The 72,089-nt window shown below is 43.3% G+C and overlaps 1 protein-coding gene across 1 annotated transcript; it reads right to left on the bottom strand.

Moving 5' to 3' along the window:
- Window positions 1-20,204: 20,204 nt before the first annotated feature.
- On the bottom strand, window positions 20,205-52,229 carry KDR (kinase insert domain receptor). The gene is made up of 30 exons (XM_075091463.1): window positions 51,989-52,229; window positions 50,696-50,786; window positions 49,994-50,190; window positions 48,690-48,814; window positions 48,208-48,376; window positions 46,834-46,973; window positions 46,391-46,559; window positions 44,893-45,004; window positions 44,636-44,799; window positions 43,639-43,795; window positions 42,387-42,507; window positions 41,447-41,555; window positions 40,324-40,668; window positions 39,249-39,395; window positions 38,965-39,096; window positions 37,179-37,285; window positions 36,628-36,763; window positions 36,252-36,356; window positions 34,928-35,041; window positions 33,616-33,704; window positions 31,732-31,888; window positions 30,152-30,252; window positions 28,679-28,801; window positions 28,433-28,544; window positions 27,940-28,039; window positions 27,719-27,824; window positions 25,703-25,854; window positions 22,898-22,994; window positions 22,700-22,788; window positions 20,205-21,813 (listed from the first exon to the last, which is right to left on the bottom strand). Exons 1-30 carry the CDS (start codon window positions 52,038-52,040, stop codon window positions 21,594-21,596), a joined length of 4,038 nt encoding a protein of 1,345 aa, XP_074947564.1. The 5' UTR covers window positions 52,041-52,229; the 3' UTR covers window positions 20,205-21,593.
- Between the last annotated feature and the right edge of the window lie 19,860 nt (window positions 52,230-72,089).

Below are 72,089 nucleotides of genomic sequence, written 5' to 3'. Positions count from 1 at the left end.
GCATATCCACACTTCTCTCTGCTCCCCTGGCACCCCCAGGCTGCTCTGCAGCTGCCACTAGAGATTGTGTAAAGCCTGGAGAAGTCTCTTTAAACACACCCTGCTCTCTGCCTGTTGCAGCAGTCTGGCCAAGAATTTGAAAAGGATGTTCTTGCTTTATTACAAGCATCGCTACTAGAGAAAACCTGGGCTGTGTTTACTCTGTTTTTTGCTGTGTGAAAAAAAATTATCACTGATCTCAGTTGGAGCCATTTGATGGTTTCTTTCTGAGCTCACTTTGCTTCCAATTCAATAAGAACTAAAAATAATAACATGGATAATCTAATTGCAGATCAGTAGATATCCTGACCACTCTCAGTCTCAGAACATGTATCCCACGTACACTAGAAGCACACGCAGTGCATGAGCTTCCTAGCAGCAGTAGCTTTTCACCTAGAACAAGGGTGACATTTGTGAACCACAAAGCCTATCAGTGTTGACCCGCTCAGTTGATATAGTGCAGAGACTTTCTTAAAATAAATAACTAATGTTGATCTCTCTCCCTGATTGCATACCATGGCCAAGGGAAAAAAAAAGTTTAAACCCTTGAATTTCATATGCACTGGAGAAATCTTGGAGAAAAGAAAACAGGAAAGCATTTGTAATATTAAAAATAGATTGCTTCCTGGAAGTAAGAACCCTGATGGTCTTGTTGACTTGTTTTTTTCATGTTAAATGCCATATCATACAGAAGCACAGCCAGTCAGCTCCTGATTTTATTTGAAATTTGCCTGAAAACCCCGAATTTATATGGTACATTTTATACTTTGGTTTGATTAATTTGTATTTATTTTTCTGTAATACATTTCTGTGTAAAAGATACTGTTTTAGACTGTGATGTGAAAGACTGACCTCAGAGCCCCTAGAGAAGTAACTTAGCCTTAAAAGTCATCAGTAAGTAGGAACAAGATAAATATTCCCTTAGATAATTGATGTTCAGGAAAATAAGTGTCATTCTGAAAAGCTGGGCATTCCCAGGGGAATTGCTGACAAGGAATATTGCTGGAAATGGTAGCAATTTCCAAAAAGGTAAAAACATTAAGTATACCTACAGGCTACACTGCTACTTAAAACATGCATCAGGGCTTTGTACCCAAATTCATACAGCCATCTCCTTTGTCCTTATGATTTTGCAGCATGCACCCCAGCTAGCAGAAGCCTTTGAGAGCACAACAGCCTCATGGTCCACTGTCCTTATCAGTTTCCCAGGCAGTAAAAGGCAGGTTTACACGTGTGGTTTGATGTCAAAGCCTTGCAGCTCAACTATGAGGAACAGACCCCTCGCTGGGTAATTGTGAGCTGTTGGTGGAGTTTTCTTGAAGGAAAAGGCCGCCTTTAGAGATGGGGACATCAGCTCTCTCTCTGCAGCTGTGAAGCCCACTTGCAGATTTCAGCAGGCAAACCTTACCTCTCAGCATCAGCTGAAGTGAAAAACTCACTTCTTTGTCCTGGTAATCCATTACTACTGCATAGATAGAACAAATGAATACAGTGCAAACTTGTTATAAAATGGGACCACCAGGACTGTATGAGGACTTACATGCTGGCAGGTAAATGCCCAGGGAGTAACAGTCGCCCAAATGCAGACACCAGAGAAAAGTCATGTTGCCAATTGCATTGCATACTCTTTCGTCTGATTTTTGCCTTCCCAAGTTCTCAAACTTACAAGTGAAAAAAGGGTAGCTAGAGGAACACCTGGAGATGGCTTTTGATTTTGATACTCATCAACTTAGTCTGTTACTCTGCAAAAATGGAGTTAGAAAATACACTTTTTAAATTAATGTCCCTTCAGATATAACCTTGTCTATCAATTACATCTTAAATACACTTTTTTTGACAAAAAATCAGTGTAAATGTTAGTTATACTGTTGTAGTTTTCTACTTGGGAAGGATTGAAATGAGGGATATTTTTTTCCCTAAAGGGTCTTCTTTAAATATAAGATTTTCTTTACAATTTTGTTTTTAAAAAAAATCATTCTAATATTACTTGAACATTTTTCCCCTTGCAGTTTCTTCTCAAGTCCTTCTCTCAGGTTTGTCAAGGCAAGGAAAGAAAATGAATTTTCTTCTGGTGACTGGGTAGTTGTGGGTCCTTCTGCTCCCAGGAAGATCCTGGTGTAAAAGACCCATGAGGAAATGGGAAGACATTTCTCATGCAGCTTTTCTGCAGTGCATTTTTTTTCACCACTGAAGACAATGGTGATTCCTGCTACGTTCCAGCCTACAAAAGCTGACGGTCTGCAAATGTCGCTAAAGATGTTGTGAATTTTGGCATGTGGGAGTCTTTTCACTCAGCTGCCGAGGTATGTCTAGCTCCAGAAGTGTCACGAATGCCAGCACAGGGCTCGGCTGCCAGAACAGCCATGCACTCAGTCTGTCATTACTAATCTCTGCACTTCATTTTCTCACCTGTAAAAGAGGGAGAGGACATTTTCAAACCTTCACATGAACAGCTTCACAGGACCCTGCACAAGTACACCTTCTTTAATTTCTTTTTTAATTTTTGCTTTACCTCAGCTGTTGTTGGTTGTCATTATATCACAGTGGAAAATATGTCTACAGAAATAAATATTCTGAATAACATCACATATTCTACTAAAACTTTTGCCATAGACATTTCTGAGTTTCAATGGCAGCTTGAAGCGCATTGTGCCTTGCTGTCCTGTTGATCCCTGAAGTACAGACTAATTCCCCATGAAATTGTTTATACATACCTAAGTTGTGTCCTCATGCTTCGGCTTGGATAAACATTGGCCAAAGTGGTTTATATGCTAAGGTTGTTTTCCTTCTGAAAGATGATCCCTAAAGTAACTTCAATCAAAAGACGTGCAAAAATGAATGATGATTTTTTTTTTCCAAGGGTCTTTCAACAGATTGGTTTAAGGTACAATTCTTCAGTTATGCTCAGTCGTTCTATATATGAATCACTTGTTTCTTGCTGTTAATTACAAGTTTTTACTAGTCAAACTTCTTTTTTTCTGTGAAAATATTGCACCTCAAGATTAGGACACTGTCAGTCATTTTTATTAACTAGATAAACACAATGTTTTATTTTAAAAGCATGGAGCTTAATTCCAGGACAGATGAGGTAAGTGCTAATGACATCCAAATGGTGACGGTAAAATCCGTTTATCCATGTGTAAGACTATGAACTCTTATCCTTTAAGTGCATGGACATGGCTTGGTGTTAAAATCTCATCCCTCCAAGCACATCTCATTTCACACTCCTGAGCCCCTGGGACCTGTCCCTGCAGGTTAAGATGTAAAGCCCTGACCAGCCAGAGTGATCTCCACGTGTCGTGCTTCTCAGTTAATTCACTGCTAGAGCTGTGTGGGAAAAGACAGTAAAGGCAAAAGAAAATAAGGCTTCCAACTACCCAAACTGGCTGGAGGAAAGGGAATGAGAGGGTGCTCTCTTACACTTTTTTCTCTCTCCAAAGCCCTTGAGGTGATTGTCCTAATTACAAAGTTCAGCTTGGCCAATGCAATGAGACAGACTTTGCCCAACTGTTACTTTTGGTTCATTTTTGCTGCACCTCTCCAGTCTTTCTGAGTAGTAGGTGAAGGACATCACTTTCCCAGGCCAGTTGTCTCCACCCTTGAGCCCATGGTTGATGACTTCTCAGCCTTACTTCCCAGGGGAAAAGAAGCAAATGTTCAAGAACTATTTCAAACTCTATTATGTCCCTGCAAATGTGAATTGGGTTATTGCAAAACTTGTCTTCTCTTATGTTTATAAAATCTTGAAAACGAAATTAAAATAAATCAAAACTACCACTAAGAGTAAAAACACAACAGGAACTTGACTTAGAAAATGGAAGAAAACCAGATGATCAGATAAATGCAAGATAGCAGGAGCAGAAAAAGAAGAAATCATCTGTTTTACAGAATAAGGAGTGCAGTGTTGGGAACCACTTTCAACTGTTAGAGTGCCAATACCACGCACAAAACCTAGGGCTGGTCAAGATGTCCCGCTCACAAAGGGGTGAGCACATCAGTCCCTTTAAGGGTGGATTCCTGGGATTTTAACAGCTGACAAAAAAGAAGATCCTATTTCTTTGGAGAAATTCACCAAATGTTTCAAAAAGGGGATGTGGCATAGCTTCTGAATCATGAAGCAGAACAAGACTTCCTGCCTCAGTGTGGTGGTATATCCCTTTCACCACTCAGATGGTACAGGCATCAGAATTGAAAGCAACCAGTGATAACATAGCAGATATTCTTTCTGTAACAAAAACATGGGTGGCTTCTGAGTGAGGCAACATACCAGAAGGATGTATTTGGTGTGATATATTTTATCACTTCTGTGAGCTAGTAGATGATTTATAGATGACAGAATTTCTATCTGCCCCTTTTCATGTAAGCTTGACTGTTTTTTTCTCAGAAAATAACTGGAAGTGTGTACATTTTTGCAGAAAGTACTCCAAATGGTGTGAGTTTGGAAACATCAGTCAGACCTGACCGCAGTCATTCGATAACATAGAATTCATTCCTTTTCATGGTAGTTCAGCATTACAACAGAAAATATACATATATATTTATAGTATGAGTTTGTAGAAAATGTATACAGATAATGTAACAACTGAAATAATATGTTCTATTTCAGTTTGGAGTTTGTCAAAAGTGTTTTTGAGATTTTTGAAAAGCTTCTTGTCAAAATAGACATGGTCCTATGAAATAGTTCCAATTTTACTAGAGCAGAATTGTTCCATGGAAAGTTTTTTGCTGAAATATTTTCTCAGTACAAACTAACACTCTGAGTCATATAATAATTCAGGATTGAAGGAAGCTCCAGTGTTCATCCAGCTTCGAAGTTAACTTCAAAGTTAGATCAGATTATTCGGGGCCTTGTCTCCATCAAATTTGTAAAATCTGCAAGGTTGCTTCTCCGAGTAACCTGCTCCAGTGCTTATAGTGAAGAGCTTTTCATTATATCCATCTGAAATCTCCCTTGCTCTTACCTGTGACCATCTCCTCTTGTCCTTTCATACTGTACCTCCAAGAAGAACCGGGCTCTTACTTCTCTCTGTGCCACAACAGTTAGCTGAAGACAGCAGTTAGGTGCCCCTGAGCCTTTTCTTCCATAGGGTAAACAAACCCAGCTCCCTCAGCATCTCCTCATTGCTGGCTTGTGTTCAACTTCTTGTCCAGCAGGTCCCCCTTTTTCCACAGAACTGGTCCCAGCCCATGCTGCTGTGTGGGGTTACTGCACCAGGACACAGGACGTCTCAGTTCTTTGCAGGTCTTTGTCAAACTTTGTGAGGTTCCTGTTAGCCATGTTAGGCCATTCTCCCACCATCTCAAGATCTTGCTTGAGATGGCCTGGAACAGCCTGGGATGGTATGACAGTCCCCAGAGTTTCTGTGCGACACATCACGCTACTCATATATCAAATCCCCTGTGACTATGAAAGGCATACTGACTTCCAGTGATTGTCAGTGCGCTTTGCCTGTGGAAAGGTATTGAGCACCATGTATTGAGCATCATGTTTTATTGTTTCCTTCTCAAGAAACACAACCATATCTAAATACACTTGGGAATGTATGTGCCCTGTGACTATTTTCAGACATCCAGAAACTAGGATGTCTTAAAGCCAAAGCAGAGAAAAATGCTTATCTAGTAGCCAGGACTGCTTAAGGTGATGTTGCTGACAGGCACCCCCGTGTCCCTTATTCCTTTTTGGAATTATGGCTTTAAAGTTTTAGGACTGATTTAAATGCATAATGCTGTCTTTTTTATTTTTCTTTTTGTTTTTGTTTTTTTTTCAATGAGGGAAATGATATAATATCTCTTTCAGCTTCATAGTATGCTGGTGAAATGACAACACTTACATTAATCTCAAGGAGCAGAAACTGACTTTCTTATTATCCCTCATTTGCCATATATTACAATGGGAAGAAACCCGATTAACTGATATACTACCTAATGGATGAGCAAGGAGGCTGTAGAAAGGTAAGCAGCAGTAATAACAGTTGTAATGGTAGCAATCAGAAGCCAATAAAACACATCTGACCTGACCTCAATTAACACCGACATGCACTCTTATTTTAGCAGTAATATCAAGTGACTGCTACAACATAGTTAAAGCCCAGAGGTCTGTTTTCAAGGGATGCTGGTGACAGTTTTGTTTTCAAAACAAACAATTAGAGGCCACAAATCAGGATACCCAGCTGAAATGTGGTCTCCTGAGGATCTCGCGATCCTGAGCTTGAGCTTTCAGATAAACACAGTGCTGCTACAGAGAGAGTCACGTTGCTTTTTTCATTCCAGATGATAAACAGGTGTAATGTGCAATTTTAAAATCCAGCCAGGAGTGGAGCAAACATCTACAGCTGGGATGACACAGGCTCTCTTCCAATTTATAAAGGCAGATAATATAAGATACTCACTGAGTAGCAGGCTTAACCTTTCAGGTTAGAAAGTTCAAACCAATTTGTTGCAGAAAGCTTAAGGCTTATATTAACAAGTCTCAGGAAGGGTCTGGCCAAGGATAGGGGCTTTGACTAACAGTGATATGGAAACTCCTACAGTCAAGAACAACATTCACGGTGGGTAAAACTCAGGCTGCACCTACATTCCTTCAAAATTGTTCCATTTTGAAAGAATATTTTGGAAGCAAATCTTCCACTCTCCCCGATGGGTGAACACTTTCGTCATGTTGGGGCACTATTGTAGAGTGTGCAAACTGAGGTCCCTTCAGATGACACCAGACAGAAAGGTGAGCTCTAGAAACACAGCTGATGTGTCCCAACCACTGATGGATATTCAGGCTGAGACCAGACTAGAAATAGCTAAAACCAACCTCCTCTCCCCACACACAATGTGGTCCCTGAGTCCTTAGCACCAGCTGATTCACTCTACAGAGCTGCATTCATGCTAATGCGGAGGTAATCTTACAGATAATTTTTGCTGGTCAGCACAAACAAGAGTACTTACTTGCATGAAATTACCCAGGTACAATCGCAAAAAGCCAAGAAATATTATCCAGGTTGATGAAAGATTTACCCACCTTCTGAGAGATTAAATTTGAGCCTGCATTTTTTTTATGGCTAACCAGCATTTGCATGGGAGGTTATCCTCCACACAGCAGAGTTTCAGCTAGAGTGCTTGTCCTTCCCAGGATGATATCTCACATGTTGGAAAAAGGCTCTCAGAAGCAGTCTGGGGCCAAATCAAAACCAAACATGTCTCTTCTACAGATCTCAACTGGATGTGGGAGCCTCGGTGTTTCTGAGGATTCAGGCACTTTTTCTGAGCTTTCCAGGATCTAAATATGAAATTCCACATGCTGGTCTCCTCCCAGTACCTGAAAGGCAGTAGGGCTTATGTAATGGTATAATGTACGTAAGGATGTAATGGTGGCCTCGGGCTGGACTGGCTCCTCCTTCCTGTACTAACTGCAGCAGAAAGCTCGCAAGAGACAGAGTGAGAACAGTGCAGAGCCCGGCCTTTCAGTGCAGCCAATCCAAGCACGGATCATGGTTAGTGCATGCAAGTAATGAATAATCCAGGATTAATTGTTACAGTCATCTATGGATGGAAAAAGCAATTTTGTCCTGAGCTTCTACCTGAATCATTCAGCAACAAGAGACATTTTACGCTTGGGTCATAAATGTCCATATGCCTTCATTAGGGTATCTCATTTGCTTCCCAGTTATCCCTGCTGTAGACCAAGGCATATTTCCTCTTTTATGGATTGAGGCATCTAGCTCTTTTCCAGGTTTTTGTATTGAATCCTTTCTAAACGAAAGTAGTGACTCCTTTGAGTCAATATATAACCTGGACAGGAACAACAGAAACTTAGAGTCAGTATCATCTGCAGTTTGATCCTTTAACCTTGCAATCTGACATCTATATATCACCACAGCTAGAGCCTTTATTTGCCCATCTAGTATCATATAGACATGTTGAATAGAAAATGTAAGAGATCAGACCCCTCTGCTGGCCCCCAGAGGAGCTTGTAAGGCTGAGGACCAGTGACCTCTACTTTCTTGGCTTTCTGTGGTTAAAGGTTTACAGTGACTGGTCCCTCCAGAAGTTGTAACCACAGTCCACTGAGATTAATGTCAAAAGCAGCTGACTTATATAAAACATTCTGTGTAGACGGTGTCTTCAGCTGGTGTCAGGAAGATGGATTTTATGGAATACCAAGGGACAATTTCACAACCTCAACTATGTTTAATAGAGATGAGTATTTCAGTGGTACCCATACCACTAAATGAGGTGAAAACATGTGAAAACGTTTTTGGTTAAAATGCGGAACCACTACAGATTTACACCATTATGAAGCCTTGGCAGTGGATTCATTCTTAATTTGAAGGAACAGATGAGGAGATCAACCTTTGCTTTAGTTTGACTTTGCTGATGATAAAGAAAGGTATTGTCACCTACTGTGACAATAAAAGCCCTTTTGTGCGTACTTTTCCAATTCTAGCATCTTATTTAGGAATTTCTCGGTATTGTTACTGCTACTGCAGTTTGCAAGTATTACTAACCAATATATAGCGAACCTAAATGTTTGCCAGATAAGATATGGTCACACCAAGAGACCAGGTGGGCTGCATCTGAAGGTGGTGAGAGAACTGGCTGCGGTCACTGCAAGGTCCCTCTCTATCATCTTTGAAATTGGGAAAGGCCTCTCTCTAATGACTGGAGAAAAGCAAATGCTGCATGCATCTTCAAAGAAGGCCAAAAGGACAGTCCAAGGAACAGCAGACTAGTCAGTCTCACTTTGATCCCTGGGAAAATCCTGAAGCAAGGTCTCCTGGAGGATTTTTCTGGGCATATAAGGGAATGAAGGTGATTGGGAGCAGTCAGCATGGGTTTACCAATGGTAAGTCATGTCTGACCAACTTGATTGTCTTCTGTGATAAAATAACTGGATTTGTGGATGAGAGGAGAGCAGTGGATGTCATTTACTTTGACTTCAGTAAGTCTTTTGAGACTGTCGCTCACAATGTTCTTGCATGCCAATTGAGGACATTTCAGTCTGGATGGGTGGATAACAAGATGGCTAAAAAGTGGTTTGATAGCCAGGCTTAGGGGGTCAATGAATCACCCTCCACCTAGAGGCTGGTAATGAGTAGGATACCACCAGGGTCTATCTTGGAACCCCCTATGTTTAACATCTTTATCAATGACCTGAACAGGGTGGTGAAGCACGCTTTCATCCAACCTCAGATCTGACCCTGCTTCAGCAGGAGGCCAGACTAGAGGCCTTCTGCAGTCCCTCCCAACCTGAGTTACCCCATGATCCTGTGAGAAGGCACTAAATGCAGCCCATGCTGCTCCTTCAGAGGATATTAGCATTTGAAATGAAGTATGCATCAGCATTCTTTGCACTTCATCACAGTACCTGCTGCAGGCAGTTTCCCTTTTTCTTTTTCCATGCCCTGGGTTTGTTAATCACAGAAGACTATGCTGGGTCAAGTGGCTCCATTGCTTACAGCTCACATGCTGAAGCTGTGATTTAGTTTTCACTCTGTTCTTACTCAGGCAAAGAATTTCAGTGATCATCTCTTACTTTGAATAGTCTAGGTGTCAATATGGTTTCAAATCCATACATGGTTTTACACTCAAAGAGTTAAAAAAAGGAGAAATAGTCCAACACTAATGAGTCAAACACTATTGCTGAAAAAGGGCTGCGTGTCCTGAAATAGGCTGGAGAGGATCAGTGCTGTAAGTAAGTTTCCGTGTGAACCTCTGACTTTTATAAATACCAGAGACTCTTTCCTTTCAGATCCCAAGTTTACCTTCCTCATCTGGCTTGTTGCTTCCTTTAGCTGTGCTGGGAGGGGACTGCTGTTGTGTAGGGACAAGCCTGGGTTATTGTTGTCTAATTTGCCTTGTTTTTTTCCACAGATACTGTCCCATGGGGGTCAGAAACTGTGAGACCAGTGAAAGGTGATTTTTCTATGCACAGTTTGTGAGATTTTGCAGAGATAGCAGCAAGTAAAATCTTGGCTGGATTAAAATCAAAGGTGAAACACTCCTGAATTTCAGTAAGGACAGTTTCACCCAGTTCCTTTTGCAGGTTGGTGTTCCTCATAAGGAGGAGGTTTGTATGAGGGCAAAATCCAGTTAACTTTAGAGAAAACACGTAAGTTTTCCCTGAACTCTCTAAAAAAAAAAGTATTCAGTAGTTGTGGCACATTAGGTATGGCATTTAACTTGTTGCATAATTTTGCTCTGATGGGTCTTGCAGACCCCGGGCAGGAAATCACTCTAATGTAATCATACTGCCTGTTTGTCTGTCCTCCCTTCCGGCCCCCTACAGCGACTTTTTAATCCACTGACCATTTTAATCCATTAGTTTTCCATTTTATTATTTCATATATACTCCAGTGCTAGGGAAAGGATTCAAATGGAGCTTGTGACTTAGCAGGCACTGAGAAATCTGACCACGGCAGCAGGAGCCACAGCTTGTTCAGGTTTGCTGGTTCCAGGCTCAGAGGGCAGATGAGGAGCTGTTCCTGATGAGGGATTTCCTATGTCTGCCCCCAGCTCCATCTGCCCACAAGGACCCACAGCTCCCAGTTCAAACTTCAAATTTTGGAGGAAAAGCAGATTTCCTCCAAATTTTCTGGAGGAAAAGTTTGGGCCAGGAAATCTAAGCTGGAGGAAAGCAAATCTTGTGCACAGGTTTATAAGATTCCCAGCAAAGACTCTGGAGTTGCAGTGAAACAGATTGAGCTCTGAGTGCATTAAGGAGGTCTGATGAAGCTACATCAATGGGGAGTTGACTCAGTTTCTCTCCATGTTCCTGCAAACAGACCTGTCTGCTTTCCCCTTTTATTCCAATCTCAGGTAACATTAATATAGTATTCCTCTAACGAGTTTTATTTTAAAACACCCTTATCTGGGGAGGGCTGAGTTTAGGAAAATTCCAGCTGTAACTTGAGTTTTCCCTGCTGATTTCCTAGCAGAACAGTAAATATTTGTTCCCAGGGGCTGATTAGCTCTTTCTTTGACAGTGCCAATCACAGCCTTACTTGCATCTCCATCTATCACCAGCAATAAATAAAGCAAGCTACACGAAATTTATACAACCTAGCTCTAAAGATAGTGTGGAGGATGACTGAAATGTAACGGTGTCAGTGTGTATGTGAAGCAAGGGAGTAAGAAAGCAAGAAAAAAATCTTTTTGAATATTTAACATCTAAGGGCTCATCTTAAACTGTTATGGTAGAGTCTTTTCAAAGGGGAAGCAAAGTAAGTTGTTTCTGAAATTTCCTGAGCCCCTACCCAAGACATCCAGGAATATTTGCAGAAGAACCCTGTTTGCAACCTCATATCATATCTTTCACATGGGAAAAGACTTAAAGTTAGACAGTGGCTTGCTGGAAAAGCACACAGATAGCAAGGTGTAAGCTGAAAGAGGGAGCTGGATTTCCCAGAGTGCAGCTTTATCAGGCTGTCTACTTGGTTTCTTCAGACTCACAGGAAAGCCTTGGAAGAAGTCAGAGAGGTTAGCTGCTGTGTTATAGACCTGTGAAGGTCTCTTATCCCTATGCACTGCACGAGGTTTGTACAGTCCCCAGATCCAGATGTCTCACATATGTGCTATGCACGGGCTGACAGAGCTGTGGCAATACTGCCAGGCATTTGGTGCTCAACTGTACCAAATACCAAGCTTCAAATCTGACAGGGCTTTTCCGCTTAAACTCATTTCTAGGCAGTTATTTGTTTACAGAGAAGCTGTGGATGTGTGAGTCGCAGCAGCTTCAGGACTGAGCTCACTGTATTTAACTATGTTTTGTTGCTGGAGATTTTTCCAAGGCCAGAATATCTGAGTACCTCTTAAAGGTTAGTATGGCAAGGCAACATCCAAAGACACCAAAGTAAGCAGCGTTTACATCTCATGGACTTTCAGCAGTCATTTAGCACTTCCATTCTTTAGTGTCCAGGAAAATTTTCCTTGTAAAATTACTAACTACACATGCTACCCAATGATGTCAATGAGTTTTCCCTTTCTGTGCATTGCTGAGCATGGTCTGGTCTAGTGTTCAGCGAACTTTGAGCTAGAAGCATGGAGTAGCAAGAAAAATATTTAGTTTTTCCTTTATTAGTTACAGCTTTACATTTACCTTATGTTTTTTTCTGTCTGAAAAAAAAAAGAGTAAACAGGTTGACTTCTTTGCCAAGATTGTGTGGAAATACAGGATATATATATTTAGCACTAGTCAATCTGTTGAGAATGACTAGGAAACCCATCAGTTCCTGAGGCTGTAGTAGATTTCCTCTGCACAACTTGTCAGCAGCCTGCTGGAGTTGAGGGTATTCTGACTGTGTACTTGAAATGTCAGGAATGCATTGTTTATTTGCAGCCAAAAGGCTGAAAATCAGGGCTGAAAGTCTCTCACTCAGAGACTGCACGACTTCAACAGGCTGCTGACATGAGGTATAAGCTGTGCAGCTGGTACATGGTGGCGCTGAAGCATCACTGAAATCAGGCCACAGCTGCAGCCACACATGTGAGGTACGGTGTCTGATCCACTGTCCCTTCATTCTCTCTTTGGAGACATGAATTTTCCAAGGGCTTGGGACCACTTAGAGCAATTTGAGCAGAATTCCCTTTACCAACCTCCACGGTGCTCAGTGCAGAGCAGTTTCACACTTACGATCTTTTATGTGCAGCCTGGAAACTGTAACTCTTGCAGAGCATTACTGTGTCAAGCCAATGTTTTAGTTAACTGTAAGAGCTTACAAGTTAACGTACAAAAACCTAATGGGTCTTACCACAGTATGTCAAAACACCCTTCTAGGCGCTTTAGCAGTCAATAGTGGAAACCTAAGGAAAAGAGCAGGATAAGCGCACAGAAAATTTCTCCCAAATCCTATTTCCATTTCTCACTATTTGCAGCTTGGAGATTTCTCGAGCTTGTGATGGCACCTTTATATTAGTACCTCTGAATGCTTTCTTCTTCCATTAATTTGCTCCACAGTTTTCTGAACTGATGTAAATATCAGCAACCTGTGGAAGAGTTTCACAGGTTCACAAAGCACAGATGAAAAGTGTATTCTTTTGTGTTCGTTTTGAACTTGTCCCCTGTTACTCTCAGCTGATGCATACTAGTTCTTGTGCTGAGGAAGACAGAAAACAGCTTTTCCCTACAATTCTCCCCCTTCTGTGAGATATATACAACTTACGTGAGGAGCTAGTGAAGTATTACCATCCTTCTTCTCTGTAACACAAATAAAAGAAAGGCAGAGAACTGTTTTGCTGAGGACTTCAAGTAACTGCAGGAATATCTCCAAGTTTACTTGAAATCCTTTCAGCTCGCGAAGAGGCTAAACCAGTTTATAGTGGACAGGGAAAGATGCCTTTCTTGCCATTTTGAAAGATACTCCAGATGGAGCCAAGGGCCGCTCTCCCCCTTTGATGCTGTGCTGGTATCTGCTTACAGCTGCACAGACACACCGTGATGCCTCTGGAAAAGGCCACAACAGCTTTACTTTCACAAGCAGTGTTAGTCTGACGATGGAAAGATGCTGTGCCTCTCCACCATGGCCAGCACCCACTGCTTTCCCTCCTGCAGCCACCAGGTCCCTTTGTAGCTGCAGTGCTTAGCAAACTGCATCCTGGGACTTATTTGAGTTCAAAGTAACATGAGAAAACCAATCAACCAAACAACAACAAAAAAAACCCAATTTGTTTTCAGTCAGCTCTGTCTTTCACTGGATTAACTCTGTGGTCAGGCAGTTGCTTTGCTGGCACAAAAAATCATGTAGCAGGGGGTAAGGGTTAAGCCTGAGGGTCCTGAGGAAAGGTAGGGTAGTTTCTTCAAGTTACCACCTTATGTCAGAGAAAGTGCCGGGGAAACACTGGGCTGAGCTATACTGAAAGCGTATGTACTGTAAGTATAGCTCATGAAACAAAAGCTGTCTTAGACGCATCTTGGGTTTTTTACACAAAAGAAAGTCATGATATTCAAGATCTGATTAACTGTCATATGCCCAGACCTAAGAAAAAGCCCTCGAAAAAGAAAAAATTACATATAATGAAAAATAAAAAGCACTCCAACAATTCAGCTGATAAATCTGTCACAGACACTTCTGTGGCAGACAGTTCTCCACCTTAGATCACTTTAGATCAGTGAATTTTTGCAATGGGTGACAAATGTGTTTATGGCTTGGTGATCTGAATAAACATATTTGTATGAATATATCAATTTGCTTGAAAGCTATGTAGTGGTCAGGAATTTTAATGAAGTTTAAGAGTCAGAATGGGCAGAAGATATTTAAACATACAGCAATGATTTTATGTAGTCTACATGTAAAACTGTCACTTGAACGCAAAGATCCAAGACCAAGGACAGATTTTGTAATCCTCTCTTCAATGTCTAAGGCATCTATTTCATCATGCAAAGCCCAGTTCCAGCAGAATTATAAAGATTCCTCCTTAAATTGACTTCCAAGCTGGTCCCATAACAGACTCAACAAACTGTAGAGCCATTAAGGGGTTCTACATCATATGATACTGATTTCTCTAATATCCATATAATTAGACTGAGATGCAAATTGCTAATAAAACTTAATAATCCTCCTGAAAAATTGGCGACATTAGCCTGAGAACAGGCTTGAAATGCCTAAAGCCATTGTTTTGATAGCATTACCAAACCATACGTTAATAATTGTATCGCTTTAGTTGCACACTCCCTGCTGTTTCAGTACTTAACTAAACTGTAATGTTAAATAGTTGTTGCCAGTTTAAGAAGTTTATCAGACAATACAAAGATGCCTTTGTGATTGTAATTTAAAAGTACACATAAGTGCACCCAAAAAAGTTCCACTTGTGAAGTTATCTCCTAAGGTCTCCGTTTATGGATATTACCCAGAGTTTAAAGAGAGTTTTTATACCCCCGAGTCTTAAGTCAGTAAGTAACTGATAAGATAGGCCATGCTTTCACTCTGTTCTGCTAGTTTGTGGTGGTAAATGGTGCCCCTGTTTGTACCGCATTTGAGCCATACAGCCTCTGATTTCTGCACCTTATCCCTCCCCGCAGCCAGGCAGGAGCCAGCACAAACAGCCTGGGAATGGGGCGACGCTGCACACACAGACCAGTCCAGCCCAACCCTTGGAAACATTTCACCAACCAAAAATAGCAACACTGAGAAGATGCCAGCAAAGTCGGATCTTGACATTGACCGATGTTTGCCGATGCTGTGGTACATCCATCACACGAATCGGTTGACATAATGCCGTCCTCTGCTGGCTGCCCCACACCCTCCTTCCTCCCAGCAGAAGCTGGGTATCTTATGGAGACCTGCTTAGGAATTGTGCCAAGCAGTTGTCACCTTCTCACCAAGGGGCCCTATTTACAGGTTTGGGGAGACGCAAACAGATTTTACTATGGGCTAGGAATATCCTGGCTCAAAAGGGAGTGACTGAGGGGATAGCTGTCCATAAAATCCTAAATAGCATGGAGCAAATGAGTAGGGAATACTTGGTCAGTGTACTGGAAAATAGCTGGGGCCATCGAATGAAAATCTGCATGCAGAAGTCCTTGCTGCAGGATGTCACAGGTGCTAAGGGTTTTACATGGGTTCAAAAAGCAAGTGGAAAATCCATTAATGGATATTAAACATAAAGGCCCATTGCTGGTTCAAATTCCTTGCCCACCTGATCAGCTCTTAAAACCTAGCCTGAACATGGTGAACAGAGTAATAACCAGTGCACTGTGCAAGCCTGCAAGTGAAGCCCTAGAAAATATTAGCCATAAAGGGGCATGAAATATGCCCCTGCATTGCAAAGCAGCCTCCAGACAACTAGCAGTAAGCAACACTAGTCTTCCAGTCCTATGGTGCAACCTGATGGTCTCTAGTGAGCAAAACCCCTTTGCTCTTCCTGGGTTCCCAGTGCTAAAGTACAACTCTCCCATATGAGGACTTATGCGTATTTGAAAAGGACATCATACAAAATTATTAAAACTTTCTTTCAGCCTTTTGCTCCTCTCCCCTGCTCTATGCCAAGTGTCAGTCCCAAACCCAAGGCCACTGCTCCCCACTGCTTCCCATCAGCTGCGAGGTTAAACAGGGTCCACAGAGCTGGGGCCTGGTACACCAGGAATGAATGGTGGAAAACAAACTGCAATCGCCAACCTCAGCTGAGTCTGGGAAGAGATTGTGGGAATGGCATCTGAAACCAAAGAAATGAAGCATCACAGATAACCTTTTCCATCACAGTGCATGACACAGGTATAATGATGGGTTAGTGCAGTGCAGTCCACCCAGAAGTGCAAGAAACTCCAGTAACTAAATGTGACTTGCATCCCTGCAGTCATTCCTAGATGTGGATGCACTGCAGTTAGAGGCGTGACTGTGGCATGTACAGAGGTGTACCTTGAGGCTGGCTTTCTGCTAGTGAGCTTGGTGCCAGCAGCACGGGCTTTGCTGTGCACCCCACTATTGATGGGTGACATTGTCCTAAGCAGAAGCCCAGGCTGCTGAACCCTCGCTGGTACTGCTGTTTAGCGCAGCAGGATGAAAAATATCTTATGTCTATCTACAACGTGATGCAATCATGCTTCTGAAGTAGCTATATTAGCACTCGCTTTTGTGAAACATTGCTAGAGCGATCATGCCACTTAGCATGATTATACCGAAAGAGAGCGCAGCACAAAGCCCAGGGCAAGAGCTCTGTGGGTTGCTGAACACCTTCAGCTCCCCCTGGAAAACAGAATTAAACCTCAGTTCATATATTCTACCTTTTACGAAAGCCTTTTTTGACCAAGACTCAAGAAACCGCATTGCACTGCAACCTTTCCTGGCACCAGAGTCTGTCTGATGCTAGAGCTGTACCTGGAGATTGAATTTATTTCCTGCCCCCTAAATTTACAGAGCAGCCATCATTCACCATAAATTGTCATCCTAACAAGCTGCAAGGCAGAGATACTTCACATTTGAACCAACTGGTGGCAGTCAGTGAATAACATCTAGGTAACCAGAACACCCTTCATCATGAACCTGATACGTTTAACAGCTAATTAAATCTGTGTAGGGATTAGGCTTTACATTGTATAGTTTTATGGCAACAAAACCTGAGCTTCCTAAGATTACATTGACCAGTTCTTTATCTCTGATGCCAAGATGTTTATCAGCACCATATGTTACGAGCTCCTGCTATGTTTCCCAATGACCTTCTGGGTCTTAATCAGCCTGAATGTCAGGGGTTGAGGAGCTGAGGACATATATTATCACACAGAATGCAATGGTCAGCCAGACAGAATGAAAATCCAGGGCTGGAGTCCAAAGAAAAGGTCTTTGTTGGTTAACTTCTGTCCCTAATAAATTTGTCAATTAGGAAGAACAAACGTTAACTTTGTTTTCCTTGCCCTTGCTGTTGCTTTGTGAGGTCCCATACTGCGAGGTAACACAGGGTGTGTACTCAAGTATCAGCGATGAGGGGAAACCTCGATGATTCACAGTTCGGGAATGTTTCACATAAAAATAGCAAATTCCAGCTTTATAGCTGGCAGCTCTCCATGCTACCCAACTATTTTTTCCAGTCTTAGAACCATCAGAAAGAGATGCAATTAGCAGGAAATTTTTGTCCCCAATTTCAACAGCTCTGTGATTTAGTCTTTTTTAGTCACATGCTGCTTTTAGAACTCCATCCCAAAAGTCCCCAGGCATGGTGCTTGGGGACGATCACATCAGAAGACATGGGGGATCATCATAACACTTTTTATGCTTGTGTGAAGTACAGTTGCTTGTGACTAGACATGCATTAATAAGAAAAGCTTAGGCAAGGACAGGATTTGCCAAGATATTTCCATGCGAAGAATGCGATATGTTTTACAGTATCTTTTGCAGGGAGAAGGACCTAGCTACCATGCTTGAATGCCCCTGCATTCTTCAGACAGGCTGTGTTTACATTGATGAGAGCTAACACAAGCCACCTTCAAGCCCCAAAACTGCCCATTTCAGGCATGACTCTGCATGATTCCCCATGTCCAAACCACCAGCAATTATAGTTCATTCTGCAGTTCCTCTGAACACGAGGAGTCAGCCCCATCACTGCTGCTCCCAACTCCTACCCAGCTGCTCACAGTGACACACTTGCATCCCTAATCTCAAGAGTGCCCCTTCTGTTTGCAGCTCATTGGGCTCAGATCCCAGCTGGAATCTCCCATGCATTTCACGGATAAGGATGCTGATCCAAATGCTGACACTTTGCTGCATGGCTGCGGAATGGAGATAAAGCCAGGACTGGTTGGCAGGGCGTTTGCAAATCTGTACACTATATGTCTGTCGTTTCATTGAAAATATCTTTTTTGGAATTCAGAGCATCTACCAAGACAGATGTGGCCTGCCTGGGGTTAAGCTGAATATGCTGTATTCAGAATACCACAAGAAGTCCAGGTGTTTTAAAGGATGTAATGGCCACGGTCTAAGAAACGAATTGTGTTACTGGATGCCAAATATATGAAGCATTTATAGAATCTTTACTTGCTCCTGAAACTGAATATATGGCTTTGTTTGGGTGTTTTTTGTTGTTGTTGTTGTTGTTTTAAAGAAGTTAATTTCCTTCCCTAAAGCAGATGGGTGCTAGTTCCCACATTTTCCAAGGATCTTTAAAATGATTTGGACCCACAAGAGAGTTTCATTGGCTGACAAAGATTATAGATGCAAACTCATTAGCTGAAATGGCAGCTTCATTAGTCTGCATTATGGTGGACGACTGTTTTAGAGGTACTACAAACACACAGGGAAGCATTTGACTGTATGTATGTGGCACATATCGTGTGTTACACCAACTGGAAAGGGAAAAAACCTACAAAATTTAGATGTCTAAATTGAACATCCCAAACTTTGGGGAGCTGCAGATCTAGGGCAGATGGACATCAATGACAGACCTCCATGTCCACCTCTGTGCCAAGGCTCTCCAACATGTGGCTCAGCTGGGTACCCATCAAGATTCTGCCAGTGTCGGTATTTTATGCCCATTGTATAATAATACATAGAAGAACACTTTCATTTAAGATATTGAAGAATACTGGGGAGGGAGGGTGTTAAAGTATGTAGTATTGTCTGTCGAGCGTACTCTACTGGCTAGACTGTTGCCTGGGATGCAAGATAAATGTCAAATAAGTACATGAAAATACAAGTCCTTCCTAGAAGCCCTTACAGCAGATCTACAAAGCCCCTCATTCTTGTATGTGATCCCCCAGCTCCTGCTTTCCTGGCTGTAAAATGCTTTACATTCAGGGAGAGAAATGGAGAAAAACTTTTGAAGGTTGGCATCCCACAGCCTTCTTTGGGACACGCATGTAGTATGTAGAAGATATTAGTCACCAGCCTGAGAAGAGTTTAGCAGTGACATCTCCCACTTCCTAGCAAGTACTCTCACTATGCAGTAGCCTACGAAGGTCTTATTTCAAACAGCAATAAAAGAGAAGATGAATTAAAGTCTGCAGTTTGTGGTTTAACTTCCCTTGCACAATTTTTAGTATCACCTGTTATTGTTCTTTGAGTCCTGATACCCCAATGGTGGCCAGCATTGCACTGAGAATGAAGGTGTACACAGTGCAGAAGAGGTTAAAAAGTGGGCGACTCAGTGAGAAGGTGGGAGCTTTCAGTACAGATTTAAAACAAAGGAAGACGTTGTTACATAAGAGCAGGGACAGTATTTCAGCTATAACAAGCGAGACTGAAGAAACACAAGTGGGAAAAGATGAATAAAGCTTTAAGAAACTGCTACTCCCCAGGCAAAAGCCACAATACAATTAGATCAGCCATTCCCTAACTGAACATAATAAACTCTTTCAGAGCAGATTCAGTCTGTACAAGCAGTCTATTCCTCTGACCATTTCTCTATAGTCACTTACTGCCAACGACTAAAAATCACTGAAGTTTCTTTACTGTAGGTACCCACAGAAATGTTCATAGACCTGTACAATAGTATAAATAACTAGATTCATTTTGGCACTTTCATTCATTTCATTCAACTGGCACTTGAAATTCAAGTAGCACTTGTTAAACATCCCTGTCAATAGATGGGATATAAGAAAATACATGCAAGAAAAGCAAACAGATCTACTTATAGCCCCCACCTCTAAATTTCCAGCCACTTTTAATAAAGTGAAAAGTTTTAGCTATTAAAAACATTGTGACCCTTGTAATGCTACAGAACCCTGCTACAAAATGTGAACAGTACAATATCCATTATATAATATATATATTTATATTTTAATATATTACATTTATTTCTACATAAAGTGGCTATAAATACTGTATATGCCTTATATTCATGGTTCCCAGCATTTGACATTATAGTAAGTACAAACAACAACAAAAAATTATAAAAATACAAAAAAGGACTCAGTAGAAATAGCTTTACATTTGAAAATCTTGTAGCCTGCATTGTGTCTATCAACAGAGCTCTGGGACTACAAGGGCACAGGTAAGAAGTTGTCCAACAATTAGTCACAATCTCACCATTCAGAGGAGATCAGAGCTGCCATGAAACCAGTCACGGATTCCCAAGACTACATAAACCAAGATCTCTGCTGGTGCAAACAGACTTGGAGTTTGCAAAGTGAAGGAGTCAGACCTACATCTGAGGGAGGGGGGATGAGATGAGAAGGTAGGGTATCTTTACAGCACTCCATCAGGACCACAGGCCTTTCTACAGTCCTAAGATAGATTACATTGCCCTTTCTACCTGTTGCAGAGGCTGCCACAGTGGTGATTCAAAGCGGGGGGCATTTTCTGCAGCCATCTCAGGCTAGCTCAGAAGCAGGTAGGTGCCTGGCATGGGCCAAGGGTGCCAGGGAGGACAGGGGGCAGAGCCACCCTGCGGCCACCCCCAGAGGGGATGCATGCCCCCAGTACCCGTGTCCCATCACTTGGTTCGGTGCTCTGCCTCCTCCCTGCTAACCAACCTCACCAGGCAAGTCTTCCAAGGAAATGTGGCTCATGAGGTCTGGTACAGCAACCTTTTTTCTCTGCCAAGGACAGAGACCATCGCCCCCACCTATATTTAGCCCAGCCTATGTTTAGTCTCAGGCTGTTGGTGAGTGCCAGAGCCTTGAGCTGGAGGTTCCTTGTTTTGTTTGTGGAGGTACAAGCAAGGGATAACTCTGAGAAACAAGAAGCCAGTGCTGTGCTGTTTCCTTCCTGGAGTCCAGCCGCAAGGGGAAAAACAAAAAAAAAAACAAAAAAAAAAGAAAAGAAGAGGGCTGTGCCGTTACTTCGTACAACTAGAAACAGTTAAGTTGAACGCCGTGCTGCTGCCTGCATCAGGCAGATGCTCGGCATGTCACCGGGGTCCCAAAGGCCACCACACGGCCCCTGCCATTGGGTCGGCACAGCACCCACACACCGCAGCCGCCGGGGCTTTGCACCCTCAGCCGCCAGTGCCTCTTGAGGAAAGCGCCCCGCAGCCTGGCATGGCGCAGTTTTTCTGCCAGATGCTTCTGCATCCTCTTCAGGAAAAATAAACGTTTTTTTCTTAGTCCCGGGGATGCTGTCTGTCTATACATCAAACCTGAATACCACCAGTCCAGAAAAGGAAGGCACATGCCGGGGGGACCCAGAGCCGCCGGCTACCCCCTAGAGCGGTGGGGAGGCAAGCGGCGCGGCGCCGTCGTAGGCGAGCCCGTGCGCGCGGCAGAGCGGGGGCGAAGCCTCCCGGGCGCACAAGAGTTCAGTCTCCTCGCTGGAGTAGACGGTGGTGTCCATGTCGTCTGAGTGGTACCCGGACTGGTACCCGCTCGTCTGGTTGGAGGCTTCGGACATGACGGACTCGTTACTCTTGCTGGGCACCAGCGTGCTGCGAAAAACAAGCAGAAACAGGACTGAGAGAGCTGTGGAGAGTGCCTTCTGGAGGGCAGGTGGGCGATTCCTGCCAGCAGCTGCTTTCCATCACAGCAACAACCAAAGAAAAATGGTCCACTTAGCAAAACTGGCTTCAAGCCTTTTTAAACATGCATTTGATTATAAGGAGAGACTTTTTATATGCCCTAATTTCACTAATGCATGAAAAAGATACTTAATTTTACGACGATACAAGGAGTTAGATTGCAACCACAGATGAAATGGAGAGGAAACTTTGAGAGGCTTCACAAATTTCAGCTGTGGTGCAATCGTAACTGCAGTGTATACTGCAGTTTTTTTGTTTGCTCTGAAGTTGTCCTGAAAAAAATAATTCCTGAGAAGCTCTCAGAGAGCATACGTGAGGTTTCAGCTCCATGAACACCACTGTGCTTCCTGTGAACTGCACAATGAAAACCTTGTACAATGCTCTGAAAATACATCCAGGTACATCCTGAAAACTCAAGAGCCAGCTTCAGAAAAAAGGAAAGAAAAAGAAGAGGAAAAAAAAAAAGCTCTTTGTCATTGCAGACAGGCCCTCACAAATACGCTCAATTGTCTTCATCGGCTCAGTTCCTTCAAGGGGTGGTTCATGCTTTTGCAGCTGATAAATACAAGTCCTTTCTGCAGTGCTGGCTGATGCTTCCAACAGCTGCATTACCTCTTCTCTCCCTCCTGGTACCAAATGCAGATGACCAGGCATACAGTGCACATTTTTTCTTTGCGTTTTTAAAAATACAGTATGAAAAGATTTTGTCTTCTAAAAAATTTTACAAACCAATTAGTCTTCTGACATAGTGCAAGCAAAAGGTTGCATTCAATCCTACATGCAGCCTGGGCCTTACCTAAAGGGTATTTTCACTTGTTTCTCACTCTCTTCCAACGTCTTCAGCTCTTCAGACGCAAGAACCATCCCACTATCTGTCTGGTTTTCCTGCAGAGGTGTTAGAAATGCATTAAATGGGAAGGCATAAAAAAACCCCAAACCCATGAAAAAAGGCATCAACAGAAGGAAAAGGCATATAAACAACAAACTCACTCACCTCCTGAACAACTTTTACAGTGGTTACCAATGGGACATCTTCAAATGTTTTCACACTCACAGGGCGGCTTTTTCTTTTGCTACCTTGTCGGTACTGACTGGAAAGAAAATAAAACAAAAAGGAGCTTTGCGGACGCTATCACAACTTGGCTGCAAACAGCACAATGATATCAGAATCCTTTCATCTCTCTACAGAGAAGTTAATCGTTTTGTCAAAACATATTATGCAAACCTCAAAATATCCATTTATTGAAAAGGACGAACAGAAAGTGGCATATGTCTGACCTTCTGCTCCTGACAACCTTGATCTCTGAGCAAATTCTAAGAAATGGCTTTGAGAAAACAGCTCCTTTCCTCAGTTACACTGGAGGGCTTCACTTCCTGCAAGCTTCGCTTAGAAGTATAATAAACAGAGGAGCCTGGAGCACAGACATGTGTCTCTTCCTTTGGACTGCACTTCTGAGACCCCTGGCTGGACCTAGGACAACAACAGCAGACTCAGCAGACTGCCGCCCTTAAACCATGGGGATCAGGACAGGGAGTGCTACATCTTTCTTGAAGGCTCTTCTCCAAAAGAAGCCCTCTGGTCAGGATGACATCCATAAAAAATATTGGACAAAAAAATAAAGTTTACTTTCATGGAGGTACTAATACAGCAAACAAAAAAAGCCACCCTCAGCTTTCTGTCTAAGTGGATATGGAATAAAATGGATGTTGTCCTAGTTGAACAGGACCAATTTATGTTCCTAACAGCTAACAAAGAAAAAGTCATGGAGTTAGAAAAGAAGACTGCATCCACTTTAAGTGCAAAGCTGGAGGCAATTAAGAGCACCATCTATCCCGTTTCCCAGCTTTGAGTCTAGCTATGCTGAGTCCTGCCTATCTCCAACAGACACTTATTTAAACGGGTGGGAATTTTACAAGTTCCCTCTGTAGCCCACTCAGGTGCTCGATCACCGTTTAGAATGTTTTTCAAATATTAAACCAAAGTATTTGCTGCAAAAAACCCCTTGTCCTATTGCTGGGGGCGCACAATAGTTAATTAGCATCCTCTTTCGAGCAACTTTTCATATACTGAAAACTGTTACTTTTTTCCCACTCCATTTTCTCTTCCTAGACTTAACAAAAACGGTTCCTTGAAGATCTCTGTACTGACCACATCTTCTACTCCTGTTACTCTGCAATGGTATCTAATCCTCTTCCCACCCAACCCTGCCAGGAGCAAAAACTTCTAATGGACAACCTAGTCCACTTCCCCTCCTGGACAGCCCAACCTTGAATGATGAGAAGAGCATTCCACAACTTGCCTTCTTAGTCTGAAAGCTCCTTGTGGGCTTGCATTTAATTGCCCACACAGACACAGAACTGCATGGCCAGGACTACAGTTACCAGCGTGGTGAGGACTGGGAATCCCAACTTCTTGATCTGAATGACCTCCCAGGTATGGGAGTCCTGCCTCTCCCCAACCCAGAGAGGAGTCAGCCTACATGGGCTACAATGAATGAGATCCTCCTGGTTAAGCCAAGCTACCAGAACATGAGAATAAAGCCGCCAAACATGTCTGAAGCTCCCTGCTTTGCCTCTCCTAGTGTGGTTTCCACAAGTGCATTCTCACAAACCTTGTCACACTGCAAGACAACAGAAAAGAGGTTTAAAGCCTCTGTAAAAGGTTGATGGTGAGGTTTTACTTCTGTTCATAACAGGAAGTGGGGACCGGAAAAAGCCATATTAGGAAGTATTAGAAGTGGAAAATAGGTATGATGTTTCCAGTTTTAAATCATGCCTTTGTGTCTTTTAAATATTTATATTTTGGCCTGCCCCACTACTAAAACATGGGTTGAGAGTTCAGCTCTAGGACCATATGTTCAACTGAGGCACGAAATCCACTGTGCCTACCTAGTCTTTTCCAGGTCCACATAAAAATCTGATCCTGCAGTACTCAAAATCATTGTGAACATTGTCTTTCGTGGATATAAGACAAGCAGTGAGGGAGAGGGCTCCACTTTGTGAAAACCACATGAAAACTGCCAGCAGAGTCTGTCTCTGCTCTGATGGTAGGATCCATCTCCTATCCTCCTCCTGACACTGCAGCAAACACTCCAGAGCTCCCAGCATCTAAGCAGCTGAATTTGATCTTAGGCAGCACTGGATGAGAAAATATCTTTCTCCCTTATATCCTGTGCCCAAGGTCCTCACAATGTCCAACATAAGCCCTGCTTAATTGCATTACTACAAGCTCCTTACCAGAGAAGTTACCTCTGCCACAACACCCAACAGCATCTACCACTATTGGTCCACTGTGGATGCCCCAGCAACCCACCAGAAGCAAGCAGTAGACAAAATCCAGTGACAACACTGTTTAGGTTGCATTCCCCTTGGCTATCAGTTCATGATCTATTTACTAACATTTCACTTTAGGAGGGGAAATTCCCGGGAAGTTATTAATGACAGATCTATAACCATTAATATTTAAAAGAGTTGCAATACAAGAATGTGAACACAACTGAATAGGATTGGTAAAACTTTGTATTTGTTCTAGTTCTTAAAAACTAAGTAACAAATACTCTTGTGGGTTTTTCTTGAATGAGAATACCAAATCTTGAAAGGGCAGCAAAAATATAAAAATTCCCTAGCAATTGGGAAGGTAAGAAACTGTTTTTGCCTGCAAAAGCTCTACAGATTCATGCCTATGGAGGAGGTTAAATATGGATCAGGCAGCTGAAGTCTCTTCCTTTCATTTTCCCTGCTCCCAGCATGAACAAAACCTGCCCAGAGGCCCCAGTAGGATGTCCACCATATAAAATACCTAATTCCTGCTGTGTTGTCATAATGGAATTTAGGATCACAGACTTCCTCTTTCTCCCTACAGGAAGCAGGTGAAGTTGGGAGAGAGAGACCCGAATCCTCTTCCATATTCAGCGATACTGACAAAGGAAGGACAACGTAGTCTTTACCATCCTGTAGAATGCAGTGAAAAAATACAAAAATTAAATAAGGCTACAGAGATACACAGACGTAAACAGCTACACACACGTATGTGGAGAATGCAGCAGTCCAACTGAGCTACCTTTTTGCTTTTTTAAAGTATGAGCGCTAGACCACCTTCGCAGGAGCAGCTTCATTAAGAGGGAAACTTAGTAAGAGCTACTGCCAAGTAGTTTTCCATTCAAAAAAGTGATTTATATATGGCATACCACCACAAAATGTGTAAACTGAACTTTTTCTTGATGTCTTTGAAATAAAAAATATTTAATTTTAGTAATGTTTGCATTGCAAGAACACAAAGAACATGACCCTGAAGGGAAAAAAATAACCTTAAACTGAAATGAGGTTGAGTTGGACTACAGCATATGAATCATAAAGTCTCAATTAAGTATAAGGAGTAAATGAAAAAAAGAATGAAATGGAGATAACAAAGAAGGAAATTTTCTATCAATAGTTTGGCATCTAACTGGATGCGAACAACAACAACATTATAAAAAATTTCTTCCACTTGTTTACATTTCTGCTTTAAAGTATAAAGAGCAAAAAAAGGATTAAGCATCCTTTGGTACTGCATACCTATTTATAGTCCCATAAGAAATCGTTTTGTAGATTTCCCCTTTTCTCTAATTTTTTGCACTTACCCCTTTTGGACAACAACATGACACATGCATAATTAGCTATTAGTTATCAGACAGTAAATCATGTTTGTCTTCTATAGTCACAGTACCCTACAGTAAATGACAAGAGAGTCTAAATCATTAGTGATCCAACCACATCAGGTTATGTGCATATATACATACAGTATGTTTTGAACATACTTGGAAACGCATTTTTTTACTGTGAGGGTGACCAAGCACTGACACAGATTGCCCAGAGAGGCTGTGGAGTCACCATCCTCGGAGATACAAAAAAACCACCTGAACATGGTCCTGGGCAACCAGCTCTAGGTGCTTGAGCAGGGCATTGGACCAATGACCTCCAGAGGTCCTTCCAACCTCAGCCAGTCTGTGATTCTGTGACACCTAAGATTCAAGCTGCTCTGTAGGAAAGTGAACAACGTCTATCCTTCTGAGTTTTGGCACGCACGGAAGACATGATACTTCAAAAGGACAGGTAATTCCCATCACTACCGATAGGCTGCAAAGGGAAAACTAGTCTAACAGGAGAGCATGTGGCAAAATCCAGCCTCCTTCATTCAAGCGCTCACATCTGTCGCCCTGGCCTCTTCCTCATTTGTGGTGCATGAAGAGTGACCCACAAGATGGAGAACCCAGGAGGGACGGAGGCCTGTGTATCCACCTGGAAGCAGTGGGCTCTCTTGCCACAATGCCTGTTTCTTTGGAGAAGTCTTAATACACTTATCTGCATGGAGCTGCTGACAGGCAGTGAAATGCCTGTATCCTTGTCTTCCAGAAAAGTCATTAAAAACACTGCATCCCACACCCTCACATATGTTACGATATCTATCTTTGGCACAGTAAGATCAACGGGAGCTACCTGCCGAAATGCCTCTGCAGTACGCAGAGAAATTGGCAGCAGAGCAGGGAATTGAGCCTGAGCCAACAACTCCTCAGCAAGACAGCTAACCACACAGTGGTGTCTTGGGAAGCCCTTGCTGGCAAGCAAGGTGGCTTTTGGTTACCACACAGACCTCTGCGATCTTTCCCCCCAGGTTATTCTTCTCTGCCAGTTGCCCCAACTGCTGGCCAGTAACAGGAGTGGTGGAAGAAGCCCAGGCTCCCCGATGGCTCCAGCAGACAGTACCCAGCTGTGGGACTGGCAGGACACACAGGGTTCAGCTAGTGATTTTAGCAACCAAAGAACACATTTCATGTACCTGACGGACGTTGGCTTGCAGTAAATTCCCTAGGTGTTCCACCAGCTCTGAAAAAGTTGGTCTCTGCTTAGGATCTCCGTGCCAGCAATCCAGCATTGTTTGGTACCTAGAAGGACAAAGTCCATTAAAATATCATCAGAAGGAAAACAGCACCTATGCTTGCTCAAGCACCTGCTGTTATATTGGGGTAAATATGGGCAGCAGGAAGAACAGTTCCTTACATTTCTGGTGTTGTATAGTCTGGTGCTCTCATTCTCGTTCCTTCTTTCAGTCTTCTGCAAAATTCCTCATCAATTTTCACTCCAGGATATGGAGATGCACCTAAAATGAGAGCAACGGTAATTTTAATGTATTAGACTCTTAAATTCTGGGATTCATTTTCAAACAAATAAGTTGCTATGGCCTGAGTTAATAAGGTAATTCAGTATATTTGGATGCGCTAACAATTTATATTTATGATGGCAACAGCAACTGATGGAGTAAATGAGGCACATAATCACATACTGAAATGGTATGAAGAAGCATTTCAAGTCCATGTTTCTACATTTGCATTTTTAAGGAAATTTGAGTATCTTATTTTGATGGAGAAAATGAAAAGGAAATTGTCAAGAAGTAAAAAACAATTGTAAAGAAGGTTCAAGAACACTTTGACTGTTTTCTTCAGACTCTGTTGTTTAAAATTTAAGATGTCTCAGTAAAACTAAAGTGACTCACCTAATGAAAATATTTCCCACAGCAGAACTCCAAAGGACCAAACATCACTCTGAATGGTATATACTCTATCAAAAATGGTTTCTGGTGCCATCCATTTTAGGGGTAGTCTGGCCTGAAAGCATTTCCGTAAACAGAAAGGTATCGCAGTTTAGCAAAACACTGAGTTCCATAAACCCATTTAAGGAGAAAAAAAAAGAGCCCCAACTTCATATTAATTCTCTCTCAAATGGAGAATCTGAAACTTACATCTCCTTTCCTGACGTAATCTGGGTCTTTGTAGATGTCTCGAGCCAAGCCAAAATCACAGATTTTGACCACGTTATTGTCTGACAAGAGGATATTACGAGCAGCCAGGTCCCTGTGGATGCACTGCAAAGAGAAGTAAACAACTTCTTATGCTGCCTGTCGTCAGAGCTCTGTCCACAGGGCTGATCTCTTTCACATATGTGCTCTCCTACCCTCAAAGGCCAGATAATTCTTAAAACCTTTTAAGAAAAAGAAACCTCAGCATCAACAGTTACTGATTTTAAGTGCTTTTTTGATGGTCACAACTGATTTGGCTCAGGGAGACTTGTGTTCCCAAGTCCAAACATACATCTGTTTATCCACTACACAGAGAGACCCTTTGAAGTTAGCTAATTAATTATCCTAAGAAGCTGACACAAAACAGGTTCAGATCTGATTACCTTTAGATTTACTTAGGTTCACTCAAATCTGTGTACTCCACTCTCTCTCTGAAAAACACACCACGCTAAAGTGCCGATTTGAATCCAACACAAATTAATCTTGACTACAGACAGAAGAGTCCATGCCTTTACCTATGCAGAACAACAGCTGAGCCAACAACCCAAAGACTTCAAAACTCAAGCCTCAGTAGCTTGAAGTAAAAAATCCAGGCTCTGAAGGTGGCTGCAGATTTGCTTCTAAGTATGGCCTAGAAACAGAGATCCTGGAAAGACTTTTTTTTTGCATATACACACCAACCAGAACGTAGAAAATGTAGACAAATGTACGTTTTTAGCAAAGACTCTGAAGTATGCTCTTGAAAGCCCAGGCTGCACTCTAGAGCAGGGTTATATTCTCTGCTTCTATTTCCTTTTCCCATTTCTAAGTACTTTTTGTTTCTATACAACTGTAGGCAATTCCGTGCGCTTGCTGGACTTTGCATCCTTTGAAACATGCACTATACGTATTTAGGAACAAACCACAGAAAAGCACTTCTAGAAGACCAAAATGCAGGTGAGGTGCTATTGACTGCCAGGGTGTCTTTGGCAAGAGACTCTCCAAGGATTCATCCACAAAGTTTCATAGGTGAGCATCGTGTCTCCTCACACTGCCTTTTCAATCCGACTAAACAAGTTACAAGCAACCTCCTCAGAGCAAACTCCTTTACGTTAGTTTAGCTCCAGTTACCAGGGATTTGCCCCTAATTCCTTTAATTGTCCTCATAAGTCAGCTCCCCTCCTCCAACTACTTAATCATTCTTCTGTGAATCAGTGACCTGTAAACGTTATACAGATCACTAACATTTCTGTCAATAAATGCATGGGCTGTTTCACTCGGTGGTATTAATGATTCGGGTATGTCTTAAGGCAAAAAGAAAACGTTGCAGATGACTGCTAGTCTGAAGATGAACATGCTGTTTCCTTCTACAGACCTACAGCACTATTTCCTACAGTCAAATAAATAACATGCCACCCTTCCTGAGAAGTTCCTTACTTTGCGTGAAGCCAAGAACTCCATTCCCCTCGCCACCTGGAAGCTGTAACAGATGAGGTCCTCCATGGTCAAAGGGTTCTTGCAAAGGTCTTCAGGACCAGCTGCAAAGAATCAGATGACAGTCAAACATGCCCTTTGTCATTGATTTCACCCATAACTGCTTCTTAGGTAAAAGTCCATCTTAACCTTATGCCACGTTGAACTGGAAGAGCAAACTGAGCCCTTTTTTGGCTGCGTAATTATCACTAACAACCCATTTTACACCAAACTAGGTCTGTGTAAAATAAACTTTGAGATGATGGGTTATATCCCAGGCCTTCTTGCTTATTCCCAGAATTCTCACCAGTGGAAAGATGTGCAAAACAATCCTGAAAGAAAAACAACTAAAACTCAGCTCACAAGCTCCTAGGACAGGAAAGGCTTGCTGTGGTTTCAGCAGATGTATTTGGAAGCTGTTCAGAGGGAGGCCCCACCTAGTCCTTACGGGGGAAGAACATGCCCTGGGGAGAAAGACTTGAATTTGGCAAAAAGCCCTGCTAATTCAGGGTAGAAGAAGCCTAACCTAATCCTCTAGCGACCTGGAAGAATAACATACTCAAGTACCCAACAAAGATACTCAGGCGTTTAGTTCCTGCTGAAATAAACGACTTAATGGCTTTGATTTTAAGAAGATTTTAAGAAGAAATCTACAAAGAACTACAACACCGGTGGCTAAAACCCTCATCTCAAGACCTGCTTTAGGTCTACATACTTCTTACAACATCCCAGCTCAGAGGGTCAGTGGTTACACCAGAGAGGTCTGAAAAGGACCAAAATGGTGTGGAAATGCATAAAGTGCATGTCTGACATTACCTATTAGGATTGCATTGAAAACACAAGATCATCCTTCATTATCCTCCAAGATATTTTTCTTTGCATTAAATGACTTTTAGTGGAAGTACAGGCAGCTGAGCTACAGCCTCCCTCCTGACTGGTGCGATCCCCCTGCTTGCTGAAATCAGCGGTCTTTGAAACACATTGGCAGCACTGAGCACTTTGTGCTGCCTCTGCCAAAGGAGAACATGGCAAATGCATCAGTGAAACTGCTGCAGAGGGAACATATATCCAGGGGAGGCTTTGAATGAGCAGATAATTTAGGTTTCCTCTGCCTGACAGACCACCTGCACAGAGGGAAGGCAAATCAACCTCTCTGCTAATAAGCAGTGAAGCAGACAGCATTTCATGATATTTGATTTCTGGGTAAGCATTGAGGAAATTCAGTTAGCATCCTGGTGCATCCTTCTCTGCACTGCCTTCGGAGTTTATGCTCTGCAGTTTCCCCTGAACACACTGGAAGTGAAATAGATGGATCTCCAAAAGTGCACTAAAAATGCACCCTTTTCAGACAGGACGTTACCTGGGATTGGGCTGAGGGGTTTGGGATGCTGAACCAGATGATCCATAGCTTGGGAACTTTGGTTATCCAGGAAATACCCCACACACAGTTTTGAGGGAACTCTGGAAATCACACAGTCCCTGATGTCCCTCATCAGCCCTCACCAATGACAGCTGTTCCAGCACTAGGAGAAGACATATCCTACCATCCTCCTCTTCCACATCACTCAGGGACCGCTCCTCCACAAAACCAGAGCTCGCTGAGCTCTGGCTACTTGTGATGCTGTCCAACCGTCGCTTCAGGTCCGCGGAGACATCACCAACATAGTTCTCCTTCCCCTGCCGAAATTTGGCACTTTTTGTCTAGAAATGTGAGGGAAGGGTAGGAGAAATCAGAAGCGGAAAGCATGCAAGAAGCTTCCTCAGCAGAGGCAATGATGCTCCCCACGGTCTGTGCCATGGGCACCACTGATGGCAGGGAGGGCAGCCCAGCACTGGCATAACCAGCTGCTCGGCTCCAAGCCGGCTCTGGCTGGGGCACCAGGCTGGTGCGCTGACTGCGCCAGCAAACCTCAACCCAAGGCCATGCAGGCTTACCAGCTCGAGCACCCTGTGCCACTCCATAGCATGGCTTTAGCCTGCTCCTGCATCCTTCCAGCCCCCCCATCAACATATTCACATGCTTGGGAATAAATTCATGCTGATGAGCTGGCCCTCTCAGTCCCCTGGTACCCACCACTTGTGAAGGATGCGTGGATGCTGCTGAACCCCGCCTCACACTATTGAGCCTCTCCATACTGCTACAGTTTTACCTCCCGCTGCTGTAAAGACCTTTCAGCTAAACCTCTACCTTGGTCAAAACTCTATCAGCCCTCAAAATCTGATTTCCTTCTTCCCCTAAGCAACCGAATGCCTCTAGGGAGGATGCCAGCCCCGCAGGCTTCCTCTACCATGTTTCCATTTTCTCCTGCTGCAGTTTGGTGACTTTTCTGCCCTGGCAGGGCTCTTTTTTTCTGTGGCCGATTCCCACCCCCACTGCTTGTGTAAGCAAGGGTCAGCACCCTTGTGAAATCCCGCCTCCTTCCTTCAAGGCCTCTCAGATATTTGTTTATCCTTTTTACCTCACAAGAGGATGCAGCGAATTACCTTTGCCAATACAAAATAGTAAACAATGACTCCAAGGATAAAGAAAAATAACCCCCTGGAGAACCGACAAGCAATTTGAAGAAGCTCATATCTAAACACAGCAGCTGCAAAAAGACTCAGGTTCAGGTCTACCAGCATGGCAGAGCACAGCCCAGGGGCCTCCCTCCTGGCTGTGGGCAAAAAGGGTACAGTCATGAGCATGATGCTCAGTGCTAAGTACCCACAGCCATGCTCTTTATCTGGCAATCTGACTCTTGAGGGGGATGGATCCTCCCAACCCCCTCCAGAAATCAGACCTCCTCGCAGAGGCAACCAGAAGTTAGTTTGAAAATGCCAATCTCCCTCCCCACTCTCCTTTCAAACCAGGATGAAAGAGAAGCTGTTGTGATAGGAACTCGCCTCTGCAAAGGACTTGGGAGGCAAAAGGTTGAATGTAAACTCATGAGATACATCACTTACACAAAATTATTAACAGCAAAAAAGATATTATAGCCTGGTTCAGCAATGAGCCAAACGCATAGCAGAAAGGATAATCACATGACAGAAGATACCTACGGGTATCTGATAGATATACACAATAAGCAGGGAGTGCAGTTATTTAAGGCGGTCTGGAGCTTAACTAAGAAAGGAAAAAATTCAGGCTGATAATCAGAAAAAACTTCCTGACAGATACGGCCAAGTGTAGAATAACCTGCCAAGGGAAATAGTGGAAGCCCAGTTCCTTTGCACATTTTAAGCTAACAATAACAAAAGAGCTACATTGCAAGGGCTAGGGGAAAGACTAGATGACCTCTGATGTCTTTGCCATCTCTCATTCCCATGGGAAGTACTAGATATTCAGTGTCCCAAAGGATTGCCCCTACAGTTTGCACTAGAAACAGAAACATCGTGTGTGGAAAAAGCCCACCAAACCAAACATTATACTGTTAACCTTGACTCCTTACCTTGTATGGGACAAATTCACTCCTCTTGCTCCGTAGGTAAGCTGACAGATTTCCAAACTTGCAATATTCCACTATCACCATGAGTGGGCCTGTATAACAGATACAGCAATTCCTTAGAAAAATCATTTATATCCTGCCTTATCTCACGGCATAATCTCTGGCTAAAAATACATACATTTCAAAAAGCATTCTACTACCCAGAGGTTTTTAAAAATACCAGTAATATTAATAATAATAAAATCTAATCGAAGCAGGGAAATTATTACTTTTCTGCTGTATAAGGAAGTAAAAGAGAGCACATGCTTTTGAAAATCACAGGCCTAATTTAATATGTGAAAATGTATAGTGCTGTGCTGCCTATGCTAATTGACATCGTAAGGATGCAACATACGTATTTGAACAAACTTCAGTGTAACCAACCATTCATCTACAGTAAAGTTAGACATATAATTATCCACACATTTTTGTGCGGGCAGTTTAAGTCCTGAAAACTTGAAACAGGAATCTTGGTTTTAGACATAGATGCCTTAATATACAGTCCAAAATGTGGTATTTCATGCTCAAATTGCTTCATATAGGCATATGCTACAATGATAAATTTCCATCCTAGGTTCCAGGTACTGGCTATGACTATTTTATTATGGAATAAACAAGTAAAGAAATATTTATGGATTATGTTTCCTTCAACTACTGCACTTCTGTCATGGAACTTTACAAATTAAATTCTGATCCCACAGTAAGCCAACAAGTCAGCTTCCCTGAAAACTTATTACTAAGTTACTTTACACTGAATTTCTTCCAAATTAGCGTGCAGTGCTGGATTTGTTAAACTAAACATCTGTCCCCAGTTATAAAGCAAAATAGGTTCATCGACCCAGAGAGCCAAACTCCAAATTGCTATCATCTCCCCTCCTACACACACACAGAGGCACCCACAGCCCATCCAAAGCCAGGGAGGGAAGTCACAGTTTGCAATTGCACTGTAGCCATGACAAGAATAAGACCTACTTGTTAAATCTGGTACTAGACTCAGATCCAAAGTCTGTTACACATGGGGTGTCCACTATAAAAGTGGACCTGAGGTACACAAAAGCAGCAATAGAACAACTAAGGGATGGAGCTGCATGTAGAACTCGGGGCTTCTGAGCCCTTATTCTACCTCTGGACCTGCTCACTCTTATCAGAATTTTTTTTTTAAAAAAGATGACAATTTCTTCCAGAACTTAATTTTAAACCTCAGTTTTCTATGCAGCAGAAATGGCAGAAATAAGGTTTTCATTAGGACCTTTCCACCCACTGAGAAGTCACTCACCTCCTGGCTTTGTGCAGGCTCCAAGTAAATTGACAACATTGAGATGGTGGCCAATATGAATGAGGATCTTCAGCTCTGACATAAGCGCTCTGTGCTCGCTATGGGTTGCACCCTCTGCAGAAGTAAAACAACACACATCAGGAGCATCACAGAGAGAAAGGTTTTCCCCTCCTCTGTATTCTCTTCTGTTATTTTTCCAGCCCATCTAGTGAGAAGTCTTGTTGTTTGGTAGCCTGGATCAGCTACGCTGCAGGACACTGATGAAAGCTAGGCAGGGTCAGTTTCACTCTGCTTTTAAACATTTTCCAAAGTTTGCCTAGCGCTGTGCATCAGAACAGGGACACAAACAATCCGGATTAGCAAGCATCTTTTTTCCTACAGACCTTTTGAGCAGTTTGCACTCTGCCATTTGACCCTCCCAGCCAAGAAGATCTAGAAACATTGTCCCACAGCCTTTGCTGGGGTCCACACTAAGCATCCCATGGGTCCATGCACTGGGGGAGATAGGGCCAGGGCCATATATGCCTGACCCTGCATCCTCACCAAAAGTCTGGAGACATGGCTGGTGTCCTCATCCCACAGGGACAGAATGGGAAGAGGAAGGAGCTGAAGCAGTGGGAAGAGAGGGGTGGAGGAGGCAGCTCTCTGCAGGCTACCTGAGCACCAGGAAGCTGGAGGGACAGGGCTTTCTAACTTTTATTGTCATTACTGCGTGCTCATCCCATTCCAATGAGTCTGCAGCAGGTCTTGCCTGTGCTTGCGACTGCTCACACTGCACTGTCAGAAATCCCCTGGCTTTCCCACCCTTCCCCCAGTACACCACAGTGTGGGATACAGCCCTTGGCTACTGGGAGCCCCATTTTGCTGCCCCAGCTACATCCTTCTCAGCAACAGCGTGTCTGGGGTTTCCTGTGGTGAATGCAAAGCACTATAATACGATTTAAAGGGAGGAGAAAGCTGTTCAAATTTATTACTCGTTTTGGAGCGTGCCTAAGCCATTGTCTGAGACTTGCAGAAAGCTCCCTATGAGGCTGCACAAGGCAAAAATGGACACAAGCAAATTGCTTGCAGGAGCAAGTTTTTATTCTGAACCTCAGTAGATCTATAACGCAATGGCTAAGAAACCACACTTGCATTGCTCCAGTTATTGGTGAGGCAAAGGCATGTACTTTCTCTAATCATTGCTCCATGATACCAACTGTTAAGCTAAACTTGTATACGCCATTGGTAGAAACATTTTAATATTTTTCTATCTACTGGTTTTATTATCGGCAATTATCCCTATATTGTGTATTCAAGGTGAAGTTTTAGTCATCATTTTTACCTTTAAGCATTTTGACTGCCACTGTTTTGCAGGTAGCAGTTTTGTCAATCCCAAATGCGTCCGCTTCTATGACTTGGCCAAAAGCTCCACGCCCAAGAGGTTTACCTTGAAGTGAGAAGATGAACATACTCCAATTTTTTTGCCTGGCACAGTGGGCAAAAGATGCGGAATAAACAGCAACTCTAAACTGAATTTATGTATCAGAAATTATCAGAGGGCTGATAACGGGGAGAGAATGTGTTATGTCCTATGGGACCACAGAGCCCACTCGGGGCTCCTGTATCAGGGCAGGCCCATGGCAAGCCAGGACCTGAAGCGCTCCCCAGCACAGGGCTGGCTGCAGTACCACTAAATGGCTTGTGCAGTGAAAACATACCTAGCTTTAGCCGGTCTCTGGGAAACTCCCACTTGCTGGCATCATATGGGAGCCGTTCACAGTGCTCATCTATAGGGACTTCATCAGGATCCATGATGATTGACAAGTAGCCAGTCTTCATGTCCCCTCCGTTGGCCTGGAAAATGGTATTAGCTGTAGTTACACAGATTTTTTTTTGCTGACGATGTGCAGGCAAAGTGCCATTTTCTCACTTTGCAGCGCTCCACTATTTCCCAGAAATGCCAGGCTACCATCTCCCTACACCATGTCATCATGAGTGTGATCATCATTAGTTACTTGCACTTTTTTCTTTAATTATTTAATAAACAAAACCAGCTGAAACATTTTTTTTCTCTTGTGAGGGCCTGTTCAATTAAAACTAAATTTCTGTGACCCCAGTTCCAGGCAAGAATGTTATGGCATGGGGAGAAAAAATGTGTCTGTTGATTTAAGAACAATGGAAAGAAACAACAAAAAAGGCCTCAAGTCAGCTCTCATTTGTCATGCAAGACCAGTGCTGATAGGACAGTTACAAGAATTTTTTTCATTACCCGCTTAACGGTCCGGAGGATGATTACAAGAAGCAACCAGAAGAACATGGCAATCACTGCAGTGCCAACGAGGATAATGAGCTCCAGATTTGTTTTCTCTTCAGCGCCTGGGAAGAAATAAGCGAATATCTGAGTGATAGTTGGAAGCACATTGGTTTTGTTCATTCATTAAAGTAGAGAATGGATGTCTTGTTCTGAAGGTTCGTTTTAAAAGTGCAACATGGAACAAGGAAATGAAAGCAAAACAAAACAAAACGCTTGGGTTTTTATGTTGAAATATTACGCTTAGTTTCGTGCTGTTTTACACACCACCCAATTTCTTAGCATCTGTCTTGTTCCAAGGACAGTGTCTGGATCCTTGGCAAACATAAAAAAATAAAATCTCACATTTTAAAAAGCAATAACTGTTTTAGAATACTGAAAATGAATGACTCGTTCTCCAGAAACAAAAAATCCCGATCATACAGTAAATAAAGTGCTGTGAGAATAACCCACAGAACAACCTCTCTCTGGTCTCTTTACATGCTTCAGCTGGGGCATGAAAAAACGCAGTTCTACAAGAGCACATGAAAATAAAGTCTTATTTACAACATCCCATTTTCCAGTAAAATAGTCTCCAGCAGATACCACTTGAACATCTATTAATGCACAGGAGCAGCTCTCCTCTTCAGCTCCCGTTCACCACATCATGCTCCTGCATTTCATCCGTCACACCATACAGATTTTGCTACACAGTAGCACACTCCATTGCATGACCCCAATGAGCTGAAGTATAAATTTCTTGGAGTGAAACCGTATGTCCTACACAGATTTCCAGCTTTTACAGACATGCCCCAGTCATATTTACCACATCAGCTGAAATCTACATTGATGTCAGCTGCAGATATTTCCCACCCCGTGTAAACATATTGCCCAACATCTTAATATCCTAATGGGACCTATAAGAACAACAGGATACTGCTTTAATTACCTTAGTGGAACAGATCGGACAATCACCCTGACTTAGAAGACAGAGGTTTGTGAAGGAAGCAGTGACTAAATTTTGCAAATGTACTAACATGAAGGGCAAGGAGCTTTTAGTTTGAGGCTTCTCATTGAAACTCCTGGTGAAAGGTCCATCATGATTCTAGCTATTCAGACTCCAGACTAACCTCTTGCTAGGATTTATCGTTATTATTGAGAATTGCATTTTGATGTGTCACAATAGGACTGGAACAAGTGAGAGATGGGTCTCACAAACGCTACTTTCAGAGCTTGGTGGACTACGGCTGGAGTCCCCTCACCCAAAACCGCTACCTGTTCCTATCACTGAAATGGGATGGCAATCACAACAGACTGCACAAAGTCTTCACTCTGTTTTTCTTAGATGCTGTGACAGCAATGAAGTAGATTAAAAAGTTGCAATTGTTAAAAAACACAGTAAGACAATTATGTTACCAAGACAATAGAGATGCCCCAGGATACCTTCAGGTTTGGGTAGGTTCTGTTGTATAGGTTTGCACGTAATACAGACTAGCAGAGTTTTCTTTGCAACCACAAGTAAGAAGGATTCAGCTTTGGTTGAAAAGTACTAAACAGTTGTGGAGAAGAAAGCATCAGCCTCAACAGCTGGGATTACGGTGGCTATGACAGCAGCCAATTTGAGCTTGATAGGAATGGTCAGAACTTTTCACAAATCTCATGGTGTACTTTGAGATCTCTGATCAGGATAGCCAGTAGATTTTCCTTTTAGTGATTATAGAGATTTTATGTACACGCTTTCTTCGGGGAAGAAGCTAACACTAACCTTCCACTGAAAAAAAAGCCACTGCTTTTCTGCATCCAAGGACATTGCAGGCAAGACAGGTATACAGCCCTCCATCTTCTTTCCTCACCCGACGTATGGTTAGTGTCTTGTTTCCATCTTTCAGAACAATACCTGGAAAAAGTCATGATTCTTAGTTCTTCTTTTTTTATGCCACTTTGTTTTAAAAATTCAAAATGAAACTTTTCATGGTGAAAATCAGCAGGGAGTCCCATGAAAGAAAGCCCTTAAATGACAGAAAATTATAGCAAACGTGCAATCCTCACCTGAATCTTCAACAAGGGTTTCGTTATTTTTAAACCACATGATGTTTGGAGGAGGAATACCATTTGCTGTGCATGACACTTCTATGGTTTCACCGATGTTTGTTGTCTGATTTTCCAGATTTCCTATGAGTGTGGGTGCCATGGGCTCTGTTGGTTTGAAAACATGGCAAAATTACTGACCATTAAAGAAAACATCCATTTTAGCAGTAATAGCACTTAACGACACTCTACATGGTTGGCCCAGTAACAAAGTCTCAAATCCTTCTTTAACACCAACAGCAGAGCATTCATGTTAAGATCATGGTTTAGATTAGTTAATACATAAAAAAATTATAATAACCAAGAAAATTTTAACAGTATTGATGTAACCTGCTTTAGATGGTTTAATTTGTAACTGCTCAGGCTGCTGAGGGAAGAGGGAATAGGTGAGAAATTGTTTCCCTCACGTTTATATTTCCAGGGTCACTACTAGAAGCCCAATACTGCTGGTACATCAAACGTCCATTCAGGACAGCCCATGAACATCCACAGATATTTTCCTGAATCTGCCTATCAGCCTAGACATCTAGGTCCCAAAGAAAAGTCATCACTATTTATGTGAAAAGCTGATTATCAGCTTGCACTGCTTGCACCTGAATACCAGCATCACTTCATGACAGTTCTAAATTATAGACACTGCTTCAAACTCCAGAGTCAGTGACACAAAGCAGTAGCATTAATCCTATGAATACACCATGCATATACAGCTAGAGGGAAAAACATGTTTTGAAAAGTATAACTGAGAAGCTCAATAAACCAAACACATGCCACTATTTGTGCAAAAGCCAAATTCATCTCCTTGCATAGCACAGTGGCTCAGTCAGCATTTCCTCACTGGCACTGATGAAATAGTAAGTCCCTGCTGCCTGGACAAGCCCCAGGCCTGCATCTTACAACAAATGGTCCAAATCTATTTAACAAACTGAGCGCACCATTAAGTCAACACATGCGAGGCCTGAAGATACCAAAACCTGTCACTACTGTAGTTATTTTCATACCCAACCACCCATTTTTGCTCACAGTAAGAGATCTGTACCTTGAACAGTGAGATGCTTCACCAGACAGTGCTGTGTTTTAGCCTTTTTGTCCTGAGCAATGCAAACATAGTCTCCTCCATCCTGGAGGGAGATGTTACGGAGGATGAGCTCTAAGGTGACATTTTCACCATTGATATTTGAAATTGTTGCATTCAGCCTCTGGAGAGCATTGAGGTTCTTGCAAACGGGCATGGGCAGCCCTCCAAAGGGAGTCGGCGAAGCGTGAGCGCTGAGTTTGTACCACGATAGCTTCTCAAAGGTGAATTTGTCTGCTGTACATTGCAAAGACATGTTATCCTTCTCTGTGAGCTGATTCTGAGGCTGGAGATTAATTTCAAGACCCCCTGCAAGTTAAAGAAAAATAAAAGAAATTCCTATTATGTTGCACATTTTGTTGCCAACAGTAACTTGAAAAAGCCATTTTACAGATATAGCCTTACCCTCGTCTTGGCCAGTTGTAGATAAAGAAACAAAACACTGAAAAATCAATCAATTATTTATGTAAAGAGTACAAGCTCATTACAAACAACACACTTAAAATGGATCAAAGGAAGTGTAACGAATACAGGTGTGTGTTCACAAGTCTGCATACACAAAGAAACTGTGTAATGAATATAGTTCCTTTTACTGTAGAAACTTCTGGCAACCTAAGATGATTCTTAGTATTATCTTATAGTTCATTTTTAGATTTGGGTTAAAATACTATTTCAGCATGTGAACATGGGGACTGATTTCCAAGACAGAAGCTCTTTGCCACTGTTTTTAAAAATGTGAGTCTTAGCTTTTACAGTACATCTTCACTCATTTTATGACACTACCATAATTTCTTTGTAGCTCTTTTAAGTGACTGCAAATACCCAATAGCAATCACTGTCAGGACAACAATGCCCATTTTCCATCATTTTCATGGGACTGCCACTCCACTGATGCCAGTAGAACTAACCACTTGGCTCAAGGCAGGTGGTGACTTTAAAGTCTACATTAGGAAAACCTTAATTCCTAAAGAATGAAAGGATTTTATAATGGACAGGAATCAGACAGCAATGTTGAAGCACCTATGCTTAGCAAAACAGACAAAATAACATTAATTTAATACGGCTGTCCTCAACAAGGTATACTTACTGGTCACATGGAAGGAGATAACTCTCTCACTTGATCCAGCTCTGTTTGTAGCCATACATCTATACAAAGCAGATACATTTGCTGCTTGAATCACGAGGGTGCTCACAGTCTACAAAAGAGCAATCAAGCAATTTCATACTGTGTCAGTGCTAAAGTACGTACATGAGCCCGACTGCCTGAACAGCTCAGCACAGTGCTCTGCAGATATCTGCACAACTGAAAATCCCTCCACAGCACAAATCCATGGAACACACAGAATCACAGAATCCCAGGTTGGAAGGGACCTCAGGGATCATCTGGTCCGACCTTTCTAGGAAGAGCACAGTCTAGACATGATGGCCCAGCACCCTGTCCAGATGACTCTTGAAAGTCTCCAACGTGGCCGAGTCAACCCCTTCCCTGGGGAGATTATTCCAATGGGTGACTGTCCTCACTGTGAAAAATTTCCCTCTCATGTCCAATCAGAACACAGCAGGAACACAGTGCCCTCCTGATGTTTACATTTTTTTTCCTTAAGTCTGTAACAATCAGGCAACAGAGAACAAGAAAAAGCAGCCTGCCAGAAGGCAGACTTTGGTGTATGTGTTAATAAATGCTGCACCCACAACTTTTTCTGCTCCTCAGTCTCCCCAGCTTCTCCCTATTACAGTTAATTGGCAAGATTAGCTCACCTAACTCCAGCCTGTTAAAAGATAAGCACTGAAACCTACTTTAGTTATGTTCCTCAATGGAGACTCACTTTGGGTCAGTGCTGAAGGACTTGAAAGTGTCTACCCCGGCCTATTGGCTTCAGCAGAAGCTTGCACGGCCAGCTGCAAGTAGAGCCCCAAGTTTAACATTTCCTGAAAAGAGTCAACATCTCTAGTGATGTGTTTCCAGATATGTGGACTGCTGAACAGGGCTAATCATCCCCAACCGCCAGAAGACAAAATATGCTCACCTTTGTTTTCCCGGCAATAGTAACAACTCGGTGCTTAATTTCAACCTGATTCCCACCCTTTCTCTCTGAGATCACTTTCCATTTCCTGCATGCATACGGATTGGCTCCTGAGCGAACTTTCCTGAGATATAAGTAGAGACAGATGCATTAGATAAGACAAATATTCACCCTTCAGGAGAGTGGTTTTGTGTCCTCTTTATAATATGCAGATATTTATCTATAAATCGGATGCATCACTGGCCACAGCCTACATATGGGAGGGAAGAGTATGTTTCTTGGAAACATTTCTATGAAATTGCACCCTATAACCTTCTGAGTCCTTTGTTCTCTGTAAAATAAGGAACCCCCAAACTGAAAGGTGAATTTCCTAATTAATCTGCCTGTGTCAGCTCAATCAGGATGCTTGGAGGGAAGCGGCTATTCTGGGAACAGACCTCCATTCATAAATGGATGATTCAATTTGATTTAGTTCAAAGGAAGACAGAGAGACATAGAAATCACTGAACTCCCTACAAGAATTTCTTGAGGACAGTAGCCTTTGTGTAGGAAGCAACCAGGCACCAAAGGAAGAAACTAGTGGAAATTATTTTAAAAACAACAACAGGAAAGAAGAATGCTATTTTTTTTCCTGGCCTTTTTTTTTTTTTTTTTAAAGGAAATCTGGTCTTATGGCAGGCCCAGATAAGGGAAGCTGCGTGAATCTCAGTCAGGCACTCTCTCTATCATTCCCCAACATCAATCAGTGCATTTCCTCCAAGATACACTTTCACACAGATAAAGAGCACCATCACACTCAGCACTTGAGCATAAGAAAAGAAAAACCACCACCAAGATCTGTAATTAGCATAAACAGCAAGTTTCCTCTGTTTGGGATGGAGCTTTAGGCCTGCATCCCACAGGGAGATCTGAGGGGAGGGCATGCAGATAGCTGCGTTTGAAACCCCGCGCAAGCCAAGATGCCCTTTAAGAAGGTGTGATGGCAACATGCAGGCTCTGCTGGCTCCTGGCTGCGGGTGGCCCTTGCCTCTGCAACTCACTGCCGACGATGATGACCTCAGCAGAGCCTGCCTGCAATGATCTGCCTATTAAGTACAACAATCTTTACTTCATTGGCCATTGGGTTTGCGCTCGGTAATGAGCCTGGACAAGGGCTGCAGACAAAAAAAAAACCCCATCCTACCCAAACAACACTCAAGAGCTACATAAGCCACAGAAGATAAGCCACAGAAGATGGCAAGGGATTAGCACTCACTGAGGGCTGAAAGTGCACTCCTCCTCCAGCTGCCAGTGCCAGAGGATGGTGGCGGGCGGCGGGACGGCATAGACGGTGCAAGTGAGCGCTTGTGTCGAGCCGTACTTGTAGGAGTCAACGGGGGCCAGCAGCGCATTCTCGCCGATCTGGGGGGGAACTGGAGGAGAGAGCAGCAGGTTACACAGCCCACTAACAGCTCCCCAGTGGCACCACCCACACCCATTAGAGCTACGGTGACTAATTCACACTGTGCCCTACATCCGCGTGCAACATAGAGCGCCTCGCAGGAACAAGGTCATGTCAGGAAGAGGTGAACCTGCCCAACACCTTGAGGATCAGGCCCTCAAGACACAATGTTTACTATCTCCTGTAAAACCTCCCTTCATTACTCCCTGGTTTAAAATGCAGCCCTCAAACTCCCACCACCATCCCCAACCATTAAATGCCTATTATTCCCCAGCCGTGATCCCACTGCATGTAGCCTCGCTGCCCTTTCCAAGACCTGCTGTCTTCAAAGCATGGGGGCTAGCCTGTTTCCTGGCAAGCAGAGAGGAGGAGAAAGAGGAGAAGGAAGAGGAGGATGGTTGCACAAGGCAGGGCAGAAGAGGAGGGACAGCCATCATGGGGCAGGAAGGATGGGTGAGGCAGGACAGGCCAGGATGGAGCGGGGTGGGGGAGGACTCTGGCAGCACAGCCAGCAAGCAAGGCAGGAAAAGAGCAGGATGCAGAGGCAAAGAAATAATATACAGAAAACAAAAAACACACACAAAGTATCATCACAACAACAACACCACTAGGAGCCTCCAGCCTCTCAACCAGCACATCCTGAAGCCAGGAGAGAAGGGCCACCTCTGCCCTCTCAGGGCTCGGGTTCAAGTGCTCTCCTCCTGGCCACCACCCCCCCTTTAAATCCTCAGCTCTGGGATGAATTTAATCCTAAGGATGGTAATGCACCACATCCACACGTGAAAGAAAGGTACCCCTGTACGCCACTTACCATTCACAAGCAGAGTAAACGTATGTCTCTTCTGCATCTTGTTAGTAGGGTTTGTAAGGACAACAGTGTAATTCCCAGCATCCTTTTCAGTTGTTTCAGTGATCACTAATGTGTAGCCCAGTTTAATTGTATGATTTGCATTGATGGCTTTTCCATTTTTATACCTGAAGAAAATATAGAGTGCTTTGAATACTTTAGAGATTTACCTTGGCTGACAATAGCTCAGTTTTTCAAACACGTTGTGTCCCAATTCTTACCATTTCGCCTCCGGTGGAGGATATCCTTTAAACTTTATGGGAATTTTGACTGTATCACCTAACCTTGTCTCAACCACATTCTCCATTCTCTCCAGATGAATAAAAGGACTTTCTGCAAAATATTATATAAAATTGTCTTTCCACAAGGACAAAAGCATAAGTGGTTTCCATTTGGATTAGCAGTTAACAGCAGATGACAAACAGAGGCCAGTGACAGGACACCACTGGTAATGCACAGTTGGCTCCAAACTGGAGACAGCTGGTGAGCTCTGGACCCACTGTGAAAACCCAACTCTTTCCCTTGCACAGAGGCATGGACCAGTTCCCCCACAAGGGAGCTCTGGAAAGCAGGGACAAGGCTCAGCTCTCAGGATGCCACGCCAAATCTCAGGCATATATACATATATAAATAAATAGATATCATAAAATGGCTTGATCTACCCATTCCAGGAAATAATAGTATTCAAAACTACAATGTGATAAAGTTAGATACTTTCAGCCTCTTCTCAGGTATGTATCTGAACTGTTGCAGTCACAGAATACTTTGAAATTATTTACATTACTTATAACAAGTTATAAACTTGCATTCAGACTAAAACAGCCATTATTAGCCTACTGGCTAAGATTTAGGATGGTATCAACTTAGCATCTGGTACTCTCACTGTAGAACATGATCTGATTTTGGCTGCTGAAGAGAAACGGAAAGAACCCAGGAGAAAATTGAGTCTATCTTGAATCACTGTGCCACCTAATAATTTTGAATGTTAAAAAAAAAATGAACCATTAATATTCAGGCCCCTGAAATCAGACCTCAGGAAAACCAGTCTCCTTGAAAATATAAAACCTTTTGTCTGACCCAGTGATTAAAAATGGGCCATTTTCATGCTGGCAACTTTTTTCTAGAAGTAAGCCAGTGGAGCCACTGGGGCTGTGCCCAAGAGGGGCTTGAGAAAAGGCTCTAGGATGTGGCCTCGTACTTATCTATGCACTTAGCCGACATTGTTTCCTTTGCATCCTTTCCCTACAGCCAAAACTCCATTTGATTCATCTATTCATAATGTAAAAGCTGAAAGTTTTATCTTCCTAGCTTCATTCATGCCGACCCAGACTCTCATCCCACAGAGCCACCAGAATCTAGCGGAAGTTCACCCAGATTGAGAACAGGCAAGCCTTATACAAAGTCATCTGTATGAATTCAGCTTTACGGGACCTCGAGGAGGTCAACACAGCGGAGGACCAGGGGCTTACCTCAGTTTGTTTTACTGCTCTTTTTCCTATGGGATTCTACAGCTTTCAGTAACATACAGGATGCTTTAAAATCTTATCATTAGATAAGCTTGTGGTATAAAAATAATCCTATAGTGAGTGCAAGAGAAACACTGTAGCTGCAGCGTGGTTCATTTCTGTCATTTGATTCATCACTGAGATGCCTTCTGCACCTCAGTAATCAACCCCAAATATGAGGTAACCAACAAAACTGAAGTGGAAGACGCCATACCATGGATAATGAAGTAACTGCTGTTTTTCATGTTCATACGGCCACTGGATGCTGCGCAAGTATATCGACCTTTGTCACTTAAGGACACGCTGTCGATGGTAAGAGTGCTTACAAACTTCTTTACTTCTCCTGCAGTGGTTTTTAAATCTCTTATGGTTGCACGTTTTTCCTGTAATAGATAAAAGACAGAAGCATTTGGGAATTTTATTGTTATTCCTCCTGTCACACTTTGCACACCTGTATATGCCAGCAATTTCTTTGCATATTCTCACCTGCTTTTCAATATTATAAAGATATTATATTATAAATATTATAGAGGGGAATGACATTTGATGGTTGGACTTGATGATCTTAAAGGTCTTTTCCACCCTTAATGATTCTATGATTATAACTAAATCAAATTTCATTGCAATGTTGGCATCTTTAAGTTATTAGAGATTTACCTTGATGGAAGGGTAGTCCCATTTAAAATCAATTCCTACATTCAACTCTGTTCTTACAGTGCAATTGAGAACAAGTTTTTCTCCCACTGCTAACTCTACTTGGTAGTGTGGGTTCATCGTCAGGTCATAAATTCGGTATCCTAGAGGAAGAAAAAGGCACACACAAAACATGGGGGTAAGAAGAGGTTTCTTTACAGCACTCAACGCCAATTTTCCCAGGTGAATTCACCAAAACCCCAGCTACAAAGAGGCCCCTCAATGCCCCATTGCAGCATGATGACAGGCGTAAAAAGGAGCCTGGAGGGAAGGGATGTGCCTGCTCTGAGAACTTCCCATCTGAGAGCCATGTCAGACACGGCACAGCAGCGCGTATGCACTTGATCAGAGACCCCACGGCAGCGGGAGCAGGCAGGAGATGGTGACCCACACAGCTCCACTATCTTAGACACCTTCTTACCCTTGTGAGACCTGAAACTAACGGAGATACATCCCTACCGCAGCAATAAGTGGGAACTTTATTAAGAATGACAGTCTGGCAATGGTAAAGTTGTCCAAAGTTTACTTTGTGAAATAAAATATTTTAAACATTCCAAACCAGAATATTCTGAATGCAGAAATTCTGCAGAAATTCTGAATTTTGCTCCAAATCAGAGTGAAAACTGATTAGTTTGGTGGATAAGCAAGAGCGTGCTACACAGAGTAAAGGGTGGAGGGCTGCTATGCCTTCCTGCCAAGAAGCAAGACAAGACTGTCTCGGTGCCACATGGCCACTTGAAGTGGTCGTTGTGTCCTCAGAGTCAAAAGAAATAGCTGCAGTTTCAAGTTCAGGCTTGAGCCTCCACAGAATCGTCATGTTATTTCTGGGTTTTGCTGAACAACTGGCAAAATATACCAGGACAGCATAAACCCCTGTCAGGTCTGAAGGAGACAAGACAACTTTGCTCCTAGTGTGACGCTCAGATCCCCCATTCCCATGGCAGCCCCTCAGAGCAATTCCCTCCCATCTGCTGCTGATGGACGCCTGCCTCTAGTTCCCTTCAACTATGACTTGGATCCTGGATAAGTGAATCAAGTAGAGAATAGAGTGATTTTAGGAAAAAGGCTTGCATTGTCAGGGAGGAAAAAAAAAAAGAAAAGCCCTGGCATCTATGTATCACTAAAAATAGAAGCACTTATCCCAATAATCAACCAGAAAGAACACAATACATTGCATTTAAAAGAAAAGAAATATATATATCAACATCCATTTTGCATTAGTTGCATTGTCAGTATTGAATAACCTAGAGTCCAATCAAATATAATTCGTTCAGTATGTTGTATAGCAAGCAAAATAGCATTGGATATACAGAGGAAAAAAAAAAGCCTTTGGCTTACCTACGACTGCGACTATGTATATCACAGACTGATAGCTTTCATCATCTATTTTAGCTTCACAGAAGACCATGCCCGCATAGTTGATTAAATGACTAGGTATAGTGAAGCCTTTTTTATTATTCCACGAAATTGATTTACCATCAGGAACAAATATCTTTTCTGGATATTTCTGTTTGAAATAGTGATAAAATACATAGTCAGATTTCAAAACTCAAACAACCCTGAATTTTCAAGTCCCACATTTTCCATAACCAAAGTTTTAACATCCTAGCTCGGGTAATCTCCCTTTCACAGGCCATCACTGTGCACTTTGAGAGTGCAGGATCACGGACGAGTACAGTTACAGCACTCACTTTGTAATCACAGGCTGTAAAATTCCCAAGGATGGAAAGACATTTTTAAGAAACATATTTGTTTTTCAGGCAATGTATTTATGTCACAGTGACTTCAACTAACTTTTATAACAACAGGTTTTTCCTTACCGCATGTAGAGATACATTGAGATTTGATACTGTTCCAAGGCACGGCACTACCACAGTTTTATTCTTAGTGATGTATACAATGCCAAGCTGATCACTAACTGAAGTCACAAATGGAGATCTGTAATCTAGAAGAATATTCAATTGGCAAGTGGATATTATTTGTCACATGATTACAGAGAAAATTTTTCCAATTTTGTTCTTTCCCTGTCTATTTATTCTCAAATCAGTTTTATTCTTTTCTATGTGGTAAACACTTAAATGATGCGACTAAATAGGGGGGACATATTTTTACAGACCCCCTCCCTAGCTTTACAATATCATTATTCCCCCAACAGCTATCAGCAGCAGCACACACTTTGGAGAATAGCTTCCTGGCACTGCAGTCTTTGTGCTCACAAAAATCTGATTTACCCTAGCGTGACTTTCCTTGTGTATGTATTACAGGAAATATCAGTTAAAAGTAGTGACATGCCACATTGGCTCCCCCAATGGCAGCATCGTTTTCAAAGTCAGACCAAAAAAAAAAACAAACCAGTAAGTCCATGATCTTATAAAGCAAGCTAACCCGTGTATGTCATAACATCCCATTTCCATTTTTCAAAATGGTAACTATAAGTTAACAATAAAAAGGAAACAGGGTGCACCAGAAAATGGGTATCAAGCCCTCAGTGCAAAAAGGCAGATGCTTCAATGAATGTGCTTACTTAAGCTGAGTGTATAACTGGAGGCTCTGCAGCGGCGGCGATGCTCAGCTGCGTTCCCACCAACAAAACTGACAGCCTGAGTTTGAAAACTCCGCTCTTAAAGCCTAAACAGATTTTACCATTACGGTCAGCAAAGGTATGGAAGTTTATGTTTTGGGGTTTGGGGTTTTTTTTTCGGGGTATCAGATAGTACAAATTGTAAAAGGGATCGGATCTGTTGCTTTTTATAAATGTACAATCTCTGTAATCCTTCCTCGTATGAAACTCCTGCTGAGGTCAGTAACAGCCCTTCATTCACGAGGACAGGCTCAGAGATCAGTGGAGATATGTACACTAAGTTCTGAGTGGGGGAGAATAGCAGACCAAGAGCTGCGTATGACAGGTGGTTCAAAATTACAGGTCAAAAGGCTTTTCTGTTGATGGCTACCAGCATGCTGGCATGTAATTACTTCCATGAAAACAAGAAAAGTAATGGCTTCACCAGATCAAAAATTCTCGGATTAAGAAATTTTAATGTCAAAACTGTTTTGAGATACTTGATATCCCTTTTTTCTCTTGAGGCTAGTGGCAAAGTCACCTAAGAACTATGTTAGCACTTACCTTGAACATAGACATAAATGGTTGTAGCTGCCTGGTTGTCCCTGTAAAGGCACCTGTAGTCCCCTGTATCGTTGCCAATGACTCTGAGGAGAGTAAGTGTCTTGCAGTAGGGGCCATCGCTGCAGTCTGTCACAGAGATACGCTTCTCAACACTGCTGTGGTTGCTTGGCCAGGACCACTCCAGTGGTCTCTGACCACTGGGAAAGCAAACATTAGAGGAGCGTGAGCATGTGACGAGTGCCAGTACTGATGCCAAGGTGGCGAACCCCAGCCCCGCTAGTCGTTATAGAGAGGAACTGGCTTCATCCCGTCACATGAAGCATCAAGCCACATAGGATAAATTCACAACAGTTGACCTATTTTTAATACCTATAAGGAAGCTCCCTGAGATTTACGTTCTGCTGAATCTAAGTGACACAGCATCCAAAAGGGAGAGTCAAGACCGCGGCTCCCCAGTGGGCTCCACGAGGACCTGGATGATGCTTCCTCCTCCCAGGCATCCTGTGCTCCCCAGCTCTCCCTTCTGCAACCCTTTAAGATCATTTCTACATTCTGCCAGGGAAAAGTGAGGTGGGGGCACAAAGGAATTGGGGAGAAACAGGAGCGATGACTGGAGGGAGACAGAATCACCTGAGATTCTGTTCGAAAACTCACTACATAAATTACGCCCATCAAAATAATGCTGGACAGATTTGCCCTTACCTGCAAGTAATATTTAGAGTATCATTTGCAGTTATTGTGAGGACATCTTTTTGGATGCTAAGGGTTGGCTGATCCAAAGAAATAAATAAACCTGCAAAAAAAAAAATGTATAAAACCCCTCAGATCAATACAATAAACACAGTAAATGTTACTCAATCAGAAAAGCCTCATATACAGTGATACGCAGTATGTTTTAAGTGGACACTTTCACATCACCTACTTAGCAGTGAAGGGTAAATAATGACTTTTCACACATCCCAGAAAGTTCAAAAACTCTGTCATAACAGGAAGCAAAGGCAGATGGTCAGGAGCTAGCTGCAGAGCACTACAATTCAGCTAGCCAGGGTGGAGTTCCTGTTTTCTTGCGTTGCCAACTTCAAGGTCTAACAAGAGGATGTGGAACATTGAAACGAAGTGAACCTTCATCTGATGATCTCACTCCCTGGGGAAAGGGATTACCAAATTTTCTTATAATAAATTGAATATACTTATGTTCTTCGAGGCTGCTGATCAATTAATTATGCAAAGAAACTGTTTTACACAGTTTGTCACAAATTCGAGAGCCCATGAATTTATTTTATTCCTCCTAAGCAGTTAGGCAAAAATCCATTTCTACGAGACTTCACTCGCGCGAGGGGTTGCGTTGCCACCCGCGCTTGTGAAGGCTGCGATCCCAGTGCTGGCTCTGAGGCAACAGCCCAGCTTGTGAATATCTGCAAGGACCACAGGGAGAGATTTTCAGTCCACTCTGGCTGCTCCCATTACTGTTGGGAATCCCATCTCACCGGGGCGAGCCAGCAGCCCCGACTGGGACAGCTCGGCCAGCTACGATGGGCAACAAGAAAGCGAGACCAGGCTGAGACCTTCCCTATTTCCCTAGTATTTCCCCGTGCTTTAATCACCGGCGTCCCAAGCAGGTTCTTCGCTGATGACGGGACATTTTGCTCTCGGAAATGACAGCTGATGCTGGAGCCAAGCGAGCAGGACACCGTGCCATGGCAGGAAGCCCTCTCCGACGGGCCAGCACCGGCCGCCCAGAGAGGAGATGGCAGGAGGACAGGAGAGGAGAGGACAGCGAGCGTGCAGCAATGAGCGCCCTGTCCCACCCCGGGGCTCGCACTGCCTCACCCGCTCTACCAGCCCTGGCAACCCCCCCGGGAAAGCCGCACCCGCGCGGCTCCCGGCCCCCGGTCATCCCCGCGGCCGCTCTCCTCGGGACCCCGTGGGGCTACCGACCCCGGCGGCTCCCCGACAGGCCGGACCCGGGGCACCCGGGGCTCCCCGAGGTCTTACCGGGAGCCAGGCACAGCAGGACCGCCAGCAGCCGCGCCGCACCGAGCTCCATCCCGCGGCCGCCGGGCGCTGCGGGGCGCGAAGCGAATCCCCTGCCCGACGGCGCCGTCGGGGCGGCAGCCGGGCCGGGCCGAGCCGAGCCGAGCCGAGCCGCGCCGCGCCGCGCCGAGCCGAGCCGAGCCGAGCCGAGCCGCGCCGAGCCGAGCCGAGCCGAGCCGAGCCGAGCCGAACCGAGCCGAGGCGCACCGCACGGCGGGGATGCGGGACCCCGGCGAGCAGCACCGCCCCTCTTGTGCCCGGGGGCGGGGCTTGTCGCCGATGCCCCGCCCACCGCGTGCGGACCCGCCCCGGGCCCCGCCCCGGGGATGCTCAGGCTGGGAGCGGGCCCCCCGCAGCTCCGTCTCCTCGCTGCCCAGCGGCAGGAGGGCCTCGGGCTGAGCGGCCGTCAGCACCGCGCTCCAGCGTCGCCTGGCTCTTCCTTGTGCGTGCTTGGGGTCTCTTAAAATCCCCTCAGCAGAAAAAAACCCAAAGACCAGCCCTATGGGGCACATGCAGTGAGGCACAGCCATCTTCCACCTGGCGGCGAATTCATCTTACTTACTTACTCTTAGAAGTGTCTGGAGGTACCGGTGCTGAGTTCATAACGTGGTAGTCCCCGAATCATGTAGCATGTACCCACCAGCCTAACTGGCCACGTCACGTCTAACGGGACCCAACAGCTGCCTGCGAGAGCCACCCCTGCCACCCGCCAACAGCCCCACCTCGCTCTCTGTGCGGTGCTACCCGGCTGAGTAACCATCTCCCTTTCGCACCAAAGATTTGGGGTTTTTCCAGAAACTAATCCCCAACTAGTGATGTACCTCTTAATCAAAATTATTAACCAGTGACTGTCAAAAGAGAAGTTCATGACATAGTCCTTTGGGGAAAATAAACATGTGATTTTTAATGTTTTATCCATACACATGCCCATAAAGACCCTGGGGGAAATAAATACATCTGCGTAGGCAGGTACATAGATAAACAGGTAAATAATCAGGTAGACAGAAACACACAGTTATCCAGTTATGTACGTAACCATGCATGCATATACATACATGTACTTCTACATGCTACATTTTTCTCTTTCCCTGCAAATCTGCATGTGAGCTGATCCACAAATGACTGAGTTAATGAATCAGTGATTTTATTTTGCATGCTATGCAATTCCAGCTGTTTTACTGTACTGGGGGATCTGTGTAATTTCCTTTGAAATTACATCCCTGTTGCTCACAGAAAGATAGAGGGAATGGGAGAAACCAAATTTCTATACTGATTTTTCCCAGAGATCCGATAAAACCTGTGGAGAGTCAAAGAGGACTCATGTGGTTCAAGAGGCAGCAAGTCAGCACTGTCCGAATAAAATGTGTTCTTGCTATTCTCATGAGCGCTTAAGACAGAAAATTAGTAGCCCTCATTAATACCCCCACCTCTGTCATACCATAGGCCGGGTTGTTGGTATTTCTAAGTGATTTTGGGAACTCTGGAACTGATTACTGAACAACTGACCCTTGCTGAGACTAGGCTGCACGTAGAGTTTATGTGATAGTGATAAAAACCTAGCGAGAACCAAGGGTACCTACAGCCAGTTTTGATAACTTCATTTGTGGTGATGCTGGTTTTGTTGGGTTTGACTACAAAGAGCAAAATTTTAGATAGTGTTATAGGATCCATAGAATACAGTAGAGTCACTGGCAATTCACTTCAGTCCTTTCTGCACTCCTTCCAAAAGTGCAATCTGTCGAAAACATGCCACAATATTGATTTTAACAAGTGGCTTCTCTGAAGTTGTCAGATGATGTGCAACTAGAGCCTCCTGCAATTCCATTTATGCTCTGTTTTCATGCACAGCCGTTGCAATTAAGCCAGTGGTTTGGAAGGGGGAGGTTGGTTTCATTGCTGAAAATTATATTGGTGCCTGAGCTTTATGGGAACAAATAGCCACTGTTTGCCCTAAGCATATCGAAGCAAAGATAGATGAATGCTAGCCTCCCCCAGGCCCTTTGGCATTTGCCATGTCCCCTGCCTCCCTCTCCCCTGCAGTGTCCTGAGGAAGGGAAGGGAAGGAAAGGATGGGGCTGACTCCTCAAACACACAAACCTCCTGGCTGGTCAGTGCGCACATTGAACTGAGCAGCCGGCAGCAAGGAGCTTGCATGTTGTGAATGTTGGGCATCGCAGAGAAGTGCACATTTTGAAAGCACAGTGGTTTTATCTCCCTGAGTGATCCCATTGAGATCTCGGTTTTATACTGTGCTTCCTAAATGGGACACAATCCTTCAGTACTTTACCTGGTTCCCAGTGTAATCTTGTTAACTAGAATAATGCTGCAGGAACTGCTGCTTCACTGTATGAAGAGCCAGCCCTATGGTACCAGGGACACTTGTCATACCAATGAGCAAACTAGAAGATAACTTCTTCACACTCCAGATACTGGAATGTGGCCCTGACCCTGTAAACATTTAAGAACAAGAATAACTTTACTCTGGAGAGCAGTTATTCTACAGATGCAGGGCTTTTCCTGTGAATCAAATTATTTATCTACATGGAGTTTGTGGCACTAATCCTCTAGTAAGATCAAGTAAAAACTATCGCCAAGAGTCACTGGAAATGGTAGGTGTCTGGAGAAAATGAGAGCTAGAAAAGACGTGAAGTGACTTTACTGACACAGGGTGTATGGTATCACATGTGCTTTGCTACACTGATTTTTCTATTTTGACCTTTGATGGGGCTTTCTCAAGTGGGTTGTCGATGGAAAATGCCATGGGGAACCTCTGAGAAAAAAATCAACCCGAGCACATAAGAAAGACAGTCACCTGAAGTCCAGCTGAAAGATTCACCTAAATACACTGCTAGTCTAATAGCTATGGGACGACAGATGTCTGGTTACAAAACCAAAACCCCAGTGATTCAAGTGATGGCAGCTTCCTTATCCAGCCTTTTAGGCTATAAGCTGTGCACAGCCTTTGTGCCACCCTTCACACTTCTAGAGTATCTAGCGTAGCTCAGCTTGCACCAGACTATCGGTGCTGAACCATGGGGAGCCTGTGAGAGAAGCGGAATATATTTATGTTATTGAGGGAGTAAAGGGTGGGATTTCCTACCTTCTCAGAGACAGTTTCAATCTGGGAAGCTTCCCAGGATCCTGAAAGTAACATGAAATGGCTTCTAAGGCTATCCTACCCTCTGTCTCAGCACCCTCGCTTACTTCAAATGACAGGCAATCCTGTCAAGACATTTCAAATCTGGCTTAGTTCAGAAAAGTCTGCCCCTGCCTTGGCCAGGCAATACCAGTAAAGAAACAGGGGCTGGAAGGAGCTCCATTCAGGCCTCCTGCCACACTGAGCAGCTCTCAGCCCAGTGTGGGACTGGACCTGGAGATTTGCAGGAGAGCTGCTAGGTGGCAGATGGGATACGATCAGACCATGTCCATCATTCCGTGTTTCATCAGATTGATTCTCTGCTCGCACAGCATCTCCAAGAGCCGCTCAGAGAGCAGCTCCTATCCTGAAATCAGTGTGTTTCCAGCCCCTGGGGTTATTTTCCTCTTTCCCTTCAGCCTCTTTCTGCCACAGCCCCTGTGCAGGGGATACTCTGTGTCCGTGGACGGTCCCTAGGAATGGTCTGTGTGATGGGAGGGGGCACGAAGTTTCGCCTTGGCCAAACAGGCCAACAAGCTTTTGTTTATGCATCTGCTCCTCTGGTCGCCAAAAACATTAAAAACAAGACACAAAGAGGCAGCAGAGGAACTGGACAACACCCCCTCCCCTCTCCTCCCCAACCTGTCACGACTCCTCCGGGCTTGCAGCTCTGTCAGTGCCTCCCAGGCAGCCTGGCCGAGGAGCCTGGCCAGAGCAACTGCAGCCGCAGGAGCAGACAGGCTACCTTTTGTTTGCTTAATTATTCAAATAACAACCTGGGGGGGGGGAGATAAGGGCTGGCACTGGGAACACCGATTATGTGCTTCCTTGTTCATGAGCTTAATAGGTTTGCAAGTGGTCAATGTCCCCTGCAGAACAGCTGGGATGCAGCAGCCAGCAGCTGGACCAGACAGCAGTTGACACCTGCATGCCACATCTGGGGCTGTAAGCACCTCATGCAAGGGTGGAGGCAGGTTGTGGCTGTGGGTAGCAGCCCTGAGAGTTCTTGGGGGAAGCTAAGAGTCTAAGAGATCAGCTTGAAGGAGCTGGTCTGACAGTTCGTACACAGTTGTATTAATATGCAGTCAGCCTAGCATGGAAGCTACCTTCAGCTCTGCGCTGCAGATTGCACCGTTGCAACAACCTGCACCCTTGCAACAACCACTGGAGCCAGGCAGTACGGCCTTAGTGTGGCTTTCATCAGGGCCATGCTTCACTAGTATATATCTTGCTAAGGCAGACATGGAAGCACGTTGAAGATGCTGCTACAAGAAGAAAATGAGAAGGTGTCCATTTAATATTAAATGCCATAACTTTTCATGTAAACCGCATGCAAAAGCAGAAATGCATTTAGCATGACACGTACTCCACGTGTAGGCCCCAGGAAATGTGTTGGTTTGCAAGTGGTGTTGCAAAGGACAAAATCTATTGTCCCAGCTAGAAATGAAACAATAAAGAGTCCCAGGTGAGAACAGGCATGGAAGTGGGAAAAAGAAAGCATAAACCCACTCATTTTCAGACAGAGTTGTCTAAAGGTAGGATTTGAATGGCCCTATTTTCAGAGTATGCCAAAAATGTTGAGACCTTTGCTGGAATCTGGGCACACGTCACCTTGAATTTCGCTATGTCCAGCTATAAACAGGAGGTGTGAGTCCAGCATGTGTGGATACCACCAGAGCGGCTTTATTCTAGCTCAGCTGGATGCTGATGGTAACAAAATTGGAGAAGCCGGTTCAATGCTGTTAAGGCTTAGACTAGTCTAACTTGCCTTGTATGCATCTCTCCACTCCTAGGCACATAATTATGGTTGGACGGACATGGAATTTTAGGGACTCACCTTTGAAAATTTCAATTTCTTTCACTGTTTATTTGCTTGCCCCCATCATGTCCTAACACTCTGTATAACTGTTCATGCCAGGACAACAGGGTCCTACACACTCTCCATTCAAGAAGCTGCTCATTTTTTCCCCACCGAGCTGGTTTTCCCCACCAAACCCTTTGTGGGGAAGAGAAAAATGCCTTTACTTGTTTATGTGGCTGAAGTCTCTGGAAATTTCTCTCCTGCTTGCAGCAGGAAGCAGCTCTGAGGCATCACTTTCTGAGCAGGAAGCAGAGGCTAATTCAGTGTCTGGGCCCCTGGACGTGTGGTCAGTCACACTAATGGATGGGCAACTGGTGACAGGGACAAGCTGCAGATCCTTCCACAGAAGTAAGTGACATGCAATTTTTTTCTTCTCTTTTTTTCTTTTTTTTTCTTTTCCCCACCTTTTTTTTTTTTGAGGGGGCTGAAACTTCATAATCTGTGAAAAAAGTCTCAAAGCCTACATTGGCAAAACTGCTGGAGAAGGGCAAAATCTTTTTTTTTTTTTTTAATAGTTTTTTAATAGCAGCATGCTCTCACTACATCCCCTCCTGTGAAGAGATTTGCATCTCGCAAGAGTACCCACACCTCCATGCTGCAGGAATGGAAAGCAGCATCCTCAGCCGCTTTGTCCACATGGCTGTGTTTTTATGCCAATTCCCTTAATATTCACTGAAGAGGGAGAACCAGGGAGCAAGCATCACAGTATTCACAAAGAGGGTCCTGGAGGAGACCTGGATTTTTGCCCTTGTGTCTGCAGATATTGAATGATTTTGTTCAACGTGGAACAGCGCCAGCAGGAAACCTGAAATGCCCATCTGCTATCGTGTGGTGCCTAAGGCTTTTTACTGACCTGAAGCCATGCCTGCCACAGGTGAATTTCCATGGTTGTGGAAGCCTAACTGCTTGGGAAACAGTCTGCCAAAAATATGTATTACTGGTTTGTTACGAAATAAAGAGAAATTATTAATGTATCTGACAGGGACTCAGCCTATCCAACGTATTCTTACAACAAGTCATTGCATTAGGAGTAGAAGCCATGCACCCCAGCTCCCAGGGCTCCCCATACTGTGTAAAGAACAGTCTCCAACTGAAGGTTTTGAGGTTGTTTGTAGCACCTTTCTGCCATGGAGGTGGCTTGGTGTCTACTAAGGATTTTATCATGTTGCTGCCTTTCACTGGTAAGGGCTCGTTGAGATGTGTCTCCTACATCCTACCACTTTTTAAATGAAATATATATGGACTTAATATCTTAGAGATATTTGACCACTGTCACATTTGCTTGAAATGGACAGAAGGGTTGAAAAATCATGCGTCAAGCACATATCAAAAATAGACAGACAGACATAAAAGGTGATTAGGTAAGTCCTATTTCCCTGGGAAACCAGCCTAAAATTTACAGTTCACACCAACTGGAAAAAAACTGCTAGCACTTTGTAGGACAGGAGTAGAAGATGAAACTGGAGGCAACTCAAAGGAGAGCAAAGCACTGTCAGAAACTGTGAGAACTCAGCCTACGAGGGAAAGCTGAAACATTTGAGACTGTTCAATCTAGAAGAAGAGGAGATCAGACAGACAGGTGTGGTAACAGCCCCCCAGTGGGGAAAGGGGAGGTCCCCGATCAATTATCCTCAGAGCCATCATGGGTAAGAGAGGAAATAATCAGTCTTAACTTCTGGACAGGAGATTTATCTCAGATAATGTGGAACATTTTCTGACTTTCAGGACAGTTATCACTGAAAAGGTTGTCTGGGGAGTCTGGGACTGGCATCAGCTGAGGTGTTTAGGATTGGGTCTGACAGATCTCTGTCACGGACGGAATTTAATTCTGGTTTACAACAGAAGTAGGTATTAGATAGTCTTCTCAGATTTATCCGAGTCCTATGTATTCATGATTGATAGGAATACAATTTGTGGTTTCCTCTTCTTTAATAAAACAGCACAAAAATGAAGCACTTCCTTATTAGGTCATGTGTAACATTTCATCCAGCCTACAACATTTCAGTATTGCTTTCCATCTGGGAGAACTAATATGATCAGTCTGGCTTGATACCTCTTCTACTTCTTTTTTTGGAAGGTATCTTGGAGTGGTGGATTTGTTGCCTTTTTTTGTGTGTGTTCAGCAATCCCACCAATCTCCAAACCATATTCACACAGCCCTAGTTCCAGCTAGGAACTCCTGGGAGAGACCTCAGGGCACAGTTTGATGAGGACTTCTGAAATGTGTCAATAGTTGCCAAAGTACAAGCAGCGCTTTATAGTGATGGTTTGAAATGATGTAAAATGACTTTCCCAAGTCAGTGCAAATAGCATTTTACAGTGCATGTGTCGATAGCACATGACTTCTTTCTCAGCTAATGCTTGCCAGTCCACTTAAACAGCATTTGGGGAAATCTCCAAATTGGTTCTTTCCAGGTAATTAATTTTCTCTGCAAATATTTTCACAGCCAGAACTGGATGGTAACTAAATAGTGTTGTGAGACATAATATAATGTTCCCGCAATGTAGGTACATAAGAACATAAGGAGCCATGAGATCCAGAAAAGGGCACAGCAAGGGCTGCTACAGACACAGGAGGGATCTCCATCACACGCCCATTTTTCCAAACACTTTTTTGGGCACTAGCACACCTGCATCTCACAGTCCCTCCAAAGAACTGTTTTTATCTCAGCAGTGAGGAAGCCTTGTTTCAAGTATGGTATAGTAAAAAATTATTTGCACAGCTGATATCTTAAATGTGATTAATCACTTTAAATTTGTAATATACAAGTTGGTTTTTAACACCCACGTCCCACAAGCCTTTTTCTTTCAAAGCATAGAAGTTCATCACAACTAATCAGTTATTTGTCTATTCATTTTTTCCCTTGTTTTACTTCATACCCACTTTTATGAGACATTGACCATCATTTGTCCCAAAGAAAAGAACTGTTCCACCAGCGGCAAGTTCTGCTTCTGTTCAAATTCCCCTTCCAGGACACAGATTAACCAGGTTTGAAAAGGAACAGGGAGAACGTCTCAGCTTATTGGCTGATCAAATTCCTCTATTTACAAGGATGCAAATTAACATCCTGCAGTCTCAAGAAGCAGACTAACTCAGTTTGTGCAATGAGTCTTCACCCCAAAATTGGAAACCCTACCCCAAAACTCTCTATGCTTCATATTTTTCCTTCGTGAACAAGCTGATTGATTACACTATTTTTTAAACACCTGACTATTTTCTCGCGCATCTCATCCAAACAGAAATGTCACAGCAAATATCATAACACCTTCCCACAGTTTTCTGCTGTGGCTGAAGCTGAAAGAATCCTCTGACCATTTAGTAGCTGGTGTGCAGCAGTGCGACTCCCAGAAGAAAAGCAACAACAGGGAAGAAAGGAAGTGACCAGGCACTGGCTGTGTTTCCCACTGAGTTTGTTGCAACAAAATTGTCACCAACCATATGTTAAAAAACACATTCCACTTTGTTTTCTGGAAGGGGACGCCCGAACAAGCTGTGCACAAAATTCATAGAATCATCATTAAGGCCAAAAGGAAATATTAGGACATGTAGTCTGAACTTTGAACACTGCAGGCAATACAGGGAGCCCACTGGAACACCATTCTTCATTATTTAAGTGCAAATGCTATTAGAAGAGGACTACCTACTAGCAACTTGAGCCTGACTGAAGTTAGAGCCAGACAGTGAATAGTTTGTGAAGGGCTCAGAGCCTGCATGTTATCCAGGAGGATTTTAGGATCATATATAATAGCAACCTTAGCACTGTGTTGGGTTTATTCTAAAAAGACAATAACTGTTCACTCATATGTATGGGGGCTATAATATATACATATACATATGTGTATACATACATATATATCTGTACTTTGTGGGAGGTCAGGAATATTTCTGGAATTCTACTAGTATAGCATTTATTGACTACACAGTAACCATAGCTGATAAGCATTTTGAAATTATTTAATTTCACTGAATTGATGGTTCAGTGCTTGCAAGTAATGTATTACCATCCCCATCCTTTCAGTTGTGGGAATAAAAAAGGTGACCCTTCCCTGTAGATCTCATAGCAAGCAATGAGGAAGAACTGACACTCTTTTCCTCCTGCCCTGATGCAGAGGGAGCAGGTTAAGGCTAACAAGGCCAAGGAGGGTTTAAGGAAGGCACAGACCCTTGGGAGGGGCTGGAGGGTTTCCTAGAGACCCATCCTGCAGCCAAGGGAGCAGCCTGGGAGAGTGCCCAGCTCTGCTCCTTTCCGTCCTTGGGATCACATTTTCCAGGCGAGCCCTGGATACGAAACACCACAGACCAGGAAAATTGATACACAGGAGGCCACGTGGTGGAGCGCTGCCAGGCTGTGCTCTGGGGTGTTGCTTTCGCTGCAGAGGTTATGCTTCAGCAGTAGCTCTTCCAGCTGAGACTTGCAGAGTAGTGCTGGGCAATGGAGAAGAGGTGAGATGGGGAACTGTGAGTCCAAGAATTACATGGTGCAAGCTATGCAGATGCAAAAGTAGACAGGGATGCCAAATCTCCAGGCTTTTGTTGGTAGGAAGAATTTTCTCCTGAAGCCACAGTTTTCGCCACTCAGAAATGAGTGATGCAAGCAACTCTTTAGGGTGAAAAACTTGTAGGATTCTCATGGACCTCAGCTTGTACGTTTTTGGACTTTTGTCCATAAAATGCCATAGGACGAGAGTCAGCAGGAATTCTCCATAAGCCTCAAATTAGATTCTTTATTGCAGGAAATACTGTGCCAGCACTGAAGTGTTGGCACCACAGGCCTCCTTATTCTTTGACAGCTGCCCACTGTCATGTGCCAAGAAAAAGGTAACTGAGCACTTCAAGGAAGGAAGACATTGAGCTCAGACTCCCTTGTACCTGCCAACAAGACTTATTTTATTTTAGATGACTTAGAAACACAGGATTATTTGTTTTATAAAGGGTGAGAATCTAAGCATAAAATTGCCATTTCTAAATTCTTAAAAATCACAAAGATTTTTTTTAACCTAGAAAATGTAGCAACTGAGTCATTGAAGAACAAACCTTTCTAACATCCGCAGATGTATGAGCATTCACTATGTTGAATAATCCTCTGTCTCCTCATTCCTTTCCCTCTGACTCATCCATAATGCCATTTACTTTATTCAGAGTTTAACTGTGGATTTGCTACCCTCTTATCATCATTTCAGTCACTAGATTTTTTTGTGTGTGTGTGTGAACCTGTGAAAATATTTTTATTGAATGGTGCAAAAATATTTCAGGCAAACCCAAGGTATGGATGTCAAAATATGCTAGGACACTAACACACTTACTGATATATAATAACATTATCCAGTTATTTAAGGAAGCAAGTGGGAAAATATAGGTGCATGGTTTCTAGCTGGTAGGAAAAAAAAAAAGACGGGTCCTGATTAAAAGCTGTTAAAGGACTTTGCATCCTGCTTCACTTCTTTAATCCATTTGACCTTCTGAGCATGGCCCTAGCCAGCCAGGAGAGCACAGATAGGAGGTTTACCACACTCGCCCGGTGCAGTCAGCGAAAGTCACTTTCTGTAGCCTCTAGCCTTCCCCTTGGATATGCATGTCATCAGGAAAACTGAGTCCAGGCTCACTACTTTCTCTTCCGCCCCTTTAGCTCCACATGTTTCCTGACCCTTGGCTCTTCTGCTGAGAGGGCTTACCACCTGCACACCGGCTCTGCTAGCACAACCACATCCTGTACCTTCCCTGTGTCCAGGGTTCGTTATTTTCATTGTCCCCTATGATAGCTGTGTGATGGGAATGTATTTGGGTTCAAACCATCCTTGTGATTGGAAAACAAAGCAGTGTTTCCACTGAGATGTGCAGCAGGGAGAGCTGAACAGTAAAAAAGGAACAAAAACCATGTAGCATTGTGCTTGCTGCCTCTTTAGGTAGGATGATGAATGCCTCATGGGGATGGGGACCCTGGCCTTTGCAAAATGGCACACAGCAGTAACAGTACATGTGAAAAAGAAAAGCTCCCTTTCTCCAAATGCTTCTGCCCTCTTATTCCAAGGGAGACGCTGATGTGAGTGCCAGAAAAAAAAAAAAAACACAACAGTAATTTGCACTTTCTCCAACATACCCAAACCTATGTTTTTCCCCCATATTTTTCCTCTGGTAATTTTTCCAGCATAAGCATGTCTCCTTATGAGATGCTTCTTGTGAAAAAACAGAAGAGAACAGTCACAGCTGGAGGGTGAGCAGGAGACATCGTCAAGGAGGTAGTTTAACAGAGAAATAAACCAGCCTAAAAAGGCAGAGCCAGGAGGAGAAACGTATCTGTCCCCAGATGTTCAGGCTTGGAAGAAAAAAATCTCTTCAGTCCCATTAGTTTTCAACATGATATTTTTTCTTGCCTTTATTGATCCAACTCACGGGATAGCTGCTATCCTGGTGCTACAGCAAATAAAATGTCTACCATTTGCTGTTGTTGGGGCTACACCATTAAAGGAAAGTGACTAAGCAGTGGAGGCAGGTCCTCCCAGGTGAGTCCCCAGTGCTGTGTTCCCCAAGAGGACAAGGCAGGCCAAAGAGTAGCACAACACCCTTTGGCTGCACGGTGACTTTGGAAAGCCAGGGGAGCCCAGAACATATTAATGAGGGATTCACCACAAAGTGCTCCTTTGTCTAGAAACAGTTGCTGACTTCAACCCTACCACCAAGGCACTAGGACTAGGACTGCATCTCAATGCTGAGGTCATCTTCTGTGTAATTGTGGCTACATGTGGACAAAATGAGTTTCATAAATGAAGCAACTGAACTCAGAAGGAATCAAAATTAAGCATCAAGATTATTTTCAAATCAAAGATCATTCCATGTCTCTTTTGGGCCAGATGGGAATGGGGAACTTCTAACCAAACCTCACTGCTCTGAGAAATCCTATTGCTCACAGGTGAATCTCTTCCCTAGGCAGGACTGGAAGTAGTCTAAAATGTGCTGACTTGCTGTTCAAACTGGGAAACAAAGAAAATAGCTCAACCTCTTGGGAGAGATTTCCACATTTATGGAGCTTTAGCCTATTGTCCTAAGGAAATAAATTGTGCCATCACATTGTTCATCCATCTGTAAGTCCCACTTTCCTTACAAGCTTTTGGAGTCATTGGCCAATTTCTGTTAAAGTTGAAAGGGGGTTAGGAACAGCACAGATAATTATGTTTGTGGAAACTGGCGGCTAGACAAAGAAGAAAGACTCAGTTCACTATCCCTCTTGGGAACAGGTAATCTCTTCGACAGCAGCCAGACAGCTAAAGGGCATACCCATATCAGCCTGCCAGTCAACTTGTTCCTAACTCCGCACAGGTTCATCTCCAGCCCAGTGGGCATGGAAATAGGCACGGGAGCTGGGGTCACACTTCAGAGACTGCTGAGATGACACAAGTCCATGGGAAACTAAGCTCTGCTAGTTCTGCTGCTCAAAACCCCCATGTGTTAATATGTTATTATGTTCAGATGTACTTCAGGTGCCAAATGCCAAAGTGCCTTGGATTTATTTATTGTACGTCGTAACCAAATGAAAGGCCAATGCCTTCCAAAAAGAAACCACAGTGCTTCCAAAGGAACTACGTTCTGTCAGTCTGGTTCTGACCTCCTTTGCACTGATGCAGGCTGGAAAACTCTGCATGAACATCCTTCACTGGTTTATGTTAGCGTGTCTAAAATGCTGCTTAAAACTAACTCCTCCTGCTAGTGCCAAAAGACACAGAAAAAATCCCCAACATTTCTGATAGACTTATTTTGCTCTATAATCCCTTTGACAGTAACCCAAATTCAGTAACCCTTAATTTCTCTGAGGTCAATAATGAATTTGGCTCAGTGTGATGAAAGAAGAAATGCCAAGTAATTCTTCATTGGAAATATGATCTTCTGGTCGCAGTCTCTAGAGACCTCACATGGACACTTCCACCAAGTAGTAAAAAGAATTTCACTCTTGAGCTGATGTCTGATCTATTTTCTTAAAAGCAACAGTCAGTGTTACATGTGAGAAAGGACCTATGCAAAGGAGGACACTGACTTTCATCTGTCATGAAGTGTTTGCACAGTCTGTAGAAATCTGTTGGTTTTATAAAAGGAAGAACCACAATTTAAGAAGTTGTGTTCTCAGGGCAGGAACACATATTTGGAATTCAGCTACAACTAGTTTGTGTATGGGGTAAGGTTATTTCCACCCATGGAGTTAATATAGACTTCTTCAGTATGAACAGATTAGATTTTGTTCTAACATTACTTTTATCAATTGGGGTAGAGGAAGATTTAATCCTCCACTGCAAGTGTGGTGGGGCTTTTTATGCAATAGGAACAGACAGATCATTTTCTTCCAAGTGAACATCAACACCCAGTGATAGACAGGTGCATTTTGGATATAGGAAAATCCTTGTCTCAATTTTGGAGGTGATATTTGGGGATTTTTGGAGGTGATAGCTGGGGACAGTCTTAACCTGGAAGAGATTTACTTTGGAAGATGACGTGGCACAACAGCAAGCCAGGCAGCTCCACACTTTACCCATCCCACTGAAGGCTTTGTACATTGTCCTCTCCGAGGGTAGATGAGACCGCCCCTATCTTTAGCTTAGTCACTGTGACCATCTTTAGTGGTAGTCATATGGTACTTTGGAAATGCAGCCTTTAAGCCTCAGAGAAATTGTAAAGGATTGTATGAGGAAGAGCTTTCACCTCAGTGTCAGATGCCAGGAAAGGCTCTGCAAAATGAACTTTTATGAAAGCTGGAAATCTCTGGGTCTGGTATGTTAACTTTAGTGGTAGAAAAATGCTCTAGTTGTGAGAGAGAATGTTATAGTGGAAAAATAACACAGTATCTGAACTGTTAGACAACCTTCTGAACATGCTAGTGAGAAAAATATCTCATAAGCTCTCACCTTATTGATAAAAGTCTTGTAGGCACAGAAATGTTTCCTTCTGCGAAACTCTTCTCAAAATGCCATTTGTCAATCAAGAGGTCACGTTCTCTAAATACTTAGATTTTTCATAGGTTCAGTTCTAGCCTGACAGTCATAATCCAGTGTTAGCAACTACAGTTTTGAATTACCATTAACTAGAAAGAGCATAAAAGCCAAGCCACCCACTTCTTGGATACGTGTGTTGACTACTGTGTTATATTAAAAATGGGATACCGTGGGCAGCAGTAGAGGGTTACAAAGCTGCTGAAGTCAGAATCACTCTGGCTATTGAGGCAGCACAACAAGCAGGTCTGATTTCCAGGTCCAACAGGGACCTCCAAACCAGCTCAGATGCTAGACTGAGGTGGCTGATCAGCAGAAATTCTTTTAAATCTTTGGATGGAGAGTCCACATAAATCCCATTTAAGGTGAATAAGTCCTTTTCGTGCTTCTGGTCCTTTGATGCACAAAGGATTTAAAGAGCAGCTGTGTATTTATTTTACAATGCATTCAGCGTGTATACTTTTGAATGATAAGATGGTTTATCTGTAGTTTGCTTAATCTTTTCCTGTCATTCATGGAGATTAAGTACCATTTTTGTTGTAAACATTCCCTCTGCTACCCTCATGATTCCCTAAGGGTACACCAGTTCAGATATCCCTTCAAATAATGAACAGGCAAGAACTAATAAATATTTCACACATAAAAGGAATCTTGTAGCAAAAGTCTCTGATAGCCCCCTTCATTATGGGGGATATTTTAATTTGATTTTCACTTCTTGAGTCTTTTCTTAAAACGCAGAGCCGAACATGGATTTCCAGTGAAAGTGGCAAGCACACCCAGCCCTAGATAAAATAAAATGTTGGAAAATAAAATGCCAGGAAGCAGAGCTCTTATTTTCTATGCAATTCCACCCCATCCCACTTCCTATAGTACATTTTAAAGAAGGGGCTGCTCTATATCCCAGCCCAGTGAAGATGATTATATATTTTTCCATTATCATCTAAAGTACACTGTGCTTTCAAGACTAAAGATTAAGTAAAAGGAGAGTGAAAACATAATTTATGGTGAAATTTCTGAACTTATCAACTCTGAGTAAAAGTAAAAGAAGAAAAATCCAGGAAGGCTGATATAATTTTCCCTCAGCTGGATTTTCATTAAGAATTGCCAGTCTATTGCATTTCTAGTCATCAGAGAGCAATTAATTAGCAAGGCATAATGTAAGTTAAAGCATCTCAAGGCTCTGAAGTGGAACTAGACTTACAGAAAATATCAGGCTCTTCACAGATAATCCAGCACGCTGCAAAGCTCTACCGGCTAAATTTCATGGACCAGTTACACACATTCTGGGGTTAAATTCTTTCGACGGTGAAACAAGCTGAAATGCTGCCTTTGATTTCAATGGTTCTATACATTCCTAATGCTTAGTCTGGGCAAAAATTACACACAAAGCTTTGGTATTTTTTTCCCATATTTTGAAGTTATTCCTTCATTTTGTCACCTGCCCAAGTACTCACCATCTGAGAAAAAACATTAAAGGAAGCTGTGTATGTCTAAACACCTAATTCCTTTTTAACAAGTTTCTTTCAGTACCTTTACTTGGGGGAAATAAGTCCACAGATATCCAAAATTTTTAGCATGGTCTCTTGTTTTAAAAGCAATGTGAATGATTAAGAAAACAGGGAAATGGTGTTTTTTCTTTGAAAGAAGGTCTGATTCAGGGGCTGGAAAAACTCATTATTTCTGTCACCCTTTTCTCAGAAACTGCTGCTTTTGCAGTAGGACATCTCACCAGCTCCTGTGACAGCTTTTGAACCCTCATGGTTTGAAATCCAGCAAAATAAAATATCTTAGAATGAGTCCCTATTTTGTGAAAAGACGGTAACTGCAATGGTTCAGTAACAACAAGAGTCTTTGGGAAAGGAGAAGACTGAACAGATAAGGACCTGGACACCTAAATCCATCATATCTCACTAGGTATCTATCCTGCTGCTGAGGTCTTAGAGACTCAGCCAGAGACCTTCCAGTCATGTGATAGTCACAGACAGATAAAAGCCTCTAGAGGAAGATGGAGCATCACTGAACACTGAAGTGATTTTGGAGCTTCCTCTTCCATTTTGTTATACGTTGCTGATACCAGGTCATGCTCACCATTCACTAACAAAAAATACTCAACGATCAGTCACTGCCAACATGGGCTCAAGACCTCTGCATTCACTCAGAGGTGTGCTGTTGATGCAGTGTCTTGGTTCCTCATCTTCCTTGTGTGTACTAAGTGCCACTGTGCTCCCTGTCATCAAAAGGAAACTACAAATGAGTATGAAATTGTCTTTTGGCGGCTAAACATATTTTTGACCACATAGCTGTAGTAGTAATAGCTAAATCTGTTAAACGGTCAGCTTGTGCTTGAGTCATTTGCCATGACAGACATGTACTAACTTTAATGGAACAATATTGGTTTAGGGCTTTTGTTTTACTTGTAGTATTCATCTCAGCTGGATGCAGAAGCTTTGACCTCCATCACTGACGAACAGCAGCAGGTTCAAGACCTGATGTTGTGGCTTCACAAGTGGGGTGAGCTGAGACTGCTTCTGAGAAAGATGGTCCCAGCCTCTCCCCCAGCCTCAGCCGTGATTCCCTGTGGCTTTCTTAGGGCTAGCATTAGTGCTACAGCCCTAGAGGAAACACAGATCCCTTCCAGCCTCTATGCTGGTCTCCCCAGTCCTGGTTTTAGGGATAATCTGACCACCACTGGTCCAGCTGATGACACGGCCTCTGAAAATGAAGCTGAATATTTCACCTATTCCAGCATGATCCAGGCTGCACTGAAAAGGATGAATCCTTTCCTAGACCCCCCAGGCATAAATTGTCATTGCTTCTCTTTATAGCCATAATCACACAGAGTGAGTTGGTCCATTGAGCTCATCGGGCAGAAAACAAACCCGCTTCCAAGAAACAGTTTTCCATCAGATCAGCTCAACGGACCAATGCAACCCATAATCATCCAATTGCTAGAGGGTAGGGAATGCATGATAAAAACTGGGAAGCAGAGATCACCCCCTTGTTGGCAGTGAACAGTTAGTTCAGATTTGGTAAATCATGTAATTGCACCATCATGCTGCTGTCTCAACTGAGTCTAGTGGATCATGTTCCCTGTAAAGCCTCCTGTTTTCAAAAAAATCATCTCCAGAACTGGCATAAGCAGCAGTGTCACTTGCCTTTGCAGACTGAATCACATTCACGATTCTGTCTTTGTACTCCCCTTTCCTTTCCTGAGCGCACAGAGTCAGGTGCACAGAAGCTCTGCAAAGAGCTTTTACCAACTTGACTTCATACAAGACGTTTTGCTTTTCTTTCTCCCCTTTGCAAGCTGTTGATCATACACCACTAAAAAGCAAAGTCCTGATCTGATACAATCACATTTCAAGATGTGTTAAGTTTTGACTGCTTGCAAGCACCTCATTACAGTGGCCTGGTTCAGAGTGCCAGCAGGCTTTGAAACAAAGAGGAAACCTTTTCAGCAAGCTCTCAGCAAGGTGTGCAAGGAAGACAAGAGCAGATGGGGAAAGAGACAGCTCTGGGCCTCCTGGCCTGTTTCATGGAAATGAAATAACATCAGCAAATTTGTAAGAGCTGACTGAGACCTTTTTCAGAGAAGCACAACAGCTGCAGGGCTGACTTTGAGGCTGTCATCCTGTGCTGTGCGGTGCACTTTGACCACGCTCTCACAAACACTGTCTTCCGATTACAGGCAGGCTCAGTCACTTTGCTGGAGAAAATACTGGGTGAAATGATACACCAGCACTGCAAAACACCGAGGCACTCTGCATGTAACAGCAACAAGAACATCCCCAGTAAGAGTAATAACAAAGAGAATGTTCATAACAACTTATAAAAGCAGCAGCACCACAGTGCCGGAATGAGAGGTGGGAGAGGTCGTAAAATTTAATAGGGTTCATTGACACAAACCTTTATTTTTCAATAAGCAACTTTATTCCCTAAAGAAGGGAACTGTATTCGGACATCACCTGTAACAAGAGTTGTGCTCTGACCCCACGCAGGTCCAGTTACTAATGGTTTGTTTCAGCTTTGTTTTGCAAAGTTCTGCCCTTACTATTCCTGAAGAGGTTTGAGCATGTGTGCTCAATTTTAAGGGTATATGTCTCCCGTGCCTTCCACGAATGGGGAGGGTGTTTTGACGCTGACATGCGCTATGGGACTGCAGCTGGGACACTCAGCTGCAGCACCTCGTGAGATTGAGCCTTACATGACTAAAAGCTATGACTCAACATTTTGTCCTTCTATTATGGTCTCTTTGGACTCATGGATTTGACACTAGGCTGCATATCATTTGGTGCAAAAGTGATTTTTGAACTGAGAGCAGGAATATGTCTTAGAGAGTGATTAATTCTGCTGCATGCTGTAGTTCCATTACAGTACTTTATGTCAAGTGCTGCTTCTTGCCTCAGGGAATATTTTCCCACTCTTCAGTTGTTTATAATAATGAAAAGACTGGTCATGATTTGGAAAGAGCAATGTGCACAGATAAGATAAAATTGCTGCCGAGGAGCTAAGAGCAGTTCTTTCTTTGCACGACCGCTTGCTGAAGGCCTGCGCTCTCATATCCAGCCTCCCTCTATCTCCCCAGCAAGTAGCAGAGCCCAGCGCTGTAGATGCTGTTCAGTCACTTTCCCAGACATCAGGAAATTAACATTTTGACAACTTAGACAAAATAACAAAATAGCTAAAGTTAACAGGATAGCAGCTGTGAGGACTTATTTCTCACATGGGGCTTACCCACTACTGTTGTTGCACACCAAGGTGGAATGATGGGACCCCACGCTCTCCCTTAATTTTATGTATTTATTAATACAAATAGCTTTTGCAGAAGGGGATAGGCTGACACTTTTAAAGTCCAAAGCCCTCTGCTAACAGAGAAAAGACAAGAGCAGCCTTTCTGGATTGCAACACCAGCATTTTCAGTCATCATCCAGGTGACCGCATCTGGAAAGGAAGATTAAATTCTGCTTCAGGGTTAACACAGTCCTAAGGTTAAAGATCTTGGCAAGAGGGGTTTTATTTGCTGTTGGATTAGGTTTCATTTGAAAAAGGGACAAACAGGAAATGGGGATCTGTCCTGCATGAAGCCATGCCCCTGCTGGGTTGTTCCAACCCACCGCACCAGGCAGAAGCAGGGCAGCCCCTGTTTCCCACCTCCCTGCAGCATCATGATGAATTTTAAGTTCCCAGCTCAAAAGGGAGAAACTAGGAAAATCCTGCATCCCTGTGAATGATGAAGACAAGATAGGAGTGCAAAGCCTATTGTTGAAGGGTTGGGAAAGTTCCTGCCCATCAGGACTATCTACACCAGCACAGGACATCTGCTTTCCCAGACTTAGACAAAATGGGCCAGCATGGTCTCTTGCTACACCAGCCACCATAGCAGGATCTGTGGCCATCTATCCTATTGTAACATGAAGCAGGTCCATGAAAGCATGGCATCAGCATGTGTAACCGTCATTTCCACACAGAATAGCTGGATGATGATTCATTGGAGGAATGAGTTTTGCCCAGGAGTAGAAAGTTAAATTGCTGGAAAATTGTGCAAGTATATAGCCTACAGCTCTGGAATTAGGAGCCGCAGGTGGCAGTTAGGGAGGACTCAGCATCTTGGAGCTGTGCAATGGATGAAGCAGGATGCAAAATGCTCCAGACTACCTCCCAGTGAGCAGGTCTGCATGCACTGCCACAAGGCAGGGCTTCTAGCTGGATTCCAGAGGCATCCTCGTTTCCAGGTTGGTCACAGCTAGCCTGGGTATTTCTGTACTGGGCTACAGAGCACAGCGTGCTCCTATATGGTTTTATAATGTCCATCATCAGATGCCTTTTCACGATCATATAATTCTAAACCATCTTTACTGCTTTTTCTCTTACACACGCTGAAATAAACTTTGGCTTGACTTTTGGGGAACTAATCTTGTCCTTAAAGTTAAGCACAGGTATAAGTGGTTTTTTGGAGCAAAGACAGTGTGTTAAGTCCCTGGCAGGATCAACCATACGCTACAATAAATCTGCAGAAAGTAAGTATGGATTTTATACACACAAGAATTTCTGAAAGAAACCTGATTCTAGGAGGTATATTTGTCCAGCCAAGA

Source organism: Phalacrocorax aristotelis, chromosome 4 (assembly GCF_949628215.1).
Source record: "Phalacrocorax aristotelis chromosome 4, bGulAri2.1, whole genome shotgun sequence".
Classification (NCBI taxonomy): domain Eukaryota; kingdom Metazoa; phylum Chordata; class Aves; order Suliformes; family Phalacrocoracidae; genus Phalacrocorax; species Phalacrocorax aristotelis.
Note: the sequence above shows the minus strand (reverse complement) of the source record. Positions and strands in the feature narration are given on the sequence as shown.

Coding starts and splice junctions, on each gene's coding strand:
- KDR (XM_075091463.1), bottom strand. CDS start 52,040: ATGGAGCTCGGTGCGGCGCGGCTGCTGGCGGTCCTGCTGTGCCTGGCT. Junction 46,974..48,207: donor ATACATAGTCGCAGTCGTAG/GTAAGCCAAAGG, acceptor TTCTTCCTCTAG/GATACCGAATTTATGACCTG. Junction 25,855..27,718: donor TGCAAGCCAACGTCCGTCAG/GTACATGAAATG, acceptor TGCATTCTACAG/GATGGTAAAGACTACGTTGT.